Raw genomic sequence first — 72,089 nt, 5'->3', positions numbered from 1 at the left:
ACCCCGTTGGTTCCTGATTCCGGCTTCGTCTGACTACCCCGTTGGTTCCTGATTCCGGCTTCGTCTGACTACCCCGTTGGTTCCTGTTCCTGGCTTCGTCTGACTACCCTTCTGGTTCCTGACCTCTGTCTCCGCAAGACCCTGCTTCGGTTTAGCCATCCGTTCGGACTTTGCTTACGGCTTGCTCTTCAATAAAACCTTCTTATTTTCCACTTATCTCTTGTTGTACGTCTGGTTCATGGTTCCATGACATTAGGACCAAGCCATGAATTCTGACGGTACAGGGCCACCCTCGCTACCTACGCTGGTTGCCAGACTTGATCAGCAGGATCACCTGTTGGGTCGGTTCGCTGTGGCGTTGCAAACCCTGCTTGAACGCACGGCTCATTTAGCTTCCGTTGCCGATGGGTCGGTTGTCGCTCCTGGGCCCGCTCCTACTGCCGCTCCGGTTGTTGCGCCAGAGTCTACCCTGACACCTGTTGCTGCGCCTGTGGTGTTTCAGGGTATGACCGGTTCTGCCCCCCTTCCACAGCGCTTTGGGGGAGAGCCAACTCAGTGCCGAGGTTTCCTTAACCAGGTGGGCATTTACTTCGAGTTGCTGCCACATGCCTTTCCTACTGAGAGATCAAGGGTGGGCTTCTTGATCTCGCTGCTCTCGGACAAGGCCTTGGCCTGGGCCAGCCCTTTATGGGAGAACAACAATCCGGTGGTTGCCGAGTTTTCCGGTTTTGTTGCTTCTCTTCGGAAGGTATTCGATGTGCCGGCTCGTGCTGCCTCTGCTGCGAAGCTCCTTATGTCCATCAGACAGGGTTTACGATCCGTAGCTGAATACGCCATTGAGTTTCGTACCCTGGCAGCAGAGGTGGGCTGGAATAATGAGGCTCTGGTCGCTGCTTTCTCTCATGGTCTCTCGGATGCCTTGAAGGATGAGGTTGCAGCTAAGGACCTACCAGTGGAGCTCGAGTCTCTTATTTCTTTCCTGATTTTGATTGACACCAGACTCAGGGAGAGACCTTCCTTTAAGGAGAGCCTGCGGAGGTCTCCTAACAGATTGGCGCCTACGTTTGCTGTCCCACCCGTGCCTCCCTCTCCTCCCACGCCTCCTGGGGATGACTTGTCTGGGGGTGAACCCATGCAGCGGGGGTTTGCTCGCCTGTCTGAGGGGGAGAGGGTACTCCGGAGACGCGAGGGCCGATGCATGTACTGTGGTCTCGGTGGGCATTTTCGGTTGGCATGTCCGAACCGTCCGGGAGAACGCTCGCACCTGAGGTCCTGTCGGGGGCAGATCTTGGGTGGAGTCTCCTCGTCCCCGGTTTCCCGTGTTGACAAACCACTGATCACGGTTGTCCTCTCCTGGGTCGGGGGCTCGGTGACGACCCAGGCGTTGGTGGACTCTGGTGCTGGTGGTTTGTTCATTGATAGAGTGTTCGTTGCCGCCAATTCCATTCCTCTGCAGCCTCGAGGTTCCCCACTGGCTCTTGAGGCGATAGACGGCAGACCCCTTCGGCCGCCACACGTGACTCATGAGACCCTTCCAGTGGGGATAGCCATTGGTGCCGTTCACAGAGAGTCGGTCTGTCTCCAGGTTATTTCGTCTCCACACTACTCGGTGGTCTTGGGGTACCCCTGGCTCCAGAAGCATAATCCGACTTTCGATTGGAGATCGGTCGAGATCCTCTCGTGGTCACCGCAGTGTGGGGCTAGTTGCATCCATGGGCCTGTCAAGTTGCTGTGTACTTCCTCGGACTCTCTGTTGCCTCCTGAATACGAAGAGTACCGGGATGTATTCGATAAGGTGCGCGCGGTTGCCCTACCTCCGCACCGCCCATACGATTGTGCCATAGAGTTACAATCCGGTGCCGTTCCTCCTCGTGGCAAAGTCTATCCACTGTCGGTAGCGGAGAATGAGGCCATGGAGGAGTACGTAAGGGAGGCGCTTTCACGCGGACACATTCGCAAATCCTCGTCCCCGGCAGGGGCTGGATTTTTCTTTGTGAAAAAGAAGGGCGGCGAGTTGAGGCCTTGCATCGATTACAGGGGTCTCAATCGCATCACGATCAAGAACGCTTACCCGATACCCTTGATTTCCGAGCTGTTCGATCGCCTCAAAGGGGCCACGGTCTTTACCAAACTCGACCTGAGGGCGGCATATAACCTGGTAAGGATCAAGGCGGGCGATGAGTGGAAGACCGCGTTTAACACCAGGACCGGTCATTATGAATCCTTGGTTATGCCCTTTGGGTTGTGCAATGCGCCCGCAGTCTTCCAGGAATTCATCAACGATGTTTTCCGTGACCTGTTGCAGCAGTGTGTGGTGGTCTATTTGGATGACATCTTGGTATATTCTGCATCCATGGAGGCCCACATTCTGGATGTCAGACGAGTGTTGCAACGCTTACGAGAGAACAAGCTGTTCGGTAAGCTTGAGAAATGCGAATTTCACCGATCCCAGGTAACCTTCTTAGGTTACATCATTTCCGCTGAGGGGTTCTCCATGGATCCTGAGAAGGTTTCGGCTGTCTTACAGTGGCCCCAGCCCAGTGGGCTTCGTGCCCTGCAGCGCTTTTTGGGCTTCGCCAATTATTATCGGAAGTTCATCAGGGACTTTTCCATGCTAGCCAAGCCTCTCACGGATCTGACCAGGAAGGGCAGTAATCCTCAGGTCTGGCCGCTCGAGGCCATCCGAGCTTTTGAGGCTCTAAAGTCCGCCTTTGTGTCGGCTCCGATTCTGTCGCATCCCAACCCTGGGTTGCCTTTTGTCCTCGAGGTGGACGCGTCTGAGACGGGAGTAGGCGCCCTCCTGTCTCAGCGTAGAACACCAGAGGGTCCTCTGCTTCCTTGTGGGTTTTACTCCCGGAAACTGTCTTCCGCGGAGTGCAACTATCAGATTGGTGACAGGGAGTTATTGGCCATCGTGCAGGCCCTTAAAGAATGGAGGCACTTGCTCGAGGGCTCGGTGGTTCCGGTTCTCATCCTGACGGACCACAAGAATCTGACCTACCTCTCTGAGGCCAAGAGATTGACACCACGTCAGGCCAGATGGGCTCTGTTCTTGTCATGTTTTAATTACGTGGTCTCCTACCTACCCGGCTCCAAGAACATCAGAGCGGATGCCTTATCACGGCAGTACTCCGAGCTGTCCGGGGAGGAGTCGATTCCGACTACGGTCATACCCCCGAATCAGATCCTGGCCGCTATTCGCACCAGCCTGACTTCTCCTCTGGGTGAGCAGATTTTGGCGGCTCAATCTGGTGCTCCCTCTGGGAGACCCAACGGCAGATGTTTTGTGCCTGAGGAGTTGCGCACTCGGTTGTTGCGAACCTACCATAACTCCAAGGCCGCGGGGCACCCTGGAAAGAATCAGCTGTCCTGGGCGGTTTCACGTCTGTTCTGGTGGCCTTCTCTACGTTCCGACATCGCCGCATATGTAGCGGCATGCTCCGTTTGTGCCTAGAGTAAGTCCCCTCGGCACCTTCCGTTGGGCCTTTTGCAACCCATAGCCACCGGGGAGCGTCCATGGTCACACCTGGGGATGGATTTCATTGTGGACCTCCCTGCATCCCGAGGCCATACGGTCATTCTCATGATTGTGGATCGGTTTTCCAAAATGTGCCACTGTGTTCCTCTCAAGAAGTTACCCTCTGCACAAGAGTTGGCCTTGATTTTTGCCAGGGAGGTCTTCCGGTTGCACGGTTTGCCCAAGGAGATTGTGTCGGATCGGGGGAGTCAGTTTGTGTCCAGGTTCTGGCGCGCCTTTTGCTCCCAGTTGGGGATTCATCTCTCTTTCTCCTCGGCCTACCACCCTCAGTCCAATGGGGCCGCAGAACGATCCAATCAGGCCTTGGAGCAATTCCTTCGTTGCTATGTCTCCGATCACCAAGACAATTGGGTTGACCTCCTGCCTTGGGCTGAGTTTGCCAGGAACACGGCGGTGGTATTCTCTCCCCAGGATATTCCGGCTGTGGAGGATCACCTTTCCATCCTACGTGCTTCTTGGGTACAGATCCAGAGGTCCCTTGAGGTCTCTGCGCAGCGCCAGAAACTCCAGGCTGATCGCAGACGAGCGCCCGCTCCTTCCTACCAGGTCGGAGACCGCGTATGGTTGTCCACCCGCAACCTCAACCTTCGAGTGCCCACTCCCAAGCTGGCGCCTCGCTTTGTTGGTCCCTTCCGAGTGCTTCGCAGGGTAAACCCGGTAGCCTATGCCCTTGCGCTTCCTCCTGGCATGCGGATCTCCAACGTGTTTCATGTCTCCCTGTTGAAGCCACTGGTGTGTAATCGTTTCACTTCCTCGATTCCTCGGCCTCGTCCGGTCCAAGTGGGCAATCGTGAGGAGTATGAGGTGAGCAATATCCTGGACTCACGCCTGGTCCGCGGCCGGGTGCAGTTTTTGGTCCATTGGCGTGGTTATGGTCCAGAGGAGCGTTCCTAGGTTCCCTCCGCAGATGTCCATGCTCCTGTTTTGCTCCGAGCCTTCCACGCACGCTTCCCTCAGAAACCGTTCCTTACTCCGCGGAGGAGGGGCCCTTGAGGGGGAGGTACTGTCATGGTCTTACCTCCTTGCTGTTCCCTTCGTTTGACATGTGCTGGCGGCCATCTTGGTTTCTGGGTTTTCTTGTAGCCTCCCACCCTGCGGCTCCTCCTTCCCACTGGGAGGAGCTGGATGCCCAGCTCATATATATAGGAGGTCTGTGGCTTCAGTTCCTTGCTTGGTCCTCCTGTGTTCACATGCTTCCAAGACTGCTGCTGCTTCTGGTTCCTGATCCTGGCCTCGTCTGACTACCCCGTTGGTTCCTGATTCCGGCTTCGTCTGACTACCCCGTTGGTTCCTGATTCCGGCTTCGTCTGACTACCCCGTTGGTTCCTGTTCCTGGCTTCGTCTGACTACCCTTCTGGTTCCTGACCTCTGTCTCCGCAAGACCCTGCTTCGGTTTAGCCATCCGTTCGGACTTTGCTTACGGCTTGCTCTTCAATAAAACCTTCTTATTTTCCACTTATCTCTTGTTGTACGTCTGGTTCATGGTTCCATGACACTCTGGTGGCTGGGTGAGGAGACTTGGATCCCAGAACTTATCAAAGGCAGGCCGTTGAATGGTGGTGACCTGTGACCCGGTGTCCAACAGGACTTCAAAGGGTATCCCGTTGATACATATATTAATTTTTGGACGGGATCCTACATACTTAGGCATCCAGCTTGGATCTTTTGGACCTACTGTTCTACCTCCCGAGGGGCGGTCCTCTGCCTCAGGGGTTGCCCGTTTAACTGCCAGCACATTGATTCAGTATGTCCATATTTCTTGCAGTGGTGACAGACAGGCTGTTTTCTACTTCTGGGCTGGTACTTCGGTCGCCCATCAGGCTCTTTTGGATATACGTCTCCATATGCAGGCGGGAGCCTTGGGGGGAAAAGGACCTTCATCTTCCAATAACAATGGCCTCTCCCACTCCTCTAGTTTCTTGCACACCTTCTCCAGACTTAGAGTAAGATAGTTCACTTGCTCCATTAGTGCTGCCACTACATCTGTGACTGGAGCCTGGGTGGCCTGACCGACTCCTGTAGACCACACATTAACAGACGTTGGCTGACAAGCCTGAGGTTCCGGGAGAGTCGCTGGCCCTGGAACAGGGCTCTGGCCTAATCTACTGATGGCCAATTCCTTAAAGTCCAGAAATGTACAGTGGGGGTGTTGAGCTGAGAACATGCGTAGCTGGCCCTTTAAGTGCTCAGTACCGATGCCCGCAATGAATTGCTCTCTAAGAGTCCGGTCCTGGTCCTCAGCTTCTTTAGGATCCACTTGGACTACAGCTCTCAGTGTCTCTTGCAGGGACAGAGCGAATTTGCGGAGCGACTCTCCAGGCTGCTGCTTTCTGCTGAAGAAACATATTTTAACTTCTGACACCGGTCTGGCCTCAAATGTGGTGCCCAAGCGATCAAAGATCTGTTCCAGGCTACTCTTCTCAGCATGGGGCCATGACATTACTTCCCTGCGGGCGGCCCCTTCTAACTGAGCTAGGAGGATCTCCATTTGTTGTTCAGCAGTTTCTGCTCCCTAAAGTCTTTTAACTTGTGGGCTTCCCCTGAATAACGTGGGAACCAGGGGGCCCCGAAATAGTACGGCATGGTTAACGGCATCAGGCTTGGCGGTGCCGCGGCGGCAGGGGCCCTAGAGTTGGCTGTGGGTACTTCAGCAGGCATGACTGGGGCTGCCTGTCCGATTTCCTCAGATGCGGACATGGCGTTGCTAGGTGGGTATGGCCCTTTAAATGTAGCAGAGTGGACAGGAGCGGCAATGGCAATAACTTTTTTTTTTTCCACAGAAAAGTCTTTGGTTACTAACGGGGGTCCCTCCGGTGCCCTAGCAGGGGTCGGGAGTTTCCGGTAAGGTAAACGGAGGAGCCGGCAAAAGTTTTAAAGTCTGTACTTACTCCGGTGGTGCTCGCTCCAGGTCTCGCGAGAGGCGCAGCTACGGGTGTTGAACGTCCTGCGTACCGCGTCAGCAGGTGGGCGCGGCCTCTTGTAGCTCCGGGACTTGAGTAGGCGGCACCTTTTCCTCCAGACAGGGCGGCGTTCTTCTTCCTTGTTGGCTGGGCGATGACTCCGCCTGACTCTTTTCGCGCCAAAGTCCTCTTTTTGGCGCCAAACAGTTCCACGAGGCGCGCTTGTAATACAATCAGGTTAAGTGGGCAATATGGCTGTCTATTCACTGACAGCAAGCGGTGACTTAAATCGGCAGCAAACAGTCCATACAATGCAATCTTCACACCGCAATTATCACAGTTCACTTTGGCCCAGCAATTTTCAATAAAGCAATTAGGGCTTGTCACTTTAAGGCAATTAACAGCACACAGTTTTTGTATCCGCAATGGCGCAGGAATGTTCGTATCCTGTTCGTGACGCCAATTTATGCAACACGCCAGACCTGCATGGTATAGCGACAGTGAGGTCACGGTATGGGCAATCGAGGGTTACTCACTTTCTGGAGGACCCTGGGCAGGCATGTAGCAGTGAATGAGAGGCAGACACTAATTCCTCTGGGGCACACTCTGGGTGTAGAGACCTGGCCTGATGTTGGGTGAGGTGCCCTGGTTGTTGCAGGTGTTTAGAGTGCCTGAGGCAAGGTCCCTTTAAGGTTCATGACGCCAATGCCTGTAACGGTGGCACACCGGTTTTCAGTAGCAATAAGTGAGGTACACGGATGATATGGTGAACCAAACGTTGCTTTACTTATAACAGTCCAACTTTGTACATCAAGATGGTAATACAGTCCTTTACAGTCCCAAATGCACAGCAGGTTTATATCACAGCAGGTTTCAATCTTGCAAGATACTTGTAGGGTATATAGTTAATGCTTGGCAGTGCTATGCTGCTCTATCCCCACAGCTATTCTAGCTGGCTGGATCCCAAGGCCCGGATGCCTATTCGCTGGCTTAAATCCTTGGTATGAATTCCTTCCTCCAGTATTGGCACTTGCTTAAGGTTACAATACCTTTGTTTCCTAGCCGAGTAGCCTCAGGAGCTTCAGGCTGACGAGGTAACTCCTCTAGTCCCCTGGAATACACTACTCACTCCCCTGTCTGGGCCTTCCTATATATATCTAGGGCTCTCTAGCTCCCTCTAACGTCTGGGAGGCTAAACTGCACCCTGACAGGCCTGACACCCAGTTAACACAGGGAAAATACACAAATGCAATAAAACACATTAACTTGTGTAGTGCCCACCTTGACCTAGCGGGACACTACATGTGCACCACTCCAGAAATACAAAACTGGAGAGGTTAAAAAAGCACCTCACATGAGGTTAGAAACACAGGCTGGGGGGGAGTATCTGTAAAGATGGTGACTCTTTTCCCACTTTATATCAGGCACTCCAAGCTTCCAGTGACCACTGCCCCTTCTAGCTTTCTCCAATCCTCTTTGCCTGCAGTTGTGTACCCCTCTCCACACCCCCTCTCCTCTTACTGAACCAACAGCACTAACGGCACAGTCTGAGCCGCTAAAACTACGAGCAAAGTCGGCACAGAAGCAAAGGGGAAGCAACAGTTCAAATGAGGGGGTGGAGAGGCCGCAGATCTCTTAGTCCTGGAGTGACATCGAGCGTGACATGCGCTTGCAGGCGAGTGGATGAGGTAGGCGGGGAGCGTGGCGCGCACCAGTTACGTCATGCCGCCAAGTTTGCCTGTTGGTTGCTGGTTCCACAATTTTTTTTATAAATTTGTCATGAAGCACATTATAAATCAACTATTTCCCGAACTGCGGGGAGAGTGTATCTTAGTGTACAGATGCAGCCAAAAATTACTGCCAAAATGATCTAGTCTGATCCATCAGGCAGAGGTGTGTGGAAATCCTGGCTGATCCACGCCTGATTAATCTGTATAAAGGTTAATCTCTCAATATTTATTGTTGAAAGGAGGGTTATCTTTGGGGTAACTATGCCCCCAACCACACTAAACACCAGCTCTGATGCCACACTACTAGCTGGGCAGGAAAGCTTGTCCAGGTCAAACTCAGCCAGTTGTGGTAACAAATCATGCTTGGCTACCCAGGAGTCCAGGGATTCTTGGATCTGGGGTGGCAGGGTGCAGTCCAAGTATGCCACAAGTTCTGCTACATATCCTGCTGCTGCTGTTGCTGGGTGAATTCTTTAGTAGGTGGGTGAAGAAAAGTGCTCATTACAAACTCAAAACTTAAGTTGCTGCTGATGGAGCAGGTGCTCACTGCCCCCCACCCCCCCCCCCCAACCCGCTCCAGCAATTATGGCAGTGGAGTGTAAGCACAGGGAGTCCCCCCAGTCAGACCTTTGTGAGAATGGCTGGTGACACACATAGGCAGCGACAAACCGACTACATAGGATGTCTCAATAGTAGTTGAGTTTTTTATCACTCTCAGCAGGTGTAAAAAAAGGCTCCAATTTTGGCCAGTAGTCATACCTCTGCCGAATGTTAATAATGCAGCTGTCACTATGCAATCAACTCAGCATTCATCTGGCCACTTGCACAAGGGAATTGGAGGGACTCCCTACCTCCATCTCCACAGCATACTGCCATGATCTGTCTGGGTTATCTGTCTGGTCTTCCTCATCACCCTCCAGCTACTCATGCTCCTTCCACTCCTCTCCTGTCGCTTGGGCAAATAAACCACCTATTTCTGTATACAATTCCTGGGTGTTAATGCCCTCCTCCTCCATCACTTCAGCCCCACAGGGCTCAGGTGGATGTGAAATGTAGGCACCGAGTCTCCTGTCCCCTGGCCAGCCAGATTTATCAGCATCTGCTCCAGGACATGAAGGACTGTAATTACATAATTTAGTCCTGACAAATAAAGTGGCGTCCTTAAAGAGCCTCAGCAAATGGCAGGTGTCACGCATGAGCTGCCACTGGCTAATTTTGAAGGAAGTTAGCGTTACAGTTGTCCGTCTGCATCATCAAGAAATCGTTCATGGCCTTCCTCTGCTCATAAAATCAATCCAACATGTGGAGGGTGGAGTTCCAACGTGTGGAAACTTGATATATGAGGCAATGTTGGGGAACACCATTCTGCCTTTGCAGCTCAAGGAGGGCGTGTTTTATAGGGTAAGAGTGGCTGAAGTGCATGCACAGTTTCCTGGCCATTTTCAAGATGTCTTGCAGTTGGGTGGTAGGCTTCAGGTACCCGTTTAAACCCAGATTAAAGATGTGCACCATGCAGGATGCATGGGTCAGCCCTACTTGGCTCAGCACTGACACAATGGTTACCGTTATCGGTGACCATGGTTCTGATCTTCGGTTGGCGACGAAACAGTAGGGATTAGATTTCTTGGTTGATGATGCCGAGCAGTTCCTCCCCGGTGTGACTCCGTTCACCCAGGTTGGCCTGTGTGACACTGGCTTGCTCTGCATAGGTGGTATGCTGGAGGACCACTCTAAAGTGTGCCTACAGTGAATGCTGAGGACAAGGTGGATGGTGAGGAGGCGGAGGAGGACATTGGCACTGCAATCACAGTAGGAGAATGTGGAGACGGCATTGCCTTCACCTGGCTAGGTTGCTGGTGTGCCTGGGCCGGAACCACATTTACCCAATGGGCTGTAAGGACATATCTCGACCTTGACTATAGTTATAGCTCGACATGTCGGCACTTCCTTGAACGGTACCAGACACTGACAGGCTTAAGGACAGACCCACCTTCTGCTGTATGTACTTGTGCAGAGTACAACTTGGGACCCTCCACTTTGGCTCGGCACAAGCAATCAGTTCTCTGAAATGTCAACCACATGGAACAGGAAGTACTTTAATACCAGCAACTTGGCCAGGAGCAGGTTCAGCTTCTGCACTGTTGGATGAGTGCACGCATACTGTTGTCTCTTTGCCTGTCTCAAATGCCTCGGTGATCGATTGCTGGTGAACCACCAGAAAGGTAGGCTCCTGAGTAGCAGGCGGTCAACCCCGGGCACTTTGGCTCTAGATCTCACACTGCATCCACCCTGCTGGCTCATCGGCACACTGCCATCCTGCTGCTGTCTCATGGGCCTGCTGCCACCCTCACCCCTTGATGATGATGATGATGATGATGAAGCCTCCTCTTCATCTGGCTCCCATTTTCAATCGGCTACATCATCATTCACTACCAGGGGTGTACATAGAAGTCACTGGGCCCCATAGCAAGAATCTAAATTTGGGCCCCCCTTCATAGAAACTCCCACCTTACGTTCCTGGCCAGCAGTGTACTGATATGTGAGATATGAGGTATAAATTACAGCTCTTACCTTACATATAAGTACTCTTCTGTATATACTATATATCTGTACACACTGCATCTATTATACCTTGTCTCTCACATCAGTACACTGCTGGGTATAATGCATACCTGTGTCCGCTGCATTATACTGTATGATATATATATACAGTACAGACCAAAAGTTTGGACACACGTTCTCATTCAGAGTTTTCTTTATTTTCATGACTATGAAAATTGTAGATTCACACTGAAGGCATCAAAACTATGAATTAACACATGTTGAATTATATACATAACAAAAAAGTGTGAAACAACTGAAAATATGTAATATTCTAGGTTCTTCAAAGTAGCCACCTTTTGCTTTGATTACTGCTTTCCACACTCTTGGAATTCTCTTGATGAGCTTCAAGAGGTAGTCACTTGAAATGGTCTTCCAACAGTCTTGAAGGAGTTCCCAGAGATGCTTAGCACTTGTTGGCCCTTTTGCCTTCACTCTGCGGTCCAGCTCACCCCAAACCATCTCGATTGGGTTCAGGTCCGGTGACTGTGGAGGCCAGGTCATCTGGCGCAGCACCCCATCACTCTCCTTCATGGTCAAATAGCCCTTACACAGCCTGGAGGTGTGTTTGGGGGTCATCGTCCTGTTGAAAAATAAATGATGGTCCAACTAAACGCAAACCGGATGGAATAGCATGCCGCTGCAAGATGCTGTGGTAGCCATGCTGGTTCAGTATGCCTTCAATTTTGAATAAATCCCCAACAGTGTCACCAGCAAAGCACCCCCACACCATCACACCTCCTCCTCCATGCTTCACGGTGGGAACCAGGCATGTAGAGTCCATCCGTTCACCTTTTCTGCGTCGCACAAAGACGCGGTGGTTGGAACCAAAGATCTCAAATTTGGACTCATCAGACCAAAGCACAGATTTCCACTGGTCTAATGTCCATTCCTTGTGTTCTTTAGGCCAAACAAGTCTCTTCTGCTTGTTGCCTGTCCTTAGCAGTGGTTTCCTAGCAGATATTCTACCATGAAGGCCTGATTCCCACAGTCTCCTCTTAACAGTTGTTCTAGAGATGTGTCTGCTGCTAGAACTCTGTGTGGCATTGACCTGGTCTCTAATCTGAGCTGCTGTTAACCTGCGATTTCTGAGGCTGGTGACTCGGATGAACTTATCCTCCGCAGCAGAGGTGACTCTTGGTCTTCCTTTCCTGGGGCGGTCCGCATGTGAGCCAGTTTCTTTGTAGCGCTTGATGGTTTTTGTGACTGCACTTGGGGACACTTTCAAAGTTTTCCCAATTTTTCGGACTGACTGACTGACTAAAGTAATGATTATCAGCTGTGTATCCACCTGACTTCTCCACAAGGCAACTGATGGTCCCAACCCCATTTATAAGGCAATAAATCCCACTTATTAAACCTGACAGGGCACACCTGTGAAGTGAAAACCATTTCAGGTAACTACCTCTTGAAGCTGATCAAGAGAATGCCAAGAGTGTGCAAAGCAGTAATCAAAGCAAAAGGTGGCTACTTTGAAGAACCTAGAACAGTGGAGGCGAACCTATGGCATGGGTGCCAGAGGCGGCACTCCGAGCGCTCTCTGTGGGCACCCGCCCCTGGAAAAAGTCTACAGTGTACCAATATGCCTTAGACTTCTCCTGGCATTCATCAGCGCAGGGCGGACTATGAACAGCACAGGCAGGGCACTGAATGTAGGCAGGCTATTATAGATAAGTGATAAAGTACATGGAATATATACTATAGGACTGTAGTATTCTGGTTAAATTGCAGTGTTGGCACTTTGCAATAAATAAGTGGGTTTTGGGTTGCAGTTTGGGCACTCGGTCTCTAAAAGGTTCGACATCACTGACCTAGAATATGACATTTTTAGTTATTTCACACTTTTTTGTTGTGTATATAATTCCACATGTGTTAATTCATAGTTTTGATGCATTCAGTGTGAATCTACAATTTTCATAGTCAAGAAAATAAATAAAACTCTTTGAATGAGAAGGTGTGTCCAAACTTTTGGTCTGTACTGTACAGGGAGTGCAGAATTATTAGGCAAATGAGTATTTTGACCACATCATCCTCTTTATGCATGTTGTCTTACTCCAAGCTGTATAGGCTCGAAAGCCTACTACCAATTAAGCATATTAGGTGATGTGCATCTCTGTAATGAGAAGGGGTGTGGTCTAATGACATCAACACCCTATATCAGGTGTGCATAATTATTAGGCAACTTCCTTTCCTTTGGCAAAATGGGTCAAAAGAAGGACTTGACAGGCTCAGAAAAGTCAAAAATAGTGAGATATCTTGCAGAGGGATGCAGCACTCTTAAAATTGCAAAGCTTCTGAAGCGTGATCATCGAACAATCAAGTGTTTCATTCAAAATAGTCAACAGGGTCGCAAGAAGCGTGTGGAAAAACCAAGGCGCAAAATAATTGCCCATGAACTGAGAAAAGTCAAGCGTGCAGCTGCCAAGATGCCACTTGCCACCAGTTTGGCCATATTTCAGAGCTGCAACATCACTGGAGTGCCCAAAAGCACAAGGTGTGCAATACTCAGAGACATGGCCAAGGTAAGAAAGGCTGAAAGACAACCACCACTGAACAAGACACACAAGCTGAAACGTCAAGACTGGGCCAAGAAATATCTCAAGACTGATTTTTCGAAGGTTTTATGGACTGATGAAATGAGAGTGAGTCTTGATGGGCCAGATGGATGGGCCCGTGGCTGGATTGGTAAAGGGCAGAGAGCTCCAGTCCGACTCAGACGCCAGCAAGGTGGAGGTGGAGTACTGGTTTGGGCTGGTATCAAAGATGAGCTTGTGGGGCCTTTTCGGGTTGAGGATGGAGTCAAGCTCAACTCCCAGTCCTACTGCCAGTTTCTGGAAGACACCTTCTTCAAGCAGTGGTACAGGAAGAAGTCTGCATCCTTCAAGAAAAACATGATTTTCATGCAGGACAATGCTCCATCACACGCGTCCAAGTACTCCACAGCGTGCCTGGCAAGAAAGGGTATAAAAGAAGAAAAACTAATGACATGGCCTCCTTGTTCACCTGATCTGAACCCCATTGAGAACCTGTGGTCCATCATCAAATGTGAGATTTACAAGGAGGGAAAACAGTACACCTCTCTGAACAGTGTCTGGGAGGCTATGGTTGCTGCTGCACGCAATGTTGATGGTGAACAGATCAAAACACTGACAGAATCCATGGATGGCAGGCTTTTGAGTGTCCTTGCAAAGGAAGGCGGCTATATTGGTCACTGATTTGTTTTTGTTTTGTTTTTGAATGTCAGAAATGTATATTTGTGAATGTTGAGATGTTATATTGGTTTCACTGGTAAAAATAAATAATTGAAATGGGTATATATTTGTTTTTTGTTAAGTTGCCTAATAATTATGCACAGTAATAGTCACCTGCACACACAGCTATCCCCCTAAAATAGCTAAAACTAAAAACAAACTAAAAACTACTTCCAAAAATATTCAGCTTTGATATTAATGAGTTTTTTGGGTTCACTGAGAACATGGTTGTTGTTCAATAATAAAATTAATCCTCAAAAATACAACTTGCCTAATAATTCTGCACTCCCTGTATATAGCAGTGTACTGATGTGAGAAGTACAAGGTATAACAGTGCAGTGTGTACAGATCTATACATGATCACAACCACTGGGTGGTGAGTGCTCCACAATTAGCTTATTGCTTTACCTGCAGAGAAGCTAGCCTCAAATATGAAAAATTTTGTGGCAGACCTAGCTAGATTTGGTGAGATCTATTGAGAATATTAAATGTGTCAAACACATATTAAAGTCAAACACATGAGAATAAAGGAACACTAAATCCAGAATCCAAATATCATGTGTGATACTGCCTGCTTAGCTTTATATCTAATCATATTATGTGTGATACTGCCTGCTGAGCTGTGTATCTAACCCTATCATATGTGATATTGTCTGCAGAGTCATGTATCTAAGCCTATTATGTGTGATACTGCCTGCAGAGTCATGTATCTAAGCCTATTATATGTGATACTGCCTGCTGAGTTGTGTATCTAATCATATCATGTGTAATACTGCCTGCTGAGCAGTGTATCTAATCCTATAATGTGCGATACTGTCTGCAGAGTCGTGTATCTAAGCCTATTGTGTGATACTGCCTGATGAGCTGTGTATCTAATCCTATCATGTGTGATGCTTTCTGCTGAGATGTGTATCTAATCCTATCGTGTGTGATACTGTCTGCAATGCTGCATATCTAAATCTATCATGTGTGATACTGTCTGGTTAACTGTGTATCTAATCCTATCATGTGTGATACTGTCTGGTAAGCTGTGTATCTAATCCTATCATGTGTGATACATTTAGCTAAGATGTGTATCTAATCCTGTCGTGTGTGATAATTTCTGCTGTGCTGTGTATCTAATCCTATCATGTGTGATACAGCCTGCTGAGCTAGGAATCTAATCCTATTCTGTGTGATACTGTCTGCTAAAATGCATATCTAATCCCATTATGTGTGATACTGTCTGCTGAAGTGTGTATCTAATCCTGCCATGTGTGATACTTTCTGCTGAGCTGTGTATCTAATACTATGATGTGTGATACTGCCTGCTGTGCTGTGTATCTAATCCTATTACAGTGGCTCATTTTACATTCCCAGGTTTTTCTGTCTCTATCATTCTTGCAATTCCCTCTAGAGAGGAAGGTTTTAGGTTAAGGAACAGATATGAGCAGGAGGTCAATGGAGGGAGAAAAAAGAAGTTCCTTGCTGGGTGCAGGGGTTTTCGGCAGTGCAGGAAAATAGGGGTAATAGTTGTGGAAAGCAGAAACATTGTTTGCAGTGTATATTCCATTAATTACAATTCTGGTATAATTTGATTTTGTGCACATAGGAAGTTTGCTTTTTGGATGAAGACCAATGTCTCAGAAGAACTAAAGCCTTACATTTACACTTCTAGGTGTGAACAATAGAGGAGGGGCTGTATTTAAGTTAATCAGAGACTAATCAAAGAACAGCTGGATATAATGGTGAATAGTCAGAGCAAACAAACAGCTAATAAAAAGACAGGGCATGGAGACTGGAACCTTGACATAAGGAGTAAATATGAGGCCTGGACACTTAGATAATGGGAAATTTGTTAGAAGCTATAATGCTAAATGCTAACATACCAGGGCTAAACACAGCCAATGTTGAGTCAAAGCCAGAATTCTAAATCCTTCCTTTACTGTATATTTCTAATTCCTTTCCAATCCATTTCTGTAGGCAGGTCTGCTTCAAATCCTCATCCGAAAAACTTTGTGTATTTAGCCTTAGTGCATTCACATGACCATATTTTTGGTCTGCATCTGATCCACATTTTTTGAGGCAAAAAAGATGTTGACAACACAATGTACTGCATGCATCTGAATGTCTGTTCCGTGGCCCCCCCAAGAATATAGAACCTGTCCTATTCTTGTATGTTTTGCAGGGGGAATTCTCCATTGGCAATACAGGGTGGTCAATAGCACGCAATATGAGGAGGGAGGTCGAAAGAGGATTATATACTGGCACTATTGGTGGAAATGGTGGAACACTGGAGCCAATAATTATATATATATATATATATATATATATATATATATATATATATATACATACACACATACATATATATATATATATATATATATATATATATATATATATATATATATATATAGACACTTCAGGGGGAATTATAATACAGGGCACAGTATAGGGGAGTTATAACTGCAGAGGGCATTAGAACTACATGGGGACCTGTAGGGGCGGCATTATAAATACTGAGGGCACTAAGGTGATATTATTACGTCCCTGACCACTCCTAACTTCTGCTCCCACACTACTCTCATCGTCACTACTTGCACGCCTACAGGATGCAGCGGACCTCTCGTCTAAATCTGTGCTGGGCAGTAGCTGCTGTTATCAGTAATATCTTCCTCGCTGAAAAGCGGAGCAGAGCCAGTGGCATACATCAGTTGCCTGGCAGAAGGAGCAGAAAAGGAAAGAGGTCGGGTGAGGGCACAGAGCTTGTTCCTGGGGAGGAACCCACAAACTGGCTGGCTGGCAGTTGGGAGGTCGGTTGAGATGATGTTGAAGACTGAGTAAACCATACCAGAACAGCAGGATTGGTCGTCAAAACATGACCACTGGATGACACTGGCAGCTCTAGCCTGTTGCTGAGGGTCCTGACACCCCACCCCTTCTTCTGCTGCTACTTCTGCCACTGCCCATTCCTTTGGAGGGCCCTGGCACCTCTTGTTGGACATATTGTATAGTAATAGTAACTGTATAGGTAAAATAAGTTATTCAATGTCAATATGGACACCCCATTTGCAGTTATATTAAATAGGTTATTCACCCTAATATGAGACTCAAGGCATAATAGAATTGCTTATCTATGAAATCAGGTGGACACCATATTAACAGTTATGTTACACTGTTTATTCACTTCAATTTGGACACCGCTATAACGGTTATATTACACAGGTTATTCACCCCAATATGAGAATAAAGGCCTAATGGAGTTGCTTATCTATGAAATCAGGTGGACACCACACTAACAGTTATATTTCACAGTTTATTCTCCACAATATGAGAATCAAAGCCTAATGGAAAATAAGGTGGACACCACTATATCAGTGCGTACACAATGTTGTCCAGTACAACGCAGTCCAGTGCAATGAGGAATGCTCAGAACTGTATATCGGCGAAACAAAACAACAACTACATCAGCGTATGGCTCAGCCTAGAAAAGCCAAAACCTCTGGTCAAGATTCAGCCGTGTACTTACATCTAAAAGGAACAGGTCACACCTTTGAAGACAGACAAGTACGTGTTTTGGATAAGGAGGCCGATTGGTACAAACGAGGCGTGAAGGAGGCCATCTACGTAAAAATAGAGAAGCCAAGCTTGAATAGAGGTGTGGGGGGGTTAGACATCTATTGTCTGCCACGTATAATGCTGTCTTGACACCTTTTTCTGGGAAGTCTTTATCACCTACTGACTCCAATTAGGATAATGGAATCAACACCTTTGACCCAATGCTGGGTCTAATTACCAGATGTGGATTCAGTTACATATTTATTCCCAGAATTTTTTGTACAATCACTCAGAATTGAGAAAGCTCGTTGGAAGAACGAGTGAAAGGTTTTCAAGAAATCTACAGTACGTCCAGTTGCCTTGATTTATTCTTTACAGATATATACCATGACCTGGATAAATGAGAACCTTCACAGACACTTCTCTTACAGAGCATAACCCCCTATCATAGTTACCGGCCTACGTATAAAAAGATCTGACTGTATACCGTAATCTTCCCTAAGCCATCTTCCCAAAGCCCATATTTGTTAAACTGTCTTACTACTGCAAACTACCCATTCCCCTAATTACAGAAGTCATCTTCCTCTATGTCTGCTATAGTTCAATTTAACAGGTGCCCAATATTGTACAAAATATTCCATGTATAGCCTAACTACTACTTTAGATACAGTATGTAATTCTCATGAGCATCTATACCTAATCTAATACATAGTTATATAGTTACATACTTAATACGGTTGAAAAAATACATAAGTCCATCAAGTTCAACCAAGGGATAGGTGGGGATGCGAATCCCAGAAGGAATTGAGACTCAGATTTCTACACATTTTCTAAATTACTATTGATCCCCACTGCCCCCAAGCAGAATATTTTTGTCGCATCTAATTGATAGCTAAAGACATGCAATTTTTATGGATTTTCTTCCTCTGCTACTATTTTTATCAGTATTTTTATTATATTGTTCTTATCATATTGTTTTTTTCTATAATATATTTGTTATACATTTACTGGATATATATTCATTCATTGTATTTTATAATTATAAATGTCACAGACACCTTATTTGTCCACTATATTGCTACATATTGTTCTTATATATGTCACATCTACCACATCTGGATCCCATCCCTCCTTTTGAAAGTCCAGTACAAATGTTACCAAACACCAGAGATAACGTCTATGACCACTCCCCCAATCACTAATTGGATCCAATCAGGTCCATATATCTAGACTAGGGCTGCACGATATGGGAATTTTGTGCGATTGCGATTAGGGCCCTAAAAATTGCGATAACGATATGCGATGCAATATTTTAAAGGAATTATGCTAGAGGTCTATTTGCTTGGATTTTCCCATATGAGCCGCTGACGCGGCTGGGTATGACATAGTTATGGGGGATCTGTGGATGACGCTGAGTTGTGGGGGATCTGTGGAGGGTGATGTTATACGGGGGATCTGTGGAGGACGATGTTATACGGGGGATCTGTGGAGGACGCTGTTATACGGGGGATCTGTGGAGGACGCTGTTATACGGGGGATCTGTGGAGGACGCTGTTATACGGGGGATCTGTGGAGGACGCTGTTATACGGGGGATCTGTGGAGGACGCTGTTATACGGGGGATCTGTGGAGGACGCTGTTATACGGGGGATCTGTGGAGGACGCTGTTATACGGGGGATCTGTGGAGGACGCTGTTATACGGGGGATCTGTGGAGGACGCTGTTATACGGGGGATCTGTGGAGGACGCTGTTATACGGGGGATCTGTGGAGGACGCTGTTATACGGGGGATCTGTGGAGGACGCTGTTATACGGGGGATCTGTGGAGGACGCTGTTATACGGGGGATCTGTGGAGGACGCTGTTATACGGGGGATCTGTGGAGGACGCTGTTATACGGGGGATCTGTGGAGGACGCTGTTATACGGGGGATCTGTGGAGGACGCTGTTATACGGGGGATCTGTGGAGGACGCTGTTATACGGGGGATCTGTGGAGGACGCTGTTATACGGGGGATCTGTGGAGGACGCTGTTATACGGGGGATCTGTGGAGGACGCTGTTATACGGGGGATCTGTGGAGGACGCTGTTATACGGGGGATCTGTGGAGGACGCTGTTATACGGGGGATCTGTGGAGGACGCTGTTATACGGGGGATCTGTGGAGGACGCTGTTATACGGGGGATCTGTGGAGGACGCTGTTATACGGGGGATCTGTGGAGGACGCTGTTATACGGGGGATCTGTGGAGGACGCTGTTATACGGGGGATCTGTGGAGGACGCTGTTATACGGGGGATCTGTGGAGGACGCTGTTATACGGGGGATCTGTGGAGGACGCTGTTATACGGGGGATCTGTGGAGGACGCTGTTATACGGGGGATCTGTGGAGGACGCTGTTATACGGGGGATCTGTGGAGGACGCTGTTATATGGGGGATCTGTGGAGGACACTTATGGGGGACCTGTGGAGGACACTTATGGGGGACCTGTGGATGGCACTGTTATAGGGGATGTGTGGAGGACACATAGGGCCATGAGGGGGGGCCAGCTTAAGACATATAGCATCTTATGCTGGTCCTCCTCATGTGTCCTAAACTGCACACATAACTGCCTTTTGCATGTAAAGTGTTTTACTAGTGTGGGTGTGGGTGAAACAATCTCTCTCCTAACAGGTCCGGCCTCTGTACTTACTATGAATGCAATGCACTGCAGCGAGCGGCTGCGAGGTGGCCGGCCGGCGCGTGACTGACGTCACTTAGTAACGCTCCTGCTTCCTGAAGTGGGAGGAGCGTTACTAAGTGACGTCAGTCACGCGCCGGCCGGCCACCTCGCTGCAGTGCATTGCATTCATAGTGAGTACAGAGGCCGGACCTGTTAGGAGAGAGATTGTTTCACCCACACCCACACTAGTAAAACACTTTACATGCAAAAGGCAGTTATGTGCGCGGGGCCCCTTTATATATAATCGCTGCATTTTCGGGTCGGCCAAATCGCCATATCGCATTTGGTGATTATCGCGATTCGATTATTTTTGCGATTTATCGTGCAGTCCTAATCTAGACCAAAGGAAAAGAGGCTACTCATTCCCACTGAAGGAGCAGTGTGCTCCGAAACGCATATGGGGTATTGAGTTAGCCATACTCAAACCAGCTAGCTATAACAAAAGGATCCTAAAGTTTGTAAAGAAGCTCTGGAGCAAACTTCTTTTTTGAAAGCTGCGTTTTCCCGCCATCAGCCTCCACGTGTAACGCCGATGAAAAATCAAGAGGGAGAGCTAGCGAGCGGAAGTGACAAAAAGCAGCAGTAACAAACAGCCAGAGCGAACAGCCCCGTGGGCGGGAACATCACACGTGGACACCGTCCTCTCTTCAGGAGCCGCTCACCAGCCTACCATTGGCCACCAGGAGGGTAACGTACCTGCTAACATAACAGTATTATATATTACAATTCACCACTACTGGACTATGAATATGAGAATTATTTAATCATAACTGGAGGTGACCATACCCTACAAAGAAGGTACTTATCTCCTATCTAACTCCAGGATACCTCACTTATCTTGGGGTTAAGAGGGCAATTTTAATCCAGATTGAACGCCACCATACTCCCCAAAGGAGGTACCCACCCCTTACCCAACTCCTGCATACCACATTTATTTCCCGGATATTATATTATTGGACTGGACATCTAGACCTACCTTCAGTAGGTTCAAAAGACTTATTTATATCTATACAAGATCATCCAAGGCTTATATTTGTCATATTGGTGTATTCTTTTATATTTTATACAATTTTTATAATTTCAATCAAAGCTTTCAGCATTATATTTGAATCTTTTAATATTGAAATATCCTATTTTTAATACTGTAAACTGTTGTTATTTGGCTCATGAAGCTATCCCATAATAAATATCCTTTTCCATGCACTACCTATGATTAGAGTGCCATCCCTCTACCTTAATTCATAAAAATAATTAACCATAACAAAATTAAATGTATAAAATTTGTCATAAATTCTAAAAATCATGACCTGGTGAATTGTAGACAACCTAATTGATACAATTCACATCTGAGGCCGACTATTTCCTCAGAAAATAAGTTCTTTTTGACGTGAGATGATGTTAATGATAAACATATAGTCCTATATTATACAATAATACACAGGTTTATTGGTTACAAGGTTATAAACATATATACAGTTGCAAGAAAAAGTATGTGAACCCTTTGGAATGATATGGATTTCTGCACAAATTGGTCATAAAATGTGATCTGATCTTCATCTAAGTCACAACAATAGACAATCACAGTCTGCTTAAACTAATAACACACAAAGAATTAAATGTTACCATGTTTTTATTGAACACACTATGTAAACATTCACAGTGTAGGTGGAAAAAGTATGTGAACCCTTGGATTTAATAACTGGTTGAACCTCCTTTGACAGCAATAACTTCAACCAAACGTTTCCTGTAGTTGTAGATCAGACGGTCAGGAGTAATTCTTGACCATTCCTCTTTACAGAACTGTTTCAGTTCAGCAATATTCTTGGGATGTCTGGTGTGAATCGCTTTCTTGAGGTCATGCCACAGCATCTTAATTGGGTTGAGGTCAGGACTCTGACTGGGCCACTCCAGAAGGCGTATTTTCTTCTGTTTAAGCCATTCTGTTGTTGATTTACTTCTATGCTTTGGGTCGTTGTCCTGTGGCAACACCCATCTTCTGTTGAGCTTCAGCTGGTGGACCAATGGCCTTAAGCTCTCATGCAAAATGTCTTAATATACTTGTGAACTCATTTTTCCTTCGATGATGGCAATCCGTCCAGGCCCTGACGCAGCAAAGCAGCCCCAAACCATGATGCCCCCACCACCATACTTCACAGTTGGGATGAGGTTTTGATGTTGGTGTGCTGTGCCTCTTTTTCTCCACACATAGTGTTGTGTGTTTCTTCCAAACAACTCAACTTTGGTTTCATCTGTCCACAGAATATTTTCCCAGTACTGCTGTGAAACTTCCAGGTGCTTTTGTGCAAACTGTAAACGTGCAGCAATGTTTTTTTGGACAGCAGTGGCTTCCTCTTTGGTATCCTCCCATGCAATCCATTCTTGTTTAGTGTTTTACGTATCGTAGATTTGCTAACAGGGATGTTAGCATATGCCAGAGACTTTTGTAAGTCTTTAGCTGACACGCTAGGATTCTTTTTCACCTCATTGAGCAGTCTGCGCTGTGCTCTTGCAGTCATCTTTACAGGACGGCCACTCCTAGGAAGAGTAGCAGCAGTGCTGAACTTTCTCCATTTATAGACAATTTGTCTTACTGTGGACTGATGAACAGCAAGGCTTTTGGTGATACTTTTATAACCCTTTCCAGCTTTATGTAAGTCAACAATTCTTAATGGTAGGTTTTCTGAGAGCTCTTTTGTGCGAGGCATAATTCATATCAGGCAATGCTTCTTGTGAAAAGCAAACCCAGAACTGGTGTGTGTTTTTTTATAGGGCAGGGCAGCTGTAACCAACACTTCTAATCTTATCTCATTGATTGGACTCTAGTTGGCTGACACCTCACTCGAATTAGCTCTTGGACTAATGACATCTTGGAGATGTCATTAGTCTAGGGGTTCGCATACTTTTTCCACCTGCAAAGTGAATGTTTACATGGTGTGTTCAATAAAACATGGTAACATTTAATTATTTGTGTGTTATTAGTTTAAGCAGACTGTGATTGTCTATTGTGACTTACAGTAGATGAAGATCATAACAAATTTTTGACCAATTTGTGCAGAAATCCATATCATTCCAAAGGGTTCACATACTTTTTCTTGCAACTGTATAAGTAAATAAATACAATGATACATGCAAATGAATATATATAGCGTTAATATAAAGCATTACAAGCTTAACAATACATGTGAGTGGAAATAACTCACATATAACCAAGCTATTATTAGGTTAGGATATCAAAGTAGGAACATAAGTTATATATATATTACTTCTATTCAGAGGAAACCTCATGATATCAAGATGGGCATGTCTAATCCTAGACATCAATATAGAATGCTAAATACATTCCACCCCCCTCTAACCAACTACACATCACATGACTTCAAGATGGGCAAATCCATCCAAGGATATAACTTAGAAAGGATAACTGTATCCTTCCACACCATCCTGGACTATTTTCACACATATGACTTTGGTAAGACTATTAAGACAAATAACAGGGACCTAGGATCTTTGCTAGACCGTATCTTAAATAGAAAGGACATGAAACAAGTCTTTCCTGTGCAACATCCCGAAGAATGTTCTATCAATATATATATTATATATATATATATATATATATATATATATATATATATAAGCAATTATTTAATGCTTTGCTAGATTATGAGTCTTGATTCTTCTGCAGGTAGAATGAAGCCTCACAATATCCTAAGACTACATATCAATATGGAGATGATCAATTAATGTATTTATTTATTCGCCAATCTACATGGTATAATTTCACCCACACTATCAAATTAGTCTTAATAAAATGAAATATCATCTTCTGTGTCTCTTACCAAGTCCTAGTAGGAATCTCACTTCTGCTCCTAGGAAAGCTGGGTGGTCCATCATAGCACATCTCACCATGGCTTTCATCTTGATAGATTTTTTTTTTTTCTCTCCCTTTGTGTGGTTTATGACCACAAACTTATCAGTTAGACACACCTTCCTAGTTTGGAACTTTCTAAACAATGTCGGATGGGTGTGACCATTGATTAAAAATGTGACATCATAACCTTACCCAGAATGCACTTTTGCTACTGTTGTAATGTCACTTACTCATACCTAAATTGCACTGCTGTGCAAGCTATTTGCATCATAGTATAAAAGGGTTAACTTATGTAAGTCTGAATAAAATGTTTATTAATTCTGACACTTGTAGCAATTAGAGACAGACCTCTAGGCGCCTCTCTGAATGTTTCTTACACTGTTGATTTATGTATCATAATGATATGAATGGCCTTGTTTTCTCACAGAGATATCAATAACTCCTGTCATACCAAAGATGTCATTAATTGTTACAAAATACATATCTTTACATATACTCTTTTAGAGATGAATATTCTCCTAATGAGAAATATATATAATATATTGGATACATGTTTTCTTCATAACATATATATATATATATATATATATATTACTTTATATTATATTGTTATATATGTCCTACTGATTGTCTTATGATAAGGACTAATGCTCATTAAATGAATACATGAATATTATATATTTTGCTTCATTAATGCCTAATTGTATAGGTAATTATTACCAGCTGCATAGAGCTTATCGTTATCTCCCATCATAAATTTATAAGTAGACAAGGAGGATTCTTCTCAGACTGGTACATCCATGAGAAGAATAACACTAGAAAGTAGAAACCTTTGTATGACCTTACTTTGGCCTACTCAAGACATACTAAATTGTAACTATAGTCGAGCATGGCTCTTAAAGGCAATGAACATTCATCTTGACTAGAATAAATTGGATATCAATGCATTTGCAACATCCCGAAGTATGTTACTAAACTCTCTTTCCCTGCTACAACAGGTTAAGTGTAATTTTATTGTCCGTCTATATAAGTATATTGTCATTAATGTCATTTAATGTATTTCTAGGCCTGATATATTATGCTGTAATTTCCCTGTGCACCAGCAGGTGGCAGCAATGTGTGATCAGGTCCATAGCCAGTTTAGTATTGCTAGACTGGAATGGTTCATTCCAATTTTGGCTCCCCCTCCTCTGTGAGCAGAAGTGGGCTAGTCCCATGTCCTGTCTCATGGGGAGGAGAAGGAAGTTAAGTTAGTGTACCAGCTACCCCTGCCGGGGGAAGACTGTGTTAGTAGGAGCTCCCAGAAAATAGGGATCCCAAGTCAGGATCTTGCCTCGGCTGAGGCCAAAGATCACTCTTCCCAGCCTGAGCCATCAGCCTCAGCTGGTTGACAAGAAAAGCAGCAATCTCCAGCCTCCAAGAAGAAGCATCCCATGTGAGCCAAGCTGTGAGTACATATCCAGAGTCCAGGAGAAGCCAAATTCCTCCTCAGCTAGTCAGGCCCAATACAAGCAGAAGACAAACAGAGCAGAAGATAAATACCTGCCAGATTCTCCAGGCACATAGTATAGAAGCAGAAGAGATATTGATCCCTGCCATACATTGCCTATACCTGCTGGGACCCAAGACTATTGCTGTAACTTGTACGGATTTCTGCTGCTATTAAGTAAAGACGAGTTGGATTACAATACCAGTCTGGATCTCATTTACTGCTACCAAAGTTCCTCAGTTACTCCTATTAACATAACTCAATTTATTGCAAGTGAGCCAGGATCCAGGAGTCCAGCCGTACCAAGGTAGGAGACACCGTTGACACTACCATACCTACTACACAGACATTATCCCCCTCTGGCATTCCTCACTTGGTACGTAAGTTATAACATCTTCACGGGCCCTGCTACAGTACATGCGCAAGCTGCAATTGGTGTCACGAACCAACCATAAACTTATATACACATATCCTGACCCACTGCATCATTGGTCATCGTACCAGTGCCCTGCTCATTGCACATTTACCTATGAAAAGGCACAACAGCGTACTTTCTATGAACTGGTGCCTAGAACTGAACTGAATATTCCAGATGAGGCCGCACCAATGCTTTGTAAAGTGGTAGTATTACCTGTGAAGGACCTAGATCCTTTTTTGAATATGGGCACCACGTTTGCCTTGCGCCAATCACTTGGCACTGTACTTGTACCTAGAGAATCTTTAAAAGTTATGAACAGGGGCACAGTAATGACAGAACTGATCTCTTTAAGCACTCTTGGGTGTAATCCATCTAGACCCGGAGCCTTGTTCACATTTACCCTATATAATTTGTCTTGGACCATATCTATAGTTAGCCAATTGAGTATATTACTGGATGTACTAACAGCCCCAGCACCACAGATATCAGCTCCTTTCTCTTCTTTTGTATATACAGAGCTAAAAAAAACATTTAGTAACTCTGCCTTTTCCTTACCGCCCCCCCCCCCCCTTACCATTATTTTGTGGACCTACCTGCTCAGACCTATTTTTTTTTAGCATTTATATATTTGAAAACATTTTTGGGGATTTGTTTTGCTCTCTTTTGCTACCTGCTGTTCGTTTTGTATTTTTGCTAATTATATCTTTTTACAGAGTTTATTAAGCCCTTTGTAATCTTCAAACGCTCCAGCTTACCCCTCAGATTTGTATTTTTTTAATGCCCTTTTTTGCCTTTTATTGCCCTTTTTACAGTAGCTGTAAGCCATGGGGGGTTTAATTTTAGCCGTTTATACTTGTTACCTAAGGGAATAATTTTTTTAGTGCAATTACTCAATGTGGATTGTGGGGTTTCCCTCTGGTGGACAGGATTAGCGGACGCAGTATAGAGGCAACAAGTTCTTTGGATCAAACAGTTCAGTGTTTTATTCACACTTTAGGCAAGTGACAACCAACTGAAAACCAAAACAAAGAAAGCTCAAGGAGGATGTTCTGAAAGGCATCTGTCAGAGCTTCTCAGATGTCTGGTTGTGACAGTCACCTTGCGGTGTTGGTGGTAAATCACACCATGCCGCAATTCTGCCTCAAAGAGTCCTTGAGCATGGCAGCACCAACCTGTTTTCACGTCAAACAGGTAGCAAGCATGCATCCAGACACAAGGCTCCCAGATCCCAACACAGAGACACGGCTTCTGAGCCCAGTTGCCTATTTAAAGACAGCCAGGTGCTGCCAAAACCCAGATCGGCACTTAAAATACGGTCTGGTATTTGACCTCACCTGGCTGTAAATCAGCCCAGCAGCACATGCTGGGAGGAAAATACCTGTTTACCCAGACCAACCCTCTCACTGTGTCACATGATTTAAAGCTCTCCCATTTATCCTCAGTATTATGTGACAGTAGCTGGGCCCAGTCTATGCCCTAAAATATTGCCCTCAACCCAGGGAAATTAGCCTTTTTGAAATGTAGTGTCTTTGCTCTGCCTCACAGATTTTGCTTCTTATAGTGTTGGGGGAAATTTAATTATACTGTGGTCACTATTACCTAGTGTTTCTCCAACCGTAACATTTCCAACAAGCTCTGCATCATTAGAGATTACCAGATCCAACAGAGCATTGCCCCTAGTGTGAGCTTCTACAAACTGGCCCATAAAGTGGTCCTGCAGAAAGTTGAGGAATCGTCTCCTGTTTGCAGCAGAATTATGTCCCCAGTCAATGTCTGGGAAGTTAAAATCTCCCATTATGACCACTGTACCAGCTAGTGCAGCACACTCTATTAGTTATATAGACTGGGCGGTACAGGAGAATACAGTGGTAATAATGGGAGATTGTAACTCCCCAGATATTAACTGTAGTCATAGTTCTGCCTCAGGTTCAAAGGGGAAAAAAACTGAACTTGCTGCAGAACCACTTTATGGGACAGTTTGTAAAAGATCCCACAAGTGGCAATGATGGATGTGGTAATTTCTAATGATGCACAGCTTCTTGGGACTGTCACTGTTCATTAAACACTAGGTAACAATGACCACAATATAATCATATTCCTCCTGAAATGTAAAAAGCAAACTGATAGGAGGGCAAAATCACTGAAATTTAAATAGGCGAGGGAGCAGCTATGTTGCATATTAATACTGAGGACGAATAGGAGAGATTTAAATCGACATTGAGTAATTATACTGCAAAATTTATTCCTGTAGGTAACAAGTGGTGTTGAACAAAGCAAAGCATTAGAAGCAGAATTCGGTCCAAAGTTTAGGAAAAGTTTGATTCCCAACTAAACTAGAATTTCCTCGCACTTCGTGTTACCGAATCAGTTTTTTCTAAAATGGCAGCTGCACGTGTTATAAAGTGAAAGTAAGAAGCACGGGAACGTGAGATCACCCATAATGCCATGCAGCCAGACATCCCTTGTGATGCCACAGCCATATAAAAACTCTCATCTCACTTGGTCTCCTCCATTGTCCTGTGAGCTGAACATAGGAAGAGGCATGGCAAGTGCTTATGTGTTAGGGACAGTGTTGCTGAAAATGATTACTAGAAGAATACTGGAAATGGACACTGCATGGAGAGTGCAGGGAGACTAATTCTGCATCAGTTTTATTAATTTATTCCTACATTTACTTATTCTTACATCAGCCATACACTAAGATATGTAATTCAATACCAATAACATGGAATCCTTTATTATTGCGGTGCCAGCATGCCAACTAATACCATCCTGGGGTCCAGGTCTGAATGATGACCATTCTCATCTTTTACTGTCTTTACTTCTACCAAATCTTCCTTCAATGTCTCCTTGTCCTAGAAAAGTCAGCAAGGTGCAGAGAGGAGGAGCTGGATGTTCCTGATGACATATTCTCGTCAATATTAGATGATGTGGAAAAGAAGGAAAAGCAAATGACAGAAGAAGGGGAGCTAGGGCAGGAGAGCATTGGGGTTGGAGAAGTGTGTATGTCAGAGCTGATTAATATTCTTTGTTTACTGTCAAATAACCTGCAGGAGATAGCAGCCAAGAACAGCAATAACATGTATATTGTCCCTCCACCAAACCAGCCAAAACCCATGCCAGCAACAGCCCCTGCTAAAAGGTGCTGCACGCCCATTAATAACGAAGAAGGACTATACAGTGCTCTTCATTATTAAATGAAAGGCAGCTGTGGGGCAATTGGCTGTGCAATTCTTCACCGTAGCGTGGCATTAACTCGTCCGCAGCATGGCCGCTCCGTGTGCCCATACCTGATTTATAGTGGGTATACCTGATTTATAGCGATTTGTGAAAAATTAATTCATAACTAATCAAATTTCTTGGCTAACTTTGCGGAGGTTGACAATGGACAAAATTAAACCCCACATGGCTTACAGCTATTATAAAAAGTCCAATAAATGACAAAAAGGGCATTTAAAAAAAGGAAAAATGAGGGGTTAGCTTTAGCCTTTGAAATTTACAAAGGGCTTAAAGGGGTTGTTCCACAAAAAAAAAATATTCTACAGTTTTCAAACTAGCATCTGGATCTGAATACTTTTGTAATTGCATGTAATTCAAAATTTTACGTTAGCCACTGAGTTATTCAATAAATTGTATCTGTATAGCCCCACCTGCTGTTTTATTTATTTGACCTGCTCACTGAGAAGGCCGCACATGCTAATTTTCATCCTTCCACTGCCTCCCGAGTTGTGATAGGGATTGCTGAGACATGCTCTTTTAGCTGCAGCAGAAAAGTCACTTCCCTTGAGTTTTCAGCTTCATATAAATCTAGAGCAATGAATGAGGAGATCACTGGGTCCATGTGAGGTACAAGGCTGGTTACAGCGTTGTTAGCAAGAGATTGCCATGTACTATGGGTTACAGTCTGTTTAGAAAAGATTGACAAAACCTGAGAGGGGTTTGCCTTTATGTAAAGTCCTTTCTAAAGCCCACACTCTGGGAAGATATACTGTATTTTTCACTTTATAAGACGCACTTTTTTCCCCTCCAAAGTGGAGGGAAAAAGTTAATGCGTCTTATAAAACGAATGTGGCCCAAATATGTAACTTAATGCAGCTCAGGAGCTCCCACTAAATGCTCTTGAGCTGCCATAAAACAATGGGAGAACGGGCAGGAGGACGGACGGGAGAACGGGCGGGAGGACGGACGGGAGAACAGGCAGGCAGCACTCACGGCACCCTTCAGTGAAGCCGCCAGCCCGTGCATACATTGCGGCACTAAGCAGCGGGCTGGCAGTTTCACTGATGACCAAGTGCTGCGCCTAATCTCCATGTGAGCTGGTCCTGGAGTGTCCAGACCTGTACCATAACTGTCTGCAGGCTGGCGGCATCTCTGTATGCCATATAGTGCCGCCAGCCTGCATTACCGTAGTACAGCGCCGCCCCCCAAGCCCCACCCCCAGCAGTTACTCCTCACCTCCTGCCATCCTCTATGTCGTCCCAGTGTCCTGCAGGCTGGCGGCATCTCTGTATGCCATATAGTGCCGCCAACCTGTGTAGTACAGCGCCGCCTCCCACCCCCGGCAGTTACTCCTCACCTCCTGCCGTCCTCTGTATCCCATGTAGTGCCGCCAGCCTGCTGTATCCAAGTACAGGTCCAGCCCCCCCCCCCCACACTTTCTCCTCTTCCCCCCAGACAGGAAGTTTCTCCTCTTCTCCTCTCCCCCGGGGCAGTTTCTACTCACCCCCTACTCTGCTTGTCCTGTGCTGATTGGTGGTGTGTCCTGCTCCCCCTTCCTCCACCAATCAGCTACCGGTACACTGTTCAGTGCCACATGACACCCCCCACCCACCTCTGGGTACCGTAGATTGCATCCTAAGTCCCAAGGTGAGGACATCTTAAGGCAATTTATGGTACCCTAATTAAAAACTGTGTGCCAAATATGACTATAACTCCCATCATCCATAGAAATCCACCCATATACTGCAGTATATGGGTGAATTCCTATGGATGTGGGGGGGGGGGGGTTATAGTGATATTTAAAATAAACACTGTTCTGTAATAGTCATGTGACTATATTAAATATGACTATAACCCCCCTCATCCATAGAAATCCACCCATGTACTGCAAAATATGGGTGGATTCCTATGGATGAAGGGGGTTATAGACATATTTACCATAATATAAACAGTGTCCAGGTACTGTTCTGTAATTGGCATCTGTCTACGGTATATAAAAAATGACTATAACCCCCCTCATCCATAGGAATCCACCCATGCAGCAGTGCACTGGTGGATTCCTATGGATGAGGTGGGTTACGGTATATGGTAGCCATATCAGTTACCGTAAGCTATCGTAATACAGTCCACAGTACAGTCCCTGGACAGTGTTCATATTTAATGTGACTAACTCCCCTCATCAGTGTATTCTTTATGCTGGGGGTTATAATCGCATAACAGTAGCATCCACAGATCCCCCATAATAGTGTATCATCCACAGATTACCGTGTGTCATCCAGAGATCCCCATAACAGTGTGACATCCACCAGTCCCCAATAACTGACATCCACAGATCCCCCATAACAGTGTGACATCCACACATCCCCATAACAGCGTGACATCCACACATCCACTCATAACAGTGTGACATCCAGAGATCCCCCATAACAGCGTGACATCCACCGGTTCCCAATAACAGTGTGACATCCACCGGTCCCCAATAACAGTGTGACATCCACGCATCCCCCATAACAGTGTGACATCCACACATCCCCCATAATAGTGTGACATCCACCATAACAGTGTGACATTCACAGATCCCCCATAACCGTGTGACGTCCACAGATCCCATATAACAGTGTCCTCCACAGATCCCCCTTAACAGTAGCATCCACAGATACCCCATAATAGTGTATCATTCACAAATTTGCGTGTGTCATCCAGAGATCCCCATAACAGTGTGACATCCAGAGATCCCCATAACAGTATGACATCCACCAGTCCCCAATAACTGTGACATCCACAGATCCCCCATAACAGTGTGACATCTACACATCCCCCATAACAGCGTGACATCCACTACATCCACCATAACAGTGTGACATCCACAGATCCCCCATAACCGTGTGACATCCACAGATCCCATATAACAGTGTACTCCACAGATCCCCCATAACAGTAGCATCCACAGATCGCCCATAATAGTGTATCATTCACAGATTCCCGTGTGTCATCCAGAGATCCCCCATAACAGTGTGACATCCAGAGATCCCCCATAACAGCGTGACATCCAGAGATCCCCCATAACAGCGTGACATCCACCGGTCCCCCATAACAGCGTGACATCCACCGGTCCCCAATAACAGCGTGACATCCACCGGTCCCCAATAACAGTGTGACATCCACCGGTCCCCAATAACAGTGTGACATCCACAGATCCCCCATAACAGTGTGACATCTACAGATCCCCCATAACCGTGTGACGTCCACAGATCCCCCATAACCGTGTGACGTCCACAGATCCCCCATAACCGTGTGACGTCCACAGATCCCCCATAACCGTGTGACGTCCACAGATCCCCCATAACCGTGTGACGTCCACAGATCCCCCATAACCGTTTGACGTCCACAGATCCCATATAACAGTGTCCTCCACAGATCCCGCATAACAGTTTCATCCACTGATATTCTCAGCTAGTGTCTCCATGACACTGACATGTTTTTATTACTGAATTTAGTTGTAGAATAGTAACATACTGTAGTCTCCTGCTGCATCCAAATTTACTGTAGAAAGATGTCAAAGCAGAATGGTGCTACAGATTTATGAGGAGGTGTGGCCTTGCTATGCGCACCGAAACTAAAATTGCACAAAAAATGCCAAAACAATACGAATCCAAGATTCTTTCTTTTCACAAATTTTGCTGGATTCAAGAAAGAAAAATGGCTATCAAATAAGCCAGATTGGGAATATGGATGAAGTACCATTAACCTTCGATCTTCCATTGAACAGGACTTTTGATATGAGAGGCTCAAAAACCGTAACAGTGAAGACCTCAGGGCACGAGAAAACCCATTACATGGTTGTATTGTCCTGCTGCGCAGATAGGACGAAAGTGCCACCAATGATCATTTTCAAGAGGAAGAACATGCCAAAAGAGGTGATTCCAAAAGGAGTGATTGTCCATGTTCATGAGAAAGGGTGGATGGACGAGAATGGCATGGGAATATGGGTCGACAAAGTGTGGTCCAAACGACCTGGAGGGCTTCTGAAGAAATCCGCCCTACTTGTGCTTGACCAGTTTAGGGCACATAGCAGCAAAAACACAAAAAAGAGGTTCAAAGACGTGAACACTCATTTAGCGGTCATCCCTGGGGGGCTTACCAGCCAGCTGCAGCCTCTTGATCTATCATTAAACAAGCCATTTAAGGTTTGCATGCGAGAGGAGTGGAATAAGTGGATGGATGCTGAGAATCATGACCTTACACCCAGTAGACGGATGAAGAGGCTGCAAGTGGGTGAAGTCATCATGGCAATCAGTAAAGGAAGAAACAGTTGTCAAATCCTTAAAAAAAATGCGGCATCAGTAATGCCCTAGACGGTTCGGAGGATGGTGTTCTATATCAAGACACCAATGACAATGATACCACTGACAGTGAACCACTGAGTTCGGACAGCAGTGAAAAGTTTTTGGGGTTTTCAGATAACTAAAGGTCATGTCGTACCGAAAATCTCTCTCTTCTGTTATTGTAAATGTTTCATAATGCTGCTGATGGCTGTTGGTAATTAGTGATGGCCAGTTCGCAGTGTTCGCCGATGAACACATGGAAGCAAAAACAATAATAAAATATTGATAGGAACATAGGAAGACAGGCACTCTATATGAGATCACCAGAAGATATCAACAAAGAACAAGGGATAGTGTGTATATGATAAAAAATATATTTATTTGGGTAGTAATAAAAACGTTATCAATATAGGTCACTCCCAATGTACAGGGAGAGGAGTGGGTGGTGTAAAATAGATGAATGGATAAATGAATAAAGAAAAATAATGTGAAAATGTGATGATAAAACACCCTGCATTGGGCTATAAGTCCAGAATCATGGTATGTAGAACTTTAAATATTAGACAAATATAGTCAATAGTCTGAGATGGATTCAGTTGATTAAAATAAGTAAAAAGTTAGTACAAAGATCTAAATTGTGACAGGTTTAAAAGAATATATCAGCAGCATTCCAGATGTGATGTATGTGTATACACAGCTATGTGAAAGTTATTTTCAGCGAACCAGTGCCTGGTGGCGTCCCACCTAAAATTGGCTATCTGGTCGCTGTTACCTTTCTGGAGGATCGTCGGTTCTTCTATGTGGGTGTCTCCGCGCAGGATCCTCTGTGTGCTGTGGATGCTTAGTGCGGTTATGGATAGACGGGGCCGGCAGCACAGTTGCAGATGGATGTGATGACCGCGAAAGGCTGCTGTTTGCGGATCGGTCTGTCGATGCAAATGTTACTGTCTTTTCCTCTGATCAGAGGGCTGCTGACTGTATCTGGTGTTCTTGCCACGTGCGGCAGTTTAGCGTGCGCTTTAATTCCCGGTGTTGTCAATGGATGGAGGCAGCCTGATGGTGCAGGGGAGTTTGGAAGCGCTTCCCAGGGCTTGGATAACCATACGCGTTTCGAAGGATTGCAGCCTTCTTCATCAGTGATCACTTCATCACTGATGAAGAAGGCTGCAATCCTTCGAAACGCATATGGTTATCTAAGCCCTGGGAAGCGCATATGGTTATCCAAGCCCTTGTCCTTATCTGCTGGTGACCTCATATAGACTGCCTGTCTTCCTATGTTCCTATACGCCTGCTTTTTCTGACTGGGTGAGTCAGCTTTGACACGTGCACCTTGCATATTGCCCACACAGGAGAGCCACCGTATTCCCTCCAAACAAAATACTGATAGGAGTTTGTTATAAGCCACCTAATACACCAGAGTCCATGAAAAGTCTACTTATAAGGCCGAATGCACACAGCCGTTTTCCGTGGCTGTGAGCAGTCCGTGGTATGCCGGGCTGGATTCCTGTTGAGAGCAGGAGCGCACGGCGTCATTGGTTGCTATGATGCCGTGCACTTCATGCCACCGCTGCACTACAGTAATACACTGGTATGATCTATACGAGTGTACTACTGTAGTGCAGCGGCGACATGAAGCGCACGGCGTCATAGCAACCAATGACGCCGTGCACTCCTGTTCTGAACAGGAATCCAGCCCGGCATACCACGGACCGCTCTCGGCCGCGTGCATTCGGCCTAAGGGAGATAGATGAGGCGGCAAATAATAATGAGGTTGTTATTATGGGGGGGGGGGGTTTAAACTACCCAGATACAGACTGGAAAACTGAAACCTGTAGATCTCATAAAGGAAACAGGTTCTTGGCAATAGCCAAAGATCATTACCTTTCACAACTGGTTTAGGACCTGACTAGAAGGACAGCCATACTAGAGTTAGTACTAACCAATAGACCTAACAGAACAAAAGATGTGCAGGTTGGGGGATCCCTGGGAAATAGTGGCCATAAACTTCACCTTCCAATTGCCATCCAAAAAAGTGTTTCTTCAGGGAGGCACAAAAATACCAATACCAAACTTCAAAAAAGCAAAATTTGACCAGCTAAGACAGGTCATTCGCCTCACTAAATGGGACAAGGTCCTTAAAACCATTTTAAACTCTAATTGTGAGAGGGACATGCCTTATGGAAATAAAAGGGTAAGGAACAAATAAAAACCATGTGGATAAATAGAAATGTAAAGGAACTAATAAATGGCAAAAAGAAAGCCTTTAAATCACTAAAACAGAAGGGTAGCAAGGAAGTATTGAAAAACTATAAGGAAAAAATAACACACATAAAAGACAAATAAAAGCAGCCAAACTGGAGACAATGAGATTCATGGCCAAAAAAAGCTAAACTAGCCCTAAAATTATCTTCAATTATATAAATGGTAAAAAGTATAAATCTGAAAGTGTGATGATGGGGGAGTTGCATAGAGCGATGGGGAGAAAGCAAAGCTATTATTTTTTTCTCCACTGTATTTACTGAGGAAAATAAACTGTCAGATGAAATGCAGAGTGTAAAAGTAAATTTCCATTAAAAGTACCCTGTCTGACCCAGGAAGAATTATAGCGGCATCTTAAAAAGAATAAAATAGACAAATCACCGGAACCAGATGGTATACACCCCTGTATCCTAAGAGACGTAATGTCATAGACAGACCCTTACTTCTGATATTTAAGGACTCTATATTGACAGGGAGCATTCCGCAGGATCGGTGCTTAGCAAATATGGTGGCTATATTAAAAAAAGGGGTCAAAAACAGAGCCTGGAAAATATAGGCCGCGATTAAACTGTTTAAAGGTTTTCTAAGTGATGCTATCTTGGAGTGCCTCAATATAAATAAGCAAGGACGCCATATCAGCATGGCATTATGAGTAGACGTCTCTCTCTAGACCTGTAAAGGCATTCCGTTATGCATTCCGTCATAGAATTGCGTTATGGTAGCAGAATCCATAACGCAAATCACCTTTTTCAACCAAACAAAGTGTGAACGAATTTCATAAGTGGAAATTCGCTCATCTCTAATCATGAGGGATCGGTCATGTCAAACTAATTTAATCAGTACCTATGAGGCAGTAAGTTCTAGACTTGGCTGGGGTGAGTAAATGGATGTTGTATATCTTGACTTCTCCAAAGCTAGTATATAAAATGAGAATGCTTGGAGTGGAAGAAAATGTGTGTATGTGGAAAAGTAACTGGCTCAGTGATAGAAACAGAGGGTGGTTATTAATGGTACACACTCAGATTGGGTCACTGTCACTAGTGGGGTACCGCAGGGGTCAATACTGGACACCATTATTTTCAATATAATAATGATCTTGTAGAAGGCTTGCACAGTAAAATATTATTTTTTGAAGATGACACTAAACTGTGTAAAGTAATTGACATGTAAGAGGACAGTATACTGCTACAGATGGATCTAGATAGATTGAAGGCTTGGACAGAAAAGTGGCAGATGAGGTTTAACACTGACAAATGTAAGTTTATGCACATGGGAAGGAATGCAAGTCACCAGTACATACTAAATGGTAAAACACTGGGTAACACTGACATGGAAAAGGACCTAGGAATTTTTGTGAACAGCAAACTAAGCTGCAAAAAACAGTGTCAGGCAGCTGCTGCCAAGGCCAGTAAGATAATGGATTTCATCAAAAGGGGCATAGATGCACCTGATTGGTCTGTAAGGAATTTTTCCCCTTAAAATGAGGATTGGCTTTTAGCTCACAGGAGTTTTTTTTTTTTTTTTTTTGCTTTCCTCTAGATCAACTTGCAGGATAACAGGCTTAACTAGATGGACAGATGTCATTTTTCAGCCTTACAAACTATTTTAGTATTTTACTATGTATATACCGAAAAAGAGAAAGGAGCTGATATTGGTGGTGCTAGGGCTGTCAGTACATCCGGTAATGTACTAAATTGGCTAACTGTAGTCCTGGTCCAAGCTAAGTTAAGGAAAATGTGAACACGGCTCCAGATCCTGATGGATTACACCCAAGAGTTCTTAAAGAAGTTTAGTTTAGTTAGTGCTGTGCCCCTGCTCATAATTTGTGGAGACTCTCTAGTAACTGGTACAGTGCCACACAATTTGCAAAAGCCAAATGTGGTGCCCATATTCAAGAAGGGCTCTAGGTCTTCCCCAAGTCATTTTGGACCAGTAAGCTTAAAAGTGAATGTGTCATCAGAAAATGACCTATTGTTTAAATCATGTCTTTGTGTTAAACATATTTTTACATTTTTTAAATTATATTTTTGATGAAGTTATTTTTAGTTTTTTATTCCTGTAATTCGAATCCTGCCTGTAATGATATCACCTCTAAGCATAGATAACACTGGATCCACTATTCACAATAGGTAATTGTCAAAGTTTATCTACTCATGGCTTATAAAAAGACCTCTGCACAGGTCACAGAGCATGCCTAGAAAACTCCCCCATAGAAGTCAATCAGGTCCCATCCAGACATTGTGTCTATGGCCCATGTGGCTGCTGTAAAGCAATACTTTAAATGCTTTTTACACGCTGTTAACAACAGCTCAGGCAAGATGGCCGCCCCACATAATTATGTTGAGAAAATAAAATTAAATAAATCACCAATCAGAAATTAAAAACAGATTAGAAAAAAAATATGTGTTGCTGTCTGGTTTTAACTGTCAGAAAAATCATTTGGTGACACACTCCCTTTAACGTCTGTTGTGGGAAAAATGTTTCAAGGACTCTTAAAGGAGTGGTCTCACTTTAGCAAATGGCCTTTATTGTGTAGACCAGGTTAATACAAGGCACTGGCTAATGTATTGTGATTTTCCATATAGCCTCTTTTGCTGGCTTGATTCACTTTTCCATCACATCATACACTACTTATTTCCAGAGGTTACGATCACCCTGCAATCCAGCAGCGGGAGTTTCCTGGAATGGACTGAAAAATTAAATGTTTTGTTTCTCTGAGCCACTTAGTAATCATTTTTACCTTGTGATCCAGTACTCCTTCATGCTGGAAAAATCATTATTCATCACCAAAGTGCTCCTAGGTTGTTGGGAAAAGTTGCTCTTGAAGGAAGTCTTGAGCGTGATGCTTGTGTCTCCTCCCCGCACGTTTGTTGGCTGCTACGCAGCCAATAAATGTGCAGGTAAGTACTGCCATTCACTGTATTGCTGAAGCCATGTTGGCTACTGGCATTACAGTGGTTGGCTGGCCAGAACGCGTCATCGGGTGCTATATAGCACCCGATGACGTGTTTTTTCGTCTCAGTCTTAGTCAGGGAGAGCAGAAGGGAGAGATAGTGTAGGGAGTGAAATAGGAATATTTTAGCTTTTATACTTGTTATAGACCCTTTTAAGGACTATTCTTGTGTGTGGCAGCAATATATATTTTTAGCGCAACCTGCGCTAAATTGCTAAAACTTGTTAGAGAATTTTTTTCGCCGCTGGTGATAGTGACATTATCTGTGCTACATCTCCCGTGTAACTTGTGCACAGCCTAAAAATATCTGTGACATCCAGTGTACTTTTTCTATAGACGGTGCCCGCTGCGGACAGTTACGTTACCTGCGCTGCATCTTCTGTATAACGTTTGCATGACATTCATTCAGTGTCATTTTTTATTAGGCAGGGGTGACAGCGACATTACTTGCGCTATACCTCCTGTTTAACGTGTGTGAATCCTAAATATCACAAAAACACAGAAATATAGTGGCAAATCTGGGGGAGCTGCTCAACCCCTAACACTGTAGCGTGTTTTTCATTGGGGGAGCAGCCCCACCGCATGTGGACCGCAGCAAACGACTATCCCCAGCAAAAAAAATGTTTGCATACGGTGGAGGATGTCGGCGCGGTCCACATGCACCACAAAGGCATCCTACACAAAACGGAGCATTGTGCGGATGGAAATATAATCATATAAATCACAGAAGAAATGCACCAAACGGATATGCCACTGACTATACTGGCTAGTCATAAATGCAGATATTAAAAGCTGAGACTTTTGCCAATATATTCCTGTCAGGAAGATATCGGAGCCCAACATGCACCACGTCACGGTTCTCAGCATGGCAAGGGGTCCTACCACTACGCTACCTATGGTGTGAACAAGGTCTGAAGGTGATGTAATCCAGCTCACAGCCAAGCTTCCACACAACCGCCTAGCAGGACAACTAGTGCAATGTGAACAAAGCCAGACTGTAAGCCACACCCATATCAGACCATGTGATGGAGGTTACCAGGTGCAAAGGAGAGTGTTGCCGCTATACTTCTGTGTTTTTATCTTGTTTTATATGTAGTGTATGTGCCTTTACCTGGCATTCAAACACTCTCCTTTGCACCTGGTAACCTCCATCACATGGTCTGATATGGGTGTGGCTTACAGTCTGGCTTTGTTCACATTGCACTAGTTGTCCTGCTAGGCGGTTGTGTGGAAGCTTGGCTGTGAGCTGGATTACATCACCTTCAGACCTTGTTCACACCATAGGTAGCGTAGTGGTAGGACCCCTTGCCATGCTGAGAACCGTGACGTGGTGCATGTTGGGCTCCGATATCTTCCTGACAGGAATATATTGGCAAAAGTCTCAGCTTTTAATATCTGCATTTATGACTAGCCAGTATAGTCAGTGGCATATCCGTTTGGTGCATTTCTTCTGTGAATCCTAAATATCAGTGACATTCATTCAGTGTAATCTTAGGCGGTGATGACAGCAAAATCTGCGCTACTGTATGTGTGACATACTTGTAAGTATATATACTATTTAATATGCACAAAGTGAGCAGTAAGGGACGGGGAAGTGGCCGTGCTGCTGATGGTGCACGCAGAGGCTGTGGCCCTGGGCGCAATGAAACTGTGCCTGCTGCCAGAGCACAAGAAACACACTCATCCACGATACCTAGCTTCATGTCCCAGTTTGCAGAGCAGGTCACCACTCTCAAAGTCAGACCAGTGCAACCAGGTAGTCGGTTGAATTGCAGCAGATAATGCTTGCAGTCGGTTAAGCACCACCCTGTCTTCAGCAAAGTCCAGTCTCAGTAGCCAAGAGTCTGGTCAACAGAATCCTCAACCGGATACTCCTTCCACCCACCATGGAGAGTTATGACAAACAAGTGATCCCACACTTGGATATTCAAAGGAGCTGTTTTCATCGCCATTCCTTAATTTGGGCCTCTCGCCAAGCCCGCTTAAAGAGGGACATGAGGAGATCTCATGCCCTGATTCCCAAACTCTGGAGCATCCACAGTCAGAAGAAGATGATGGTGGGGAACAGCAATTAGTGTTTCAAGAGGTGGATGATGATGATGAGACACAGTTGCCAATAAGTCAACCTCAATTAGTGTCTCAAGAGGTTCCTGATGAGGATGAGACACAGTTGTCAATAACTGAGGTTGTTGTTAGGTCAACAAGTCAGGAGGATGACCAGAGTGAGGAAGTGCAAGAGGAGGTGCTGGACGATGAAGTCACTGACCCAACCTGGGAAGGTGCCAAGCGAGGACAGCAGTACAGAGAGGGAGAGATCCGACAGCACTGCAACAGGCTGGAAGAGGCAGTGGGGTAGCAAAAGGGAGAAGGCGGGCTACATTAAACAGGCCCGCAACTGTTCCCCAGAGCACCCCCTTGTGGCAAACTCCCTTGCCAAGGGGTAGGTATTCCACAGTCTGGCGCTTTTTGAGGAAAGTGCAGACGATAAAAGAATTGTCATTTTCAACCTGGACTGTACCAAAATGAGCAGGGACGTGAACACTAGCAACCTTACCACCACCAGCATGATCCGCCTCATGGCATCAAAGCACCATAATAGGTGGGCCGAACGTCTGGGTCCACAACCAGTGTCTGCGAGTCACACCACTGCCTCATATTCCCCTATGTTACGTGATGGCGAATCCCCTGTCCAAGACGCAGGCTCGGATGCCTCCCGCCCTGCACCTGGACCTTTGCAAGAACCATCAGCTAGCACATCCACTTCTGTGTTCCAGCACAGCGTACAGATGTCTATACCCCAGGCCTTTGAACAAAAGCGCAAATACCCAGCCATCCACCCACAGACCATAGCACTAAATGCGCACCTTTCCAAAATGCTGGCCCTTGAAATGTTGCCATTTAGGCTTGTGGACACTGAGGCTTTCTGCAGCCTGATGGCGGTGGCTGTCCCACAGTACTCTGTCCCCAGCCAATATTTTTCACGGTGTGCAGTCCCAGCCTTACACCAGCATGTGTCCCGTAACATCGACTGTGCCCTGACCAACGCAGTTATTGGGAAGGCCCTACTTAACGACTGACATATGGACAAGTGCTTTTAGCCAGGGACGCTACATTTCCACGATGGCACACCTTATGAACGCTGTGGAGGCCAGGAGCGAGTCATACTCTGGGATGGCACAGATGCTACTGACGCCAAAGATTGCAGGCCCTACTTCCATCAGGGTTTCCGCCGCCACTTAGGTTAGTGGCTGCAACCCCCCCTTCTCCTCCTCCGCCTCCTCCTCCACTTCCACCTCTGAATTATCATCTTGCATCACCAGTCAGCCATCAGTGAGTAGCTGGAAGCAGTGTAGCACTGTAGTGAGGAAGCGGCAACAGGCCGAGCTTAAACTGATCTGCTTAGGTGACAAACAGCACACCGCCGCAGAGTTATGGCAGGGGATAAGGGACCAGACTGAGCTGTGTCTCTCACCACTCAACGTACAACCAGGCATGGTTGTGTATGATAATGGCTGTAACTTGGTGGCGGCTTTGGAGCTTGGCAAGCTCACACACATATCATGCCTAGCCCACGTGTTCAACCTAGTGGTTCAGCAGTTTCTCAAAACCTACCCTAATTTGCCTGAGCTACTGGTGAAGGTGGGCCGCTTGTGTGCCCATTTCCGCAAGTCATCTACAGCTTCCGCCGGTCTAGCAATGCTGCAGCAGCGTTTGCAATTGCGAGCTCACCGACTATTGTGTGACGTAAGCGTGTGCTGGAACTTGACGTTCCACATGTTGGGCAGGCTTTGTGAGCAGTAGAGGGCAGTATTGGAATACCAGCTGCAACATGGTAGTCGCCTTTCCAGTCAATCAGAGTAACCATCCCACTTCTGTGTCTACTCAAATGCTCACTGCTCACAATTAAGGCGGACGCTTTGCATGTGGAAGACGTGGAAATGGGGGAAGAAAGTATACAGGGTGATAGCCAGACCACCCTCAGTTCATCTTCTCAGTGCAAATTGGATGATGATGAGCAGGAGACGGTTGCCTCCGCTACAGAGGGTAGTTCCCATGTAAGTTTTATTCTATTGGTTCAGCGTATATGGGTAGAAGAGGAGAAAGAGGATGAGGAGATTGAGAGTCATCTTCCTGATGAGGACAGCGAAGTCTTGTCTGTTAGGACTCTGTCACACATGGGTGACTTTATGTTAGGCTGCCTTTCCCACGACCCTCGCGTTGTATGCATTTTGGCCAACACCAATTACTGGTTGTTCACCCTTCTTGACCCTCTGCTACAAAGAGAACTTCTCATCTCTCATTTATGTGGTGGAGAAGATGAGCAAACTGGTGCAATACCAGAAGGTCCTTGTACAAAAATTGCTCCCAAAATTTCCAACAGGCTGCAGAGTACATAGTTCCTTGGCCAACCGAGGAGGGGAGACAAGAGGAACACACACCAGTTCCAACAGAGGCAGGGCAACAGTCTCCAAGGCCTGGGACAGTTTTATTACCCCACGCTAGCACCCTCAATCTGATGTGCAGCCTAGTGTCACAAGGAGGGAAACATTTTGGAAGATGGTGAAGGAGTACGTAGCAGACCATGTCTGCATCCTCAGTGATCCCTGTGTGCCTTACAACTATTGGGTGTCCAAGCTGGACACGTGGCACGAACTGGTGCTCTATGCCTTGGAGGTGCTGGCCTGCCCTGCCGCCGGCGTTTTGTCAGAGCGGGTATTTAGTGCTGCTGGGAACATCATAACTGATAAGCGCATCCGCCTGTCAACTGAAAATGCTGACCGGTTGACTCTTAGAAAAATAACAAGGCCTGGATTGCACCTGCCTTCTCTACTCCACCAGAGGAAAGTGGCTGAACATAAAGGCACTCTAAATGTGGCTTTTATGGTGTATTGAATACACTGTATTCCCATGCACCCCTTCCACCACCTAAATGGTTCAATCTTCCTTTTATCGTTCTCCTCCTCCATCATATCAACATGCTTATTAGGCTGCCCTTGCTCCTAATGTTTTAGAGGGTCAGCTCAGCAGCGGACTCTCACCTATAATGTTTTAGAGGGTCACCAGCAGGCCCTCACCCATAATGTTTTTGACGGTCACCAGCAGGCCCTCAACCATAATGTTTTAGAGGGTCAGCTCAGCAGCAGTCATCAGTATTTAAGTCTCGGAAAACCCTTTTTAGTTTTATTACACATACATCCTAGATAGTTTAGTTTTTGGCTCTGGTGAATTTTCTACAATTGGTATATCATTAGATTGTATACTGTTTTATTATTTAGCTGTGATATCGTCTATTGTGAATGATGGGTCCTGTGTTAGCTATATAATGATGTTATTTGTCATTCATTTGTAACTCTGCCTGTAGTGATAATGATAATAGCTACTGAAAAGTTACCTGTACAGAACAGGAAATCATGACCTAATATTAGACCAAGTGGCCAGTATCAAAATGACAGGAAATATAATGACATGGAAAAATAAAAAATGTTTAACATAAAAACGTAACACAATAGGTAATTTTCTGATGACACATTCCCTTTAACCACCTCAGCCCCCCTAGCTTAATGACCAGACCACTTTTTACACTTCTGCACTACACTTTCACCGTTTATTGCTCAGTCATTTTTCACTTTCAGTTGTAAAATGTTTCTACAAAAACGACATCTATATATAATTTTTTCTCTAAATTTATTGTTCTACATGTCTTTGATAAAAAAATATGTTTGGGTAAAAAAAAAAAAATGGTTTGGGTAAAAGTTATAGCGTTTACAAACTATGGTACAAAAATGTGAATTTCCACTTTTTGAAGCAGCTCTGACTTTCTGAGCACCTGTCATGTTTCTGAGGTTATACAATGCCCAGACAGTAGAAAAACCCCACAAATAACCCTATTTCGGAAAGTAGACACCCTAAGGTATTCGCTGATGGGCATAGTGAGTTCATAGAACTTTTTATTTTTTGTCACAAGTTAGCGGAAAATGATGAATTTTTTTTTTCCTTACAAAGTCTCATATTCCACTAACTTGTGACAAAAAATAAAAACTTCCATGAACTCACTATGCCCATCACAAAATACCTTGGGGTGTATTCTTTCCAAAATGGGGTCACTTGTGGGGTAGTTATACTGCCCTGGCATTTTAGAGGCCCTAATGCGTGCAAAGTAGTTTGAAATCAAAATCTGTAAAAAATGGCCGGTGAAATCCGAAAGGTGCTCTTTGGAATGTGGGTCCCTTTGCCCACCTAGGCTGCAAAAAAGTGTCACACATGTGGTATCGCCGTACTCAGGAGAAGTTGGGGAATGTGTTTTGGGGTGTCATTTTACATATACCCATGCTGGGTGAGATAAATATCTTGGTCAAATGCCAACTTTGTATAAAAAAATGGGAAAAGTTGTAAGGCTCCATTCAGACGTCCGTATGTGTTTTGCGGATCCGATCCATGGATGCGTGGATCCATAAAACACATACGGACGTCTGAATGGAGCCTTACAGGGGGGTGATCATCCCATATAGACTCCCTGATCACCCCCCTGTAAGGCTCCATTCAGACGTCCGTATGTGTTTTGCGGATCCGATCCATGGATGCGTGGATCCGTAAAACACATACAGACATCTGAATGGAGCCTTACAGGGGGGTGATCAATGACAGCTGATCACCCCCCTGTAAGGCTCCATTCAGACGTCCGTATGTGTTTTGCGGATCCGATCCATGGATGCGTGGATCCGTAAAACACATACAGACATCTGAATGGAGCCTTACAGGGGGGTGATCAATGACAGGGGGGTGATTAATGACAGGGGGGTGATCAGGGAGTCTATATGGGGTGATCAGGGGTTCATAAAGGGTTAATAAGTGACAGGAGGGGGTGTAGTGTAGTGTAGTGTGGTGGTGGTTGGTGCTACTTTACAGAGCTACCTGTGTCCTCTGGTGGTCGATCCAAGCAAAAGGGACCACCAGAGGACCAGGTAGCAGGTATATTAGACGCTGTTATCAAAACATCGTCTAATATACCTGTTAGGGGTTAAAAAAATTGCATCTACAGTCTGCCAGCGAACGATCGCCGCTGGCAGGCTGTAGATCCAGTCTCTTACCTTCCGATCCTGTGAACGCGCGTGCCTGTGTGCGCGCGTTCACAGGAAATCTCGCCTCTTGCGAGATGACGCACAGATGCGTCCAGGAGGAATGAATCGACCGCCTCCAGGACGCATCCGTGTGTTAGGCGGTCCTGGAGCGGTTAAGGCTACTTTCACACTGGCATTTTGAATTCCGTTTGATTCAAAACGGATCAGTTCAGCCCCAATGCATTCTGAATGGATAAGGATCCGTTCAGAATGCATCAGTTTGGCTCCGTTCCTCCTCCATTTCGCTCTGGATGCAGACACCAAAACGCTGCCTGCATCGTTTTGGTGTCCGCCTGGCGATGCGGAGCCAAACGGATCCGTCCTGACTAACAATGTAAGTCAATAGGGACGGATCAGTTTTCACTGACAATATGGTGCAGTTGAAAACTGATCCGTCCCCCATTGACTTTCAATGTAAGTCGGGACGGATCCGTTTTGACTTAGATTTTTTTTAAAAAGAATAATGCAAACGGATCCGTTCTGAACGGATACAAGAGTTTACATTATAGGTGCGGATCCGTCTGTGCAGATACCAGACGGATCTGCACCTAACGCAGGTGTGAAAGTAGCCTAAGAAGACCACAAGGTTGCTGGATTAATGCAAGATAAATCACATCCTCTACACTTGTGATATCATTACTTGTAATTTGTTGTATAAACTGAGCAATAGTTTATATCACTTAAATTTCTCTTTGCACAACACTTCACAAACTATGTTATCACAAAAGGAAATAAGAGACTTACTTAACACTTCATATGATAGCACTCAAGCCACCTAGGCTGAGGTAGTAAAAATGCACAGAGAGAATAAGCAAGTAGGGTTGTCACTAAAACTCATGAATATGCATCCCATTAATGCAAAAAAAAAAACAAAAAAACGGCATCTTAAGCTTACACATTGATTTAACCTCTTAACAGTCATATTAAAATTGGAATAACCCTGAAATCCTGAAAATGTCACATTTTTATATTAGATTTTGAATTTATGTCTGATATAAATATAGTATACGCACAACTCAAGCCAATAAAGTTAATTTTAACTCCTTAGTGACATAACTAATTTTAGCATTAACATTTCCCCCCCTCTGTGTTACAGCAGTCATAACTTTTTTTTTTTCTTAAATTTAGCTTGAATTTTTCAGAACAAGTTGTAGTTTTTTTAGGAACCATTTTGTGTTACATTAATTGTATTAAACAACTTTTATTATTTTATTTATAGGGGAAAGATAAAAAAAAATGCAAGTTTAACATCATTTTGTGGGATTTAATTTAAGTCCCTCAATTTGGAGAGGTGCTTTAACTCTTCATATATTGGACTAGGTAGAAGTTAGAGATATGGGCCTGGTCTTTTTTGAAAGCTAAAAGCTCTACTGCATAGGGAGATATAGCTGTCAGAAATCTGGTTGGGAGTAAAAGCAGCTGAAAATGAAAGCAGGTTTCAGCTGCTTTCCATCCCGACTCCATTTCTAACAACTATATCTCTCGATATAGTTTAGATAATGCCATGATTCCGACTTGTTTTAAATCCTGCATTGCTTTCAAAGAAGACTAGGCCTGTATCTCTAGCTGCTACCAATCCCAAGATATGAGGTATTTAGCAGCCCCCCCTCATTCTGCTGCCCAGGTCTGCTCAGGCTGAACTGTTAAATGGGTTATCCAATACTAAAACAGTGTCCCAGCCCTGCCTGACCCAGGGTAGTGGTGATGTATACCTGATCCCCACCGCTGGATCTGGTCTCTTGGGCTCCCAGGCTGGCAGTTCCGCTCCCACAAGTGCTGAGGACAATATCCATTGATGGGGGCACACATGACCGCTGCAGCCAATCACAGGCTGAAGGGGGAGAAGGTCACCACTGTGGCCTGTGATTGGCTGCAGTGGTCACATGTGCCCCCATCAACATCTTGCTTACAAGTATTACTTTTACTGTAAAAAAGATAAAAGCTGGGCACCTCATGTTTGTTGCACTGTGTGTTACTCTGGGCTAATGCAGTGCTTGAATTGTAAAAGGAAAGGAATGGCTTTTGCAGTGCCTATGGTTTGGCGTGAGCAGAATAATCACCAGACTGTTACTTTTGCATGACTAAAATCGCTGGATATTCAAAGAGAAACAAGTCAGAAATTGTGTATACTGACTGTGAGTCTGCTCTTAAACCAGTACCACACGATGTAGAGAATCCAGTGCCTTCTCCTCCCACAGCAGGAACGACAATTGAAACAGACAGTTCTGATCCTGACGAAGAAGAAGATGTTGATTGTCACAATGTATTTCCTGATCCAGAAGAACTAGAGGGTCAGCCGCACTTTCTGAGCCAATCAGAGTTAGATGATCTGGTAAGATCTGTCATTATATAAAGAAAAGTCAGAACTGCTAGCTTCTAGACTTCAGGAATGGAATTTGCTACAACGAGTTAGCTGCCTACTATGCAATGGAAAGCGATATCTGTTTCTGTACTGATGTAAATGGTCTTTTGATGGAGTTAGATGGTACACATGTTCTCGATGAATGGAGGCTATTCATAGACTCTAGCAAAACAAGTTTGAAAGCTGTCTTGTTGCACAATAGTAACGAAAAACCATCTGTTCCATTGGCTCATGCGGTTGGAATGAAAGAGACCCATGCTTCTTTGGAGTTAATTTTGAAAATGATCAAATACAAGATCATAAATGGAAAATTTGTGCTGACCTGAAAGTGGTAGCACTGCTGCTTGGCCTACAGTTAGGGTACACAAAGCATATGTGTTTCTTGTGTCTATGGAACAGTCGTGATGACAGCAATCATTACAAAATGAGACAGTAGCCTCAGAGTCAAGCACACATCCAGGCCATTTCCCCCCTTCCTGACAGAGCCTAATTTTGCAAATCTGACATGTGTCAAGTTATGTGGTAATAACTTTGGAATGCTTTGACTTATCCAAACCATTCTGAGATTGTTTTCTCGTGACACATTGTACTTCATGACAGTGGTAAATTTGAGTTGATATATTTCACCTTTATTTATAAAATAATCCGAAATGTACCAAAAATTTAAATTTCTCTGCTTTTAAAACAGAAAGTGATACCTCATAAAATATTTATTACTTAACATTCCCCATATGTCTACTTTATGTTGGCATAATTTTGGAAATGTCATTTTATTTTTTAGGACGTTAAAAGGCTTAGAATTGTAAAAGCAATTCTTAAAATGTTTAAGAACATTTCCAAAACCCACTTTTTAAAGACCAGTTTAGGTCTGAAGTCACTTTGTGGGGCTTACATACTGAAAACCCCCCATAAATGACCCCATTGTAGAAACTACAACCCTCAAGTTACTCAAAACTGATTTTACAAACTTTGTTAACCCTTTAGGTTTTCCACAAGAATTAAAGGAAAATGGAGATGACATTTCTAAATGTAACTTTTTTGGCAGATTTTCCATTTTAATCCATTTTTCTCTAAAACACATTAAGGGTTAACAGCCAAACAAAACTCAATATATATTACCCTGATTCTGCGGCTTACAGAAACACCCCACATGTGGTCGTAAATTGATGTAAGAGCACACGGCTGAGCGCCGAAAAAAGGAGCGCCGTATGGTTTTTGGAAGGCAGATTTACCTGAACTGGTTTTTAGATGCCATGTCCCATTTGAAGTCCCCCTGATGCACCCTTACAGTAGAAACTCCCAAAAGGTGACCCTATTTTGGAAACTAGGGGATAAGGTGCCAGTTTTATTGGTACTATTTTGGGGTACATATTATTTTTAAGTGCTCTATTTTTTTGTGAGGCTGTTTTTGCACAATTTTTATTTTTTATCTTTTGCTAAATTCATCTCACAGGGTAGATCATGTGCTATTTTTATATACCAAGTAGTTGGGGACACAATCATATCAAATATGTCTACTTTATTAGTTTGTTTGAGTTCTACATAATAAAGCATTTTTGAAAAAAAATTTATGTTTTTGTGTCTCCATTTTTGAACGCCATATTTTTTTTATTTTTCTGCCAATCGTGTGGTGAAGGGGCTAGTTTTTTGCAGGAAGAGTTGACATTTTTATTGGTTCCATTTTTGGGTACATATGATTTTTAGATAATATGATTTTTTGCTAATTCATTATTTCATTTTATGAGGCAAGGTGACCAAAAAATTGGTTGTTTTAGCACAGATTTTATTTATTTCTTTTTACAGCGTTTACCTGAGGGGTTAGGTTATTTCACATTTTTATAGAGCAGATCGTCACGGACGTGGCAATATCTAATATGTGTACTTTTTCCTATTTATTTAAGTTTTACACAATAATAGCATGTTTGAAAAAAATTATGTTTTAGTGTCTCCATAGTCTGAGAGCCATAACTTTTTTATCTTTTGGCCGATTGTCTTAGTTAGGTTCTCATTTTTTGCAGGATGAGGTGACGGTTTCATTGCTACTATCTTGGGGGGCATATACCTTTTTTATCGCTTGGTGTTGCACTTTATATGATGTTAGGTGACCCCCTAAAAAATCTTGGGCACTGTTTTTATATTTTTTTTAATGGTGTTCACCTGATGGGTTAGGTCATATGATATTTTTATAAAATTTTAGGTAGGGTCTTATTTTTTGTGGGATGATGTGACTGTTTGGTACTATTTTGGGGGGCATATGCCTTTTTGATCGCTTGGTTTTCCAATTTTTGTGATATAAGGTGACAAAACATGCTTTTTTTTGCCACTGTTTTTATTTTTTATTTTTTACGGTGTGAATCTGAGGGGTTAGGTCATTTGATATATTTATAAAGCTGGTTGTTATGGACGCGGCGATACCCAATATGTATACTTTTTTAATTTATTTCACTTTAACACAATACACAAGTGCTCTATAATATTTTATGAGGTATCACTTTCTGTTTTAAAAGCAGAGAAATTAAAATTTTTGGTACATTTTGGATTATTTTATAAATAAAGGTGAAATATATCAACTCAAATTTACCACTGTCATGAAGTACAATGTGTCACGAGAAAACAATCTCAGAATGGCTTGGATAAGTCAAAGCATTCCAAAGTTATTACCACATAACTTGACACATGTCAGATTTGCAAAATTAGGCTCTGTCAGGAAGGGGGGAAATGGCCTGGATGTGAAGTGGATAAACTTGAAGTGGATCGACCAGTGATTTGTATTGTTTTTTTTTTTTTTTTTTTTTATACTTTGCGTTCCCCATAAGGTCATACTAGACCTCTGGGGGACATTTACCTTCACTTTTTTTTTCACCATTGATTTCCCCTGTAACTGGGGCTGACATAGTAGCCCCAGTTACAGGGGAAATATAGCCCCCAGAGAGGCTGTACAGCAGAATACAACTCTGTACAGCCTCCGTGCAGGGCTGATCGAGGTCTGTAGAAGACCCAAAGTTTCTGCCCGGCAGTGTGTTATTGAAAACAAAAGAGGCCATGCCCTGCGCGATTTAGCGCAGGGCAAGGGAGCGCATCGGAGCATCAGGGTGAAAATAAGGGTATGTCCGGGTTCAGCTCTAGACATTTGATAGAGATTTGTGAAAACATACTGTTCTGGCAGTTTTTTCTCAATAGTGTGCCATTAAAAAGTTACAATGTTTCTTCCAACAGGCCAACTAATAAATTTAGTTTTACATCCAGCTGCTATTTTAGATGCTATGGCTGGTAGCCAGCCAGATCTAAAGTTTATGGCGTGCACTGCAAATTTAGTCAATCAGAGAAAATAAGAAAAGCATCGCATATTTTGCTATGACGGTCTTTCTCAGAGCATATTCTTATACATATTCTTGCTATGTCCATTTGTTTACAGGATTAGGAAAAAGGCCTAATTTTTTTTACAGAAACAATGCAATGTCGTCCCATGGACTGCATTTGGTATTGCAGTTCATCCTTATGTTTCAAAATGTATTAATTGGTACAATAACAAGAACAAAAAAATTCACAAAGTATGCATGTGAATACATAAGAAATAAGGATAAGCATCCAATATCAGTGGATAAAGTCAAATATGGTTTGAAGAAGCAGGTTGTAAGAGAACAAAACAGTTGTAGAACATTAGGAACATAACCTACAATATGAGTGACATTAGTAATGCAGTACAAAAAGAAAAGGGCTCAACTCCTGTGACTCTCCTGGCCATAGAATTAAAGGGGTAGGGAGGGGAGGGGAAAAGAGAGCAGTCAAGTCTTCTATGGGCTATTGTACATAATTATAGAGGCAGGATGTACTGCAAGTTAGGAGAGTTGGCACAGTTTAACCATGGATTTCATATTTCTTAAAATTGTTCTCTGGAATTATTTAACCTAGCATTAAGTTTGTTGTATAACGAGAGGTGATAAACCCTATGAATAACTGCTGAGTTAGAAAGTGAAGGAGACCTCCAACTGGATGAATTATTGCGGACATCATGATATGTTATAGATGTTTAAGCCCCAGCAAGTACACAGGTGCCGACAACGGGAGATGTGTCCCAAATACTTAAAACAATCCTCTTTTGATATTGGCCCAAAACCGTCTTACTATGGGACAGGTCCACCACACATGGTTACCAATTTCTTGGCAACCCCTAAAACATAAAGGATCATTGGATAAATAAATTAGGTACAGTCTAGAAGACACCATATATACTCTGTGAGGTATCTTTAAAGAAGTCTCCATTAAGGTTACCTGACAGCTCCCTTTGCTGGTTGCCATACAAAATTAATTCCATTGCTCGAGTCTGAGTGTCTCCCCCACAGTTCATCCTTATTAAAGTGAGAAGACCTTTTTTTTTTTCTAATCTTAGACAACCTCTTCAAAAGGTCTACCAGCAAGTCAGGATGAAGACATTGCTAAAACACTGTTAGCTAATCCTTGTGAGAGTGAAATGAGGGATGAGATATTAAAGTATATAGGCAATGGTATTCTTAAAATAAGATCAGTATATGCTGTTTATTTGGTGTTAATGGCGATTTGATAGGTATCTTATCAGACAAGCACACCTGCAAATATTAAAATGCAAAAATGGAACACATATAAATCTTAACCATAAATTGCAGTGTACTGTAGTTAGAAAAAAAAAAGAAAGATGGATTGAATTGGATAGTTTATTTGTTTCCCACAATAACTACACATGACGGGGGTATTGGTTATCCCCGTTCGCCACTTTGCTTTCCCTTCGTACCCTCACCATACCACCTCACCACCAATACATTTCCCCACCACAGCGCCCCCATCCCAATAAAAACTCGGACCACCGACTGGCCACAGCAGCCGTTTATTAAATAACAATTACAAAATAACATAACATAATACTGTAAACCCAATGGGGGGGAGGTCCTTGAAGCCCCAAAACATCGAGCTGTCGAACCAGGGTGAGCCATTCTTGCCTCCAGCCGTAACGCCCAGCTCAAAGGCACCACCGAATGACCCCCCCCCTCGATTCACCACAACCGCTTGGTCCACCTGGGAGTCCAGCCCCCACCGTGGGGCCCCCCCAATTGTCCTCAGCTTTCACCGTGACCAACTCCAAGGACCCCCCCCCACCGCCACGAGCCGCCGTGACAAAACCACACCCACGAACAAACGCCCCACCGCCCTATTCACCTTCACCCTCGCCTTATTCACCGCATCCACAGACCGAGCCTCCCTCCAAACCTGCCGGGGAACGATATCAGACCACACAGTCACCATACCAGGAAATAAGGACCACAAACGTAAAAAGTCCCACTTGACCTCCTTAATCAGCTCCCGAATAGGCCTAGCCGCTAAGTTGTTCCCCCCAGCATGCACTACCAACACATCAGGCGCCCTATCCATCTTCACAAACCTATGAATCTCAGGCAGCACCCCCTTCCACACCATACCCCGCCTCCCAATCCACCTTACCACCACAGACTCTCTCCCAAATCCAAGCTGTTGACCGTCCAGCCGAACCGCTGCCCGGACAGCCCCCCAGAAGACATAAGAATGCCCCAGAATCCACACCAGAGCGGGCGCCGCATCTGCAATGAGAGAAAGAAAAAAGAAAAGAACAATACCGCAGCTTAACAACCCCCCAACAGAACCCCCCAAAAAACACACAAAAAACCCCCCTTTTCCTCTATAAGCGATCCAGACGGACATAAGACTTAAACCTAGCCGACTCCCAGTGACCAATCCTCTTAATCACCTCCTCCCCAAGACCCCATCTAGCCGCCTCCGCAATCCGGAAAGAGTGGCTGGAATACCCCACCGTATCCACCCCCGCCCGGCACAGACACCTCGCAAAAACCGCAGAAAACTAAAACGAGACAAAAAGGTGCCATCCGCATGAACCAACAAGGGGGACCCTACCCCCCCACCCAAACCATAGTCCCGCAAACACTGAACCGGGCACATATCACAACCCTCAACCCGAAAAAGCACCACCTTCCGACCTTTTCCCAGTGTATCCGTTTTCGACCGCCGGATAACGAACTCCATCCTATCCTCAAACCACTCAACATCCCCCCTCAAAAGTCCCCCCACCCCAAAAAATGCCAGCGAGAAAGCCAACCGAAACAACCGCGCTTCCCCCTCCGACCGGCAAACCACCCGCAACTGCCCCCCCAACTGAAGCAACAACCCGAACGAGACCGGCCTCCTCCTATCCACCCCAGCACCCATCCTCCTCCACTCTTTCAACGCCTGCACCACCAAAAAGGATTTAGTAACATCCACCATCCGCCGAGCCTTAAAACCAAAGGCCAACCCAGCCATGTAACCAGTCACCTTGCTAACCGACCAACCATGCTCCCTGCCATGTCCCAAAAACATCAATAACGCCAACTCCAGCTCCTCCATCCCCCCACCCAAAACGGTACACCAATCCTCCCAGACCCTCCAAGCCCTCATATACATATCCCACGTACCCGGAGCCAAGGACGCCCGAATAAGCCCCATCACTTGTCCTCCAACAGCTCCCACAGGCAAGCCGGACACTCCAAACCAACCGCGTCCGCCTCCGGAGCCAACTGCCGAAAACGAGTCCACTGCGAACGAGAAAGGGCGTCAGCAATACAATTGTCCACCCCAGGCACATGCACCGCTACAACCCAAGCATTAAGCGACAAGCACTCCAACACCAACCGCTGTAGCAGCCGCACCACCAATGGCGACGACGCCGACAGACCATTGATCGCCTGAACCACCCCCATATTGTCGCAGTGAAAACAAACCTTCCTGTCACGAAACCGCTCACCCCATAACGAAACCGCCAGCACAATGGGGAACAACTCCAACAACTCCAAATTCCGCACCCAACCCCGTTCAACCCATACAGCCGGCCAAACCCCAGCACACCACTGATACGCCTCACCGATCGCGTCCAAATAGCAAAACAACCCCGAACAAGCCTCTGGCGCCTTCTCCCCAATCACACTTGACAATATCGCAAACGCCTGCAACCAGTTAGCAAACGTCCGCGGTATTAACCTATAACGGCGCTTCTCCTCCTCCTCCCTCTTACCATCCTCCCTGCGCACCCTATCTAAATTAAAACGCTCCAACGGAAGCAGGGAAAATATCTCTACATACTCCCCCTTCCAAATCCTCTCCCTCACCTCCGACTTCAAGTGCGCCCCCAACGGACCCTCAAAGCAAACGTAAACCTCGCCCTTCGCCTTATCATCCACCCGAACGGAGTCATCCTCCCCCTCCGCACCCGCCTGCGTCTGCACCGGCAACCCTCGCTGCTGTTCCCCCGATGCCCCCGCGCCCGCCACCAAACCCGGCACGCCCCAGGCCTGTAACGGTGTCCCCCCACTCAACCCCCAACTAGCAACCAACCCCGCCAAACCCCCCAACAATTGCCCCAAGCCCTTACTCAACTCTAACTGGGAGACACCCCCCACCCCAGCCCCCACACCCTGCACTACCTGCGCAAGCGATCACCAAGAACTCTCACCTGGCTGCCTGGGCGCTGTGTTCCCATCAGCCGCAGATCCTGACTCCTGAAGCTCCCTCCTCCGCGTCGCGCCGTCTTGCTGTCCCCTGGACCCACTTGCTGTTCCCTGGACCAGGGACGTCGTCGCCAGGATGGATTACGCCGCCGGAACTCCCATCTTCACCTTGCCCCCTGGCAAGGCAGGACTGTGCGGTGCAGCAGGACCGCTCAGCCGCCCGATCCTCTGAACATCTTCTGGGCCTGGCCGACTCCTGTCCCCTGGCCCCACACAGACCAGGGACGCCGGGGTTAACTTCAGACACTACAGAGCAGCCCCTGGGGGCGGAGCTACTCACACTGCACGTCTCCTGAGGCCTGCTACCACCGCCGGATTCACTGGTAGCAGCCCCGCGCTGCACGCCGGCCCTCCCACGCCGAGGGGCCGCCTCTGTGCCAGGAGTTACAGAGGCGCCCGCCGTACCCGGTCCCGCTCCCACGCTGCCGCCACATGCAGGAGTAGATGGCAGCGATCGGCCACCTACCAGGCTCCGCCTACAAGAAGGATTCCTCCCACGTCGGGGCCTGGAGGAAGCTGGTGTCGGCGGCACCCGACGTGGAGGGTCCCGAGAGGGGCTCCTGATCCGGCGCTGAGCCCAAGGGGGGGAAGAGGAAGGAGAGAGGCGCGTCGGCGGCCTGGCCCGCCGCGGCCGTAACGCAGGTGAGTGAGGCAGAATGGACACCTCACCCGGCCCCCTCAGCAGCAGCTCCATCTGTGCCTGAGCCCACGCAGGGCCCCTCACCTCCGCCGGCAAATCCTCGATCATGGCCTCCAACTGCTGCATCGCTCCGGACAGCCAGTAGCTTCTCTTCTCCTCAAAAAATTGGCGCCCAAACTATTACCTCTCTGCCTATTTAACCCCTTAACTCCACCCCCCCCTGCTCAAATTAACCTATCCTGACCCTACTCCCTACCCTAGCCCCCTCCCTCTACTCTGGCCTAACCACCCCCCTTACCCGGCTCACTAAACCAAACCCCCGTTAAGGCAGCTTAATAACTTAATACCATACCAGCATTGTAAATGAGATTTGACAAATCTCAGGTATACTTAGCTTTTGTTTTTTTTGGTGCGGAAATTGACCTGTTATGCGGATTTTAAAATCTGCAGCAGGTCAGCTGTTTGTACGATTTTGCACTTTCTGTAAGGTGGTTTTACCCATAGACTCCAAAAGGGCTGTTAACAAACAGAAAACAGCACAAAATGAATTTATGTGCACAATATTTTTGTGCAGTTTCGGTGCGGATGTCATTAAGATTTTCTTAGGCCACCTACACATGTTGCGGAATACGTACAGTTTTTCCCTGCAGATTTTTTTCTGTGCAGAAATTGACTTGGGGTGCGTATTTCCAAATCCGCAGCATGTGAATTATGTTTGCGGTTTAGCACATAAGATCCGCATTAATTTCTGTCCGGATTTAAGTTGATTTCTGCACCATATCCACAGCAAAATCCGCAATTTCTAACTGCGGTTTTTGGTGTGGATTTGATACAGTTTTTACAAAGATCTCATCCTTCATTGGAAAAAGGTTGAAATCTGCAGCTAAAACCGCAAACATAATTCACATGGCAGGTCAATTTCTGCACAGAAAGAAATCTGTAAATTGTACGTAATCTCATACACTTTGCTGGTACTGTACTACGCTGCGGTTTTTCTATACAGGAATCTGCACAGAAAGACGTATTCCACAATATGTGCAGGTGGCTGTAGGGTGCAGATTTTGTGCTTTATTTCCGTGCATATTATTGTATGTAAATACCGCAGCGTAATATAGTACCAGCAAAATGTATGAGATTAGAAAAATCTAATGTACACTTAGCTTTTTTCTTAGGTGCGGAAATAGAATTGCTTTGCAAATTTTAAAATCTGCAGCATGTCAATTGTTCATCAAATCTTCACCAAAAAACACATAAAAATGCACAACTACCACACCAAAAATGTGTTAAATAGTGTGGATTTATGTTAGTTTTTTGTGCGGTTTTGGTGCGAATTTCATGCAGATTTTCTGCACATAAATGTGCACCATGTGCAGCCATCCGAATACTTCTGGTTAGTACTTAAAGGGGTTGTCTGCTTTTTACTTTTGATGACCTATCCTCTGGCGGAGGTCTGACACCCGGCACCCTCCGCAATCAACAGTTTCAAAAGAAGGCAGAAATTGCAGTGGTAAGCAAGTGTAGTTACAAGTGTTGTGTCCACATTCTCTTCTATGGGACAGCTCTGTCTATGTGAATACTATAGACCCCCGCCGATCTGATATTGATGACCTATCCTGAGGGTAGGACATTAGTAGTAAAAAGCAGACAACCCCTTTAATTCTTACATTCTATATTGAATAAAAGTGCCTACACATTTCCAATTTGAGTACATATTTCAATATTGTGATTCTCATCGAACAAGGCACTAATGAATGGATTGTCACCAGTCCAAAGTAATGTTTATATAGGGCTGATTTATTGTCATGTGTATATTCGCTTTAAAGCCTACATCGTTGTAAGAGCACAAGGAGCTGAGTAGATTGATAGCTGAGGGGGTTTAGCATTAATCTAAATATTGTATAATAATTTATTCAGTTATTCAATTTTATATTCAACACTTGTCAGTGGATGGAAACAAATCAGCAGAATACAATTATGCTAGGCAATCCTCTGTGAGCTAAACAGTTTGCTACTGATGTATTTAGCAGATGATTGTCTATACTGGAAATATCTGTAAATGTATCCAACAATCAGGTCACCATTTTCCCCATGATTTGTAACTGTTAACAGTTTTTAGGTTGGGGGGGGGGGGTTAATAGGTCACAAGCATGCAACTAACAGACATATAGAGTGTAGTTCTTGAAGACCAGGCTTCTAATATAGATAGTAGATGCAACATTTACATAATGTCACCATGTTTACAATGTACCACATAACAGGGTTGATTTCTTATAAGCAGGTAATTAAAAGAACAAGTATCAGTAAAGGGAACCATTATATATACAAACAATAGAGCTAGGAAATGGGGGTCATTCTAGATAAAAGTGGTACAATACCGACTATAAATGAGTAAGTAGTAGAGTGAAGAACCGCACTCAAGTCAAATGTCTCTGGTGCCAATCGAGGACTGTGAACAGTCAGTAAATATAGAATAAATATTGCGGCACTCAGATTTTAGATTATTGCATATCAGACTTTTTATTTTTTCATTTTTTCAAGTATCAGCAGTGGTTCCATCCAAAAGGCCCAATTTAGATCCTTTGTATAAACAGTGTTTAAAGACCAGACGTTTTGGTCATAACAGACCTTCATCAGTGGTCACATATTTTATCTGAAATAATACACGGTACAAGACATGAGTTGGCATGAAAACAACTAAAATACATATGCTTTAACGTAAAAAAAAGAGATAATTTATCATATACATATATATATATAAATATATTTATATATATGTGGTTATCCAATATGTTGCACAGTACATGAAGGAACTGTCACGACTGTAAGTGAGCAACACACAGTGAATAGCAACTGACCCAAACTAGGAAGGATAAAGGGTGACCCCTGTCAGACCCTAAAAGCTCTCCCTAAGCTGCTATGCACATGTCCGGATCCATATGGTGGATCGAGACATGCCCGCGTACCTTAGGCTGATGACCACTGAAACCCCTACAATAGTGGAAGGGGCATGGCCACCGGTGCCCTGCTCAGTATATAGATGGAACCGGGGTCGCCTCGGATCCAGTCAGCAAAGAAACCGAAACACACAATGTCTGAACACTTAACTGAAGGAGGTGCAGCTGCAGTGAAAACAGATCCAAAGTCAGCAGACAATATCCGAAGTACTTGCTTCAGCAGAACACAGATCCAGTGAAAAGATATCACACAGGTGAAGATACTCAAACGAGAGATACAGCTCAAACAAAAAGTATAATCCGCACCTCTACAAAGGAGGAGGGGTGATTTAAAGGCAGCGAAATCAAACACAGGAGAGACAGCTGGGAGGAAGGAAACAGAAGGTAAAGCCCTCATCACAGGGGCGGAGAAACAGGGCAGAGGGAACTCCTCCAAGCTCTAATAGTGACATCATCACAGGGGTGGAGAAACAGAGCTGTGAGAGCGTCTCAAAGCTCTGGTAGTGACAGGAACATGTTGCAGACGTCTCAGGATGAAGAGGAGTCAGGTCATGTCGGATACATGGTAAATGCTAAAGGAGGAGAATACATCAAGGCAGTACGATGCAGGTTATGGTCTGATGGATGCTTGATCCCCGTAATTGCTACAGTAGGGTACGTATAAATCATGACAAAATTGTGTAGCTTCACATGTTATAAATTATAACCATCGCCATATTCTGCATAGTCCAAATTGCGGATATGGAATAACACTGGACTGGTACCCCTCATCTAGTATGGCACCCCACGTGGTAAAAATACAGTTCCTGGCAATTAGCCCGGTTTTAGGTGCATAGAGGGTCACGGTATATGCTGTTTCTGACGACACAATATATAATGTGCAATGTGGCACAGAGTATATGGATCATGGCACGCAGACACTATACGGTATATGCCTCATAAATTGTGTATAGCATTGTGGCAACTATATTGGGAATACGTCTGAATAGGTAAGTGGTGAAGCTCAGTATAATATAATCGTAGGCATTGTGTATGTGTGCGTACCAGTGTCCATACATCAGTGCCGCTGTATTCACGTTAGGCATGATGAAGCAGGGTAGTGGATACAAATTACTGTAGGGGATAATTCCTGTAGGGGATAATTCCCTGATGAGTGGCACAGTCAGCTGTACGTCGGTACCAGACGGGAAGTCGGCAGTGGCAGGTATTGCTATGTGTGGTATCTAGGTCCTCTATAGCCTGCAAGGGAAACATGAATATAGCTCATTACCTGTTCTAGTAGGGTCCGGACATCTGGGCTTGGATGCATGGCATCACGTCTGACCCGTCCCTGTCTTAAATGTACGGCCTCCCTTGTAGTTCCGGTCACCTGACCGTATGTTGCGCGGCCGCTGGAACGCAAATGAGTTTACATGAATAATGGAAGCTCTTAGCGCATATACGTTTGTATATATAATGGTGTGCAGCCATTTCGTTTTTTGTAATTATGTTTGCCTTGTATGCACCTGTGATCCTGAAGGTTTTAGTCTAAATTTTCCTGCAATATATTGAGGGTAGCACCTATTTTAGACTGAACGCGCCCATCTACCTGGGACTTCTGAGCAGAGTACGTTTGTAGCTGGTTCTTACACTGCCCTGAATATTGTAGGCTTAAGTAAGTCCAAAGTGAGGCAGTTTCTTTAGTGATAGGGACCCATCTGTGGAAACCACCTTGATGCCTGGTAGATGGGCCCGACACGTATGTGCGCTAAGAGCTTCCATTATTCATGTATACTCATTTATAGTCGGTATTGTACCACTTTTATCTAGAATGACCCCTATTTCCTAGCTCTATTGTTTGTATATATAACGGTGTGCAGCCATTTTGTTTTTTGTAATTATGTTTGCCTCATGGATATGCACCTGTGATCCTGAAGGTTTTAGTCGAAATTTTCTTGCAGTAAAGGGAACCTGTCATTAACTTTATGCTGCCCATACTAACGGCAGCATAAAGAAGAGACAGGTGAGTTGATTTCAGCGGTCTGTCATTTATAAGTTAAAAGTAAGTGGCTGCAGAGAAGCAACATCACAATCATTGTAGACTGGGCCTGGAAAAGAGTCACGGCCACCTGAGAAGAGTCCTGGTTATTTATAAATTCCGGCTCTCCTGCTGATGACTGACAGTCTTCTACCGAGTTTTCTCCCTTTCTTTCTAGGAGAGAACTGCCAATCATCAGTAGGTGGGTGAGAGAGCAGGAGACTATGAATAACCAGGACTCTTCTCAAGTAGATTTGACTCTTTTCCAGGCCTGGGCTGCAATGATTAAGATGCTGGTTCTTAGCAACCACTTACTTTTAGCTCATGAGAGACACACCACTAAAATCACTATTTTATACTGCAGTCAGTAAGGTCAGCATTAAGTTGATGACAGGTTTGTTTTAAAGGTATTGTCTATTCAGGATAAACTCTTGTTCATATACCAACAATAGGAGATATGGAGATTATTGAAGGGAACCTTATCTATTAAAACTAATATATGAACATAGGCCCAAAATAGAGCCCGGAAACTAAAGGCCAGTAAGTTTAACCCCATAAGGACCTGGTGGACGTGACTTAAGGACTAGCGCCGTACATGTACAGCGGGCTGTTCGCTGCTATATGCGCCGTCATTGATAAAACAGATGCCGGCGCATTAACCCTCGCACTGCCACGGTCAGCACATTAACCATCGCACGTGCGGGATCGTGCTGGGTGCGAGGTGGCCTTCGAGTCCCCGCGCTGCTGTGACGGGGATCCGATGGCAGGGAAGGCAGCCGGAGGCAGGCAGGCTGAAGTGTATTACAGTGTGTAATACACTTACAGCCAATGCATCACATTACAGAAGTATTGTGATGCATTGTAAAGGGGATCAGACCCCCAAAAGTTGAAGTCCCAGAGTGAGACAAAAAATAAAGTGAAAAAAAGTAAAAAAAAATAAAGTTTTACAAAAAAGTTTGTTTCAACTAAAGAAAAATCGTCCTTTTCCCAAAATAAAGTCAAATAGGGAAAAAGAAGAAAAGTAGACATATTAGGTATCTCGCTGTCCATATCTCAAAAAAATATCACATGACCTAACCCCTAAAAAAAAATGTAATAAAAACTGCTAAAAAAATATGTTTTGTCACCTTACATCACTAAAAGTGCAACACCAAGCATTCAAAAAGGCGTATGTCACCCCTAAATAGTGCCAATCTAAACGTCACCTCATCCAGCAAAAAATGAGTCCCTACCTAAGACAAACGCCCAAAAAAACTATGTCTCTCAGAATATGGTTTCTGGTTTCTAAAATATGATTTTTTTTGCTTAAAAAATGCTGTTATTGTATAAAACTTAAATAAAAAAGTATACATATTAGGTATCTCTACGTCCATAAGGACCTGCTCTATAAAAATATTGCATGACCTAACCCCTCAGGTGAACACCGTAAAAAAAAATTAAAAAATAAAAAACTGTCAAAAAAGCTATTTTTCGGCACCTTACATCACAAAAAGTGTAATACCAAGCGATCAAAAAGTCACACGCACCCCAAAATCATACCAATCAACAATCGCCTGAAAAAAATAAAATAATATATATATATATATATATATATATATATATATATATGACTCTCAGAAGACACTAAAACATGATTTTTTTGGTTTCAAAAATGCTGTTATTGTGTAATCGCTACGCACGTAAGTACCTGCTGTATAAAAATATCACATCAACTAACCCTCAGAAGAACACTGTAAAAAAAAAAGAAAAGACAAAAAAGCAATTTTTTGTCACCTTACATCATAAAAAGTGTAATACAAAGCGATCAAAAAGTCATATGCATTCCAAAATCATACCAATCATACCATCATCTCATCCTGCAAAAAATTAGATCCTGGGGCGTGGCCTGACCGAGCTTGATGGCGGCTGCTTGAGAGCGGAGCTCCCGCTACTAGATCCTGTTTCAGCCCATATCAAACCACTACCTGAAAGAAGGGATGGAGATTCAGTTTAAAGAACTGGCTAGAGTCACTACTGATCAGAAGAGAGGCTCACCGCAACAATCCGATATGGAGAAGTTCCTCCAGAAATCAGCTCCCCAACTACCCGTGCACATCACTAAGATGGCGTTGAAGCGGCATGGGGAAGAAGAAACATATGAGGATACGAATCCAGAAGCATTGTGTGATGAGCCGAGAGAGGTGAGCGGATCGCAGACAGGGGATGAGCAAGTGGCGCTTACCCGAGACTTTTTAGAAAGAGCCATGCATAAGGCTTTAGTCCCGATAGCAGCGGATCTAGCCACTATAAAGGTGGATGTACGCCATATTGGGGACAGAGTTGAGTCCCTAGAACAAGTGCAAGACGCCATGCTCTCTTTCAATACGGTGGTCAAAAGCTCACTAGGCTCTCACACCATGAATAGTTTATTGCTTCAAATGGAAGATCAGGAAAATAGGAGTCGGCGATGCAATATAAGGATTAGAGGTCTCCCAGAAGCTGAAGATAGAGAAGATCTGATGAGTGTAATGGGATCACCTTTCACCTCCCTGCTGGGCCAAAAAAGAGCCAAGAGTATCACAGTTGAGAGGGTGCACGAGCATTGAGACCCAAGACTGGTACCTCAGAAAACCCCAGAGATATCAAATGTGGCATACTAAGCTACAGGGACACTGAGGAAATACTACAAAAAGCGAGGGAGCTGAGAGAAGTGAATCTGCAGGGAAGGAGCATTCAATTATTTCAAGATCTAGCAGCTTCAAACCTTCAAAAGAGAAGAATTCTGAAACCACTGACACCTCGAATATTCCATATAGGTGGTTATTTCCTTTCGGTATGCTGATCACTGCAGGAAATCGACGATTTACCGTGAGAGCACCTGCAGATCTGATTCCCGTCTGGGAAATGCTGGAGATCCCCTCCTGGTTACCTATCCCCTCTGAAGAGGAATTGCCACCGCTGCCGAAGATTTCTCCATGGATGAAGCCGAAACAACAGCGGACCGGGCGTAACAGAAAGCCTGCAAGTAGAGAGCAGGACACCTGAACACCTGACTGACAAGCTGCTGAGTATGGTTATGTATACAGCAGGGGATGTTTTCTTTTCTTTTTTCTTACTCTCTAGAGCAGAATAATCAGCGAAGCTTGCCTTAAAGGGAAGCACTTATCGATCACTGTTAGTCTTAGGTTGTGAGGCAACAGTTAGTTTAAAGTGTTCAAGAGCTCTTCTTTACTGTTTTATAGCTCTAAGGTCCCTTTCACATTAGCGAGTTTTCCGCGCGGGTGCAATGCGTGACGTGAACGTATAGCACCCGCACTGAATCCTGACCCATTCATTTCAATGGGTCTGTGTAAATGAGTTGTTTCTCACGCATCAGTTCTGCGTTGCGTGAAAATCGCAGCATGTTCTATATTCTGCGTTTTTCACGCAGCCCTGGCCCCATAGAAGTGAATGGGGCTGCGTGAAAAACACATTGCATCTGCAAGCAAGTGCGGGTGCAATGCGTTTTTCACTAATGGTTGCTAAGAGATGTTGTTTGTAAACATTCAGTTTTTTATCATGAAAAACGCATCAAAACGCGTTGCACCCGCGCGGAAAAAACTGAACAACTAAACGCAATCGCAGACAAAACTGACTGAACTTGCTTGCAAAATAGTGCGAGTTTCACTGAACGCACTCTGAACGCATCCGGCCCCAATCCGCAACTCCCGTGTGAAACCAGCCTAACTCACCCGAAAAGGGTGTAAATATATGTTAGCAAAGGATAGTTATTTTGCTATGTATAGTCTATCCAAATGGCCTTATAGGGGGATCTAGGCCGATCAGGATATATTGGTGGCAACTGATTATCCACCCCCCCCCCCACATAAAAGAATCCCACCTAGGATTTAGATATACCTATATTACTGCATAGCTCCTCAAAATTGCAACTTTCAATGTACATGGCCGCAAAGACCCAGTTAAAAGGAGCCGGGTATTCCGGACAATCAAGACAGCGGCAACAGATATAATTATGCTGTAAGAAACACATTTCACAGCTAGCCATATGCCTAATTTAGGCAACTCTGCATTCCATTATTGGTTCCATTCATGGTCAGATAAGTCTGCATAGAAGGGAGTTAGTATTGGGTTGAAAAAGAGTGTACCCTTTGCCTTACACTCTCAGCTACTAGACCCAGAAGGTAGATACCTACTGTTAAACTGCGAAATAGGTCATACAAAAATCACCCTATGTAACCTATACGTCCCGAATGTTAAAACGGTTAAATGGCTTTTGGAGACCCTGGACAAGATATCTGCCTTCGCTTTCGGTTGGATTTCTATAGGGGGAGACTTTAATCTGACTTTAAACCCGCTATTAAACTCTTCATCTTAGAGGTCGGCTATTTCGTTTAGGGCTCTGAAATCCTTACAGTCACGTTTGAGGGAGTTACACATGGTAGATGTCTGGCGGTCAGTGCATGGGGAAAGAAGAGACTACACCTTTTACTCAAACCCGCACAGATCTTACCAAAGATTAGATTATCTTTTGATTCCAGAAAATAATCTGACCTTAGTCGAGTCTGCTAAAATCGACAGCATAACAGTGTCAGATCATACTTTGGTGTCCTGCGCCATTCGGCTTCCTAATTTAGAAGGGAGGGAATGGTCGTGGAGACTAAACCACACATTGTTAGATACACAAGCACACTTTGACGCTATCTCGAAGAAACTAAAGGAATACTTCGACCTAAATATAAATACTGCAACAACGCCCGCTATTACTTGGGAGGCACACAAGGCAGTGATATAAGGGGAATTTATAGCACTAGGATCACATATTAAAAAGGAGCGAGCAAAGCGCCTGACAGAGCTGTTAACCCGTATTTCCCAACTGGAATGATCACACAAAAAATCATTGGCATTAAAAGAGTTTGAGTCACTGGTATCACTTAGACAAGAACTTAAGTCACTGCTCAACATTAAAGTTGCCAAAGCATATTTAACCCCTTAGTGACCACCCATACGTGTTTTTACGGTGGTCACTAAGGGGCCTTAGGCTGGGCCGCCGCGTTTTTACAGCGGCCCGGTCTAAGCGCTGCACGGATCCCCCGTGCAGCGGGGAGCACGGACCCGGCTCTTACATGAGATCCGGGACCCTGCTCTAACAGCCCGGACCGGCAGGAGTGCCGATCCGGGCTGTTTAACCCTTTACATGCCGGACGAAATGGCGCCCGCTGCATGTAAAGTAGTGACAGAGGAAGCGGACTCCCTCTGTCTCCCATCAGCACCCCGAAAATAAGATTGCGGGGTGCTGATGTGTTCGGAAGCTTACCTCACTTCCGATCAGGGCCCCGAGCCTGTCTTCAGTTCTCTCCAGCAGGCTGTGCCTCTCTGGCGCAGCCTGCTGGTCAATGTTTGAAATGCATTGCTATTGAAATGTAATGCCTTATAGAGATAATGCATTACATTTTAAAAGCAATCAAAATACTGTATATTATAGTCCCCTTGTGGGACTTTTAAGTAGTAAAAAAATAAATAAAAAAAATACACATTTATTAAATAAAAGTAATTCCATAAAATAAAAAAATATGCTTTTTTTTCCATTGAAAATACGCTTTTCAATGAAAAAAATTGCAAAAAGAAAATATCCCCCATATGTTTGGTAACGACCCGGACTACATAAATATTACATAACTTATCCCCTATGGTGAACGCCGTAAAAAATTAAAATAAAAAAAAAGACAGAATTTCTAATTTATTCTTCGTTTCCACCGAAAAAAACGTAATAACAAGCGATCAAAAAGCGCCATTTACTCCAAAATGATACCAATGAAAAATACAAGTTGTCCCTCAAAAATAAAGCCCTCGCACAACTCATTTTTTGGGTTAATAAAAGGGGTTTTATTGGACAAAAAGTAGTAAAACGTAAAAAAAATTATAAGTATTTAGTATCACTGTAATCGTACTGACCCAGAGAATAAAGATATTATGTTATTTGTACCGAAAAATGAACGCCGTAAAATTTATAATGTAAAAACGCAGTGGCAGTATTGCTATTTTCCCCGATCTCACTCCCAGAAAGAGTTAATAAAAGTTAATCAGAAAGTAATGTGTACCCCAAAATGGTGCCATTAAAAACTACAACTTGTTCCGTAAAAAAACAAGCCCTCATAAAGCTATATAGACGAAAAAATAAAAAAGTTATAGCTCTTGGAACGAGACCATGAAAAAAGGAAGAAAAACGCTTGGTCATAAAGGCCCAAACAGGCTTGGTCACTAAGGGGTTAAGAGTTAAGCAAAAGCACTATATTCATGGGAATAGAGGCAGCAAAATCTTGTCGGCAATGATCAAAAAACGAGTAGAGCAATCCTATATCAAACAAATGATGACGCAAGATGGTACTCTTTCTACAGATGTCAATGCAATATCCAAAGTGTTCACTGCATATTATCACGATTTATACAATTTAAGGAAAAACGAATCTAGTGAAGCAATAAGAGACCAACAAGAAAATACAGCTTCCTATCTGCAGGAACTCCACTTGCCAGTGTTATCAGAGTCTGATAAGGAGTTATTAGTAGCCCCTATAACATTAGAGGAAGTAGGGAAGGCCCTAAAATCGATCCCCAAAGGCAAGAGCCCAGGACCTGATGGTCTAACAGTAGCTTACTACAAGAAGTTTCTTCTCACTTTAGGCGCCCAATTAGTATCCCTCTTTAACTCCCTGTTGAGCGGTACACCCCTACCCAGGCAATCTCTAGAGGCACATATCACGGTTTTACCTAAGGCTGGCAAAGATCTAAATCTCCCAGCCAGTTACAGACCGATATCTCTGCTTAATGCAGATATCAAGCAATGGGCAAATTTTAGCCTTCAGAGTTGGATCCTTACTTAATGGCTTGATCTCCCCAGAGCAGTCCGGTTTTGTGGGGGGCAGGGAGTGCAGGGACAGCACATTCCGGGTCATACAAGCTCAGCAATATGCCTTATCTCATGGTCAAAGAATTACTTTTCTCAGCACCAATGCCGAAAAGGCATTTGACAGAGTAGATTGGCAATACATGGAAGCTACTTTATATAAATTTGGCTTTCCCCCCCAATTTGTAACCGCTGTGCTGTCCTTGTACTCCTCACCTACAGCGAAAATACGCATAAACGGAACTCTCACACCTCATTTCGATATCCGAAGTAGCAGCATTCGCAGACGACATGCTTCTATTGTTATCTGACCCAATAGTAGCGTTTCCGGATCTTTTGCGACAGTTAGATAAATTTGGGAGTATATCTAATTTTAAGATAAATTTAACCAAATGTGTAGCTTTAGGAATTAATACCCCTCAGTCAACCATAGCTCACCTTAAAGCAAATTACCCCTTTCAATGGAGGATGGACTGCATCAGCTATATGGGAGTTCAAATAACTAAAGACCCAGACCAACTTTTTTCCCAGAATTACCCCAACTGTTAGCTGACATTAAACTCCAACTAAAAGAGCTAAACATACCCTACTTAACTTTGTTAGGGAGGAAAAATGCATTGAAGACGTATATCCTTCCTAAACTACTATATTTGATGCAGACATTACCAGTACTATTACCTCATCACCACTTAGCTCAAGTCCGGAAAACGTTCTCAGCATTTGTCTGGAATCAAACTAAACCCAGACTAGCCTACAAAAGATTAATATTACCCAGGTTCAGGGGTGGATTTGGTTTACCGGATGTGAGCGGATACTATAGGGCAATACAAATAAGGCTACACTCAGAGATAATAAACCCCAGAGTAAACAAGTTAGGTTGTCAAATAGCTAGAAAGGTATTGGGGCCAAAAGCATTGGCCATGCTATGACCTCCGCAGAAAACCCCAACAAAGAAATAAAGTACCTAACTTGTTAAGAGGTATAGTGGATACCTGGTTCAAATTGTCAGGCTACCTACATCCCTCTTGCTGCCTATCGCCTCTCACACCTATCTGGCATCTGCCCTATATGTTTAACGCAGACTTCAAAGATGATATGGGACTGTGGGCAGCATTGGGTGATATAGAAATAGGTGATTTGCTAGTGAACCGCCTAGTTCCCAATATACAAACTTTGAAGACTAGGTTTAGGCATATTCCCTGGACCTTAACACAATATTCCCAACTTAATAAGATTTGCATGCAATACTTAACAAATACCCCAAGTACCCGACTACACCCCTACTTGGTATGATACAATATGGAATCAACCTATAGGCAAAAAAGGAATGGTATCAAAACTTTATAACAAAATATTAGAGATAGATTCAGACACTAGACCATCGTTTATTGAACAGTGGGAGATGGAGATAGATCAATCTTTAGATGATGATACTACAAGTAGAATACTTACCCATTCTCATGGATACTCGAGATGCATAAAAACACAGGAAAAATCCTACAAGCTAGTTACCAGGTGGTACAGGACACCTGACAAATTACATGTCATCACCCCTTCTTACTCTGCGGACTGCTGGAGATGCGGAGAAAATAAAGGCACCATGTATCACATTTGGTGGTCACTTATTACTAAATATTGGGACATGATAAAGAGGTACAAGGAATATGTACAATAGGCTCCCCCATCACCCCATTGGTAGCTCTTCTTAACTTACCTTATTGTAACTACAAACTTACAAAACATTCACTACCTGCACAACTGATTGCAGCAGCAAAACTGCTTATACCAAAATATTGGTTATCCAAAGAAACCCCTAGCCTTAAAGAGTGGGTTTGTAAGGTACAGGAAATATACCAACTAGAGGAACTAACAAGTTGGGAATCTTTATCACATGACAAATTTTTAATGACCTGGGGAAAATGGTCTGATTGGTATAAAAATCACACCAAGAGTTTATATATGCATATTCCTAATAAGCTTCACTCATAGTCCAGTATATACCCTATAGGCATCCAATATGTCAAGTAGGATGATGTGTTATGAATGCCTACCCTTACTATTGCTTTGCCGAGCCATGTCCACAACATTATATTAGACCATGTATTTATACTGAAGCAAACAGAATGCCATGTGTCTGCCCATATGACTTTTGCTATACTTGTAATTCATGCATATGATATTGTCAAGTATGCATATGTGACCAACATTGATTATGGAGTGTTTATTGTTATTTGTTCCTTCTTACAAATGTCATAATAATCACTGAATTATAATGTCTAAATAAAATAAAGATTTGACAACAAAAAAAATGAGATCCTATCTAGAACAATCGCCAAAATAAATTAAAAATTATGACTCTTAGAATATAGAGACACTAAAACATGATTTTTATTGTTTAAAAAATGCTGTTATTGTGTAAAAAATAAATAAAACTATACATATTAGGTATCGCCGCGTCCGTAAGAACCTGCTGTATAAAAACATCACATAATCTAACCCCTCAGGTAAACAACGTAATAAAAAATAAATAAAAAAAGGGTGTCAAAAAAGCCATTTTTTTGTACCCTTAAATCACAAAAAGTATAATACCAAGCGATCAAAAAGTCATATGAACCCCAAAATAGTAGAAATCAAACAGTCATCTCATACCAAAAAGAATGAGCCCCTACATAAGACAGTTGCCCAAAAAATAAAAAATAAACTATGGCTTTCAGACCCAGGCCGTGAGCTCTGCGCTGCAATTGGCCAGCGCTACAGACAAGGAGAAGGAGACGCCCAGGAGGGCAGTCTCCTCCTACTATAACCAAGTCCCCTAAGTTTCCGCCTACTATAACCAAGTGACCGAACATACTGGAGAGCATAGCAGGAGAATGGAGTGGCGCCCAGGGATAATAGTAAGTGCAGTGAGATTCCTAGGTGCCGCTGTACAGATCATGACACTTAGTTCACAATGTTTTGCCAGATGAAAGGTCCAATTTAAGGTTAAAAATGGCAGGGTCCTTAAGGGGTTAACATCTGTCGTGGGTGAACTGTTTTAAGGTTTACTTGGAGTACCTCAATGAAAATAAGCAAAAAACCACCATATCAGCATGGCTTCATGAGGGATCGGTCTAGTTCTAGACTTCACCGTAGCAAATCAATGGATGTCGTATATATTGACTTCTCCAAAGCATTTGATATTGTACCACATAAAAGGTTAGTACATAAAATGAGAATGCTTGGACTGGAAGAAAATGTCTGTATGTGGGTAAGTTACTAGCTCAGTGATTGGGTCACTGTCAGTACTGGTGTACCACAGGGTTCAGTGCTGGGCCCTATTCTCTTCAATATATTTATTAATGATCTTGTAGAAGGCTTGCACAGTAAAATATAAATTTTTGCAGATGACGCTAAAATATGTAAAGTAATTAACATAGAAGAAGACAGTATACTGCTACAGATGGATCTGGACAGATTGGAGGCTTGGGCAGAAAAGTGGCAGATGAGGTTTAACACTGACAAATGTAAGATTATGCACATGGGAAGGAATAAAGCAAGTCACCCGTACATACTAAATAGCAAAACACTGGGTGACACTGACATGGAAAAGGACTTAGGAATTTTAGAGAAGAGCAAACTAAGCTGTACAAACCAGTGTCAGGTCAATAAGATAATGGGTGGCATCAAAAGGGGCATAGATGCTTGTGATGAGAACATAGTCCTGCCACTTTACAAATCACTAGTCAGACAACACATGGAGTACTG

Source organism: Bufo gargarizans, chromosome 6, assembly GCF_014858855.1.
Source record: "Bufo gargarizans isolate SCDJY-AF-19 chromosome 6, ASM1485885v1, whole genome shotgun sequence".
NCBI lineage: Eukaryota > Metazoa > Chordata > Amphibia > Anura > Bufonidae > Bufo > Bufo gargarizans.
This window is presented reverse-complemented; position numbering follows the sequence as displayed.